We start from the raw sequence: 70,338 nt of genomic DNA, 5'->3' as shown, positions 1-70,338 counted from the left end.
TTTTTCTCTTTTCTTCCTTTCTTCTTTTCTTTCTTTTCTTTTTTCTCTTTCCTTCCTTTCTTTCTTTCTTTCTTTTTTCTCTTTCTTTCTTTCTTTCTTTTCTTTTTTCTCTTCCTTTCTTTCTTTCTTTTTTCTCTTTCTTTCTTTCTTTTCTTTTTTCTCTTTTTCTTTCTTTCTTTCTTTTTTCTCTTTCTTTCTTTCTTTCTTTCTTTTTTCTCTTTCTTTCTTTCTTCTTTTCTTTTTTCTCTTTCCTTCCTTTCTTTCTTTCTTTCTTTCTTTCTTCTTTCTTTCTTCTTTCTTTCTTTCTTTCTTTCTTTTTTCTCTTTCTTTCTTTCTTTTTTTCTCTTTATTTCTTTCTTTTCTTTTTTCTTCTTTCTTTCTTTTTTCTCTTTCCTTTCTTCTTTTTTCTTTCTTTCTTTCTTGATGAAAAAGATGAAAAAACAGAAGAAAAAAAAGGAAAAAAAGATTTAAAAAAGGGTCATGCGAGTGTCAAAGCCCCAGGTGGCGACAATAACCTTTAAAAGTCTCTTCATCCCGTTTAAATCCCCACCGGATCCACCGGATAAATCACCGTGGATTGTTCTAGAACAGGGGTTCTTAACCTTTCTGACCTTGGGGCCCAATTTTTTCAGTACAGAGTGGCCCGGGGCCCGTTAAATATTAACACTGTATAGCAGCGAAGGTCCAGAACATCATAATAAATATATATATATATATATATATATATATATATATATATATATATATATATATATATATATATATATATATTCAAGTAGCCTCATAGTTGTATCAACATCTGCATCTGACTGTTATATTAAAAAAGTACATATTTGCCCATTAACATGTGTAACTTCAATTACACATTTTTTTCTCTTAAAAATAAAATAAATAAATAAGATTTTATTTTATTTTTCAAATGCTATCTTATTTTATTTCTTTACCAGCAGTTTGAATTTCCCCTTTTCTTTGTTAATTGTCTCAACACATTTTTATAATAAATTAATATAAACACATCTTAACAATTTAACAGTTTTGCAGTTTTTCTTTCTTCCCCTCTTATAATCTTATGTCCCCACTTTCTGTTGTTCAGTGAGAGAACTGAGCTCTAATTTCTCCTGCCAGGACTTTAAATCTGGGCTGGATGGTGTCAGGTTCTCATGCACATGAGAAGGTGCTCATTGTTGAACCTGGAACGATATTTAGTTTTAATTATGTTCATTGTGGAGAAAGCTGCTTCACAGCTGCATGTGGACCCAAACATGTTTAAGATGGTCAGCTTATTTTCTGTGACTTCAGTTCAGACTTGAGTGAAAATGTTTGATGAAAAACTTTGTGTTTTGTTTCAGTGGCGTTTTACTTTCGCACTTTGAACGCCACGGTCTCTGAACGTATGAGACACTGGTTTTTGTCCCAGTGGGAAGACTGAACCAGGATGAATCTGTCCATTCTGGGTTGAACTTCCCTTTCCACCTGTTACGCTTCTCATCTCTGTAAGAGTCAAGCTAATTACTTACTAAGTAACTTACTAAGTTTTATTTACATTAATAAGTTGTCAGGACTGCGCGTGTCGGATTTCATCCGAGCCTGATCAGCTGAGACGGCCGGGCAGAACCCGCAGCTCTCTGGCCGCTGCAGCAGAGTCACTTTCCGATGCTTTTGCGAGCCCGAACAACAGTCCAGTCCAGCAGACACATCTACATGTACAATCCTTCAGCAGTAACGATGGAGCCCACCGCCCGAGCGGCACCGACCTTTCCGGCCACGCGGACGAGTCAGGATAAATGATCACGCCGCGCTCGCTCGCTCTGGGCGCAGACCCAAGTAATCGATCCCTGATCCTGGTGGATCTAAACCTACTCTGTGCAAAATGAAGGATTTTCTCTGTAAATACACACCATTTCTCTTACTATTACACGTACAGCTAGCTGAGGGTCTTCTTCTCCTCATTTGGTTGGGAGTTGCTATGCAGTCCCGCGGCCCCCCGCGGCCCACATGTAAAAAACTGAATTTTTTTTGCCGCCCACTAGATGGCGCTCGCGGCCCAAGCGTGGGCCGCGGCCCTATGGTTAAGAATCACTGCTCTAGAAAACACTGCAGTCGCTCTGTAAAAACTCACAATCTGACCAGGAATATTTGTCTTATTTCTAGTTCAAATGTCTCATTTTAGTCAAAAAATCTCATCACACTTAAAACAAGAGTCTTTCTTTCTTTCTTTCTTTCTTTCTTTCTTTCTTTCTTTCTTTCTTTCTTTCTTTCTTTCTTTCTCTCTCTCTCTCTCTCTCTCTCTCTCTCTCTCTCTCTCTCTCTCTCTCTCTCTCTCTCTCTCCTCTCTCTCTCTCTCTCTCTCTCTCTCTTTCTTTCTTTCTTTCTTCTCTTTCTTCTCTTTCTTTCTTTCATCTCTTTCTTTCTTTCTTTTCTTTTTTCTCTTTCTTTCTTTCTTTCTTTCTTTTCTTTTTTCTCTTTCTTTCTTTCTTTCTTTCTTTCTTTCTTTCTTTCTTTCTTTCTTTCTTTCTTTCTTCTTTCTTTTTTCTTTCTTTCTTTCTTTCTTTCTTTCTTTTCTTTCTTTCTTTCTTTCTTTCTTTCTTTCTTTCTTTCTTTCTTTCTTTCTTTCTTTCTTTCTTTCTTTCTTTCTTTCTTTCTTTCTTTCTTTCTTTCTTTCTTTCTTTCTTTCTTTCTTTCTTTCTTGATCAAAAAGAGGAAAAAAAGATGAAAAAAGAGAAAAAAAAAGAGGAAAGAAAAGATGGAAAAAGATCACAATCTGACCAGGAATATTGGTCTGATTTCTACTTCAAATGTCTCATTTTTAGTCAAAAAAATCTCATTAAACTTAAAACAAGAGTTGTTACCAGAAAAATAATTTGTTATTTGACAATTTTCAAGTAAATTTCACTTGAAATAAGTAGAAAGATCCACCACTGGCAGATTTTTCTACTTATTTTGAGTGAAAATCTACTGGAAACAGGTGAAAATTGTTGTTTTTTTCCAGTGATGAGTCTTGTTTTAAGTGTAATTTTTTTTTGAAAACGAGACATTTTAACTAGAAATAAGACAAATATTCTTGTTAAGATCTATCTATCTATCTATCTATCTATCTATCTATCTATCTATCTATCTATCTATCTATCTATCTATCTATCTATCTGTCTATCTGTCTGTCTGTCTGTCTGTCTGTCTGTCTGTCTGTCTGTCTGTCTGTCTGTCTGTCTGTCTGTCTGTCTGTCTGTCTGTCTGTCTGTCTGTCTGTCTGTCTGTCTGTCTGTCTGTCTGATTTGAATATTTGAAGATTTTACTTCAAACATGCATAAAAAAAGAGGAAAAAGAGAAAAAAATATGAAAGAAGAGGAAAAGAAGAGGGAAAAAGAGGATAAAAGAGAAAAAAGAGGGTAAAAAGATGAAAAAAAAAAGAAAAAAAGAGGAAAAAGTGAAAAAAAGAGGAAAAAAGAGGAAAAGAAGAGAGAAAAAGAGGAGAAAAAATAGGAAAAAAATTGAGAAAAAAAGAGGGAAAAATATGAAAAAAGATAAAAAAAAAGGTTAAAAGAGAAAAAAGAGGGTAAAAAATATGAAAAAAGAAGAAAAAAAAAGGAAAACAGTGAAAAAAAGATGAAAAAGGAAAAAAAGGAGAAAAAAGAGGAAGAATAGATGAAAAAAGAGAGGAAAAAGATGAAAAAAGGAAAAGATCGAAAAAAAGAGGAAAAAAGATTAAGAAAAAGGATGAAGAGAGGATAAAAAAGAGAAAAAAGAGGGGAAAAAAGAGGAAAAGGGAGAAAAAGAGGAGAAAAAGGATGAAAAAAAGATAAAAAAGATGGAAAAAAGAGAAAAAAGTCTCCTGTTCCGGCGGTGGTCCTGGACACATTGGAAATGGTTTTTAAACGTAGACTAAAAACTCATCTCTTTGGTCTGGCTTTAATGTGGCATCAAACTTTATAGTTTTATTCTGTTTAACATTTTTTAGAGATATTTGTTTTATTTATGTATCTATTTCTTGTAATGTTTTTATTATTATTATTATTATTATTATTATTATTATTATTATATTTTATTGTTGTGAACTGATAGTTTTTTTGCCTTAATTCTTGAACTTTTATCATTATTTCATTTGAATTAACTGTATTGTATGTCAGTGTGCATTGGTCTCCCAGTTTTTATTTTATTTTGTTTTTATTACGCTTATTTTTCACTCAAAATGTTAAGCACTTTGTATTTCATGTACCTGGATGAAAGGCGCTACACAAATAAAATGTGATTGACTGATTGATTGATTGGCCCCTCAATCTATCTGATTTGCTTTGGTTTGATTTGAAGATTTTACTTCGAACATGCATAAAAAAAGAGGAAAAAAGAGGAAAAAAAGAGGAAAAAGATGAAAAAACGAGAAAAAAGAAAAAAAGAGAAGAAAAGAGGAAAAAAGAGGAAAAAATAAAAAGAGGAAAAAAGAGGGAAAAGAAAGAAAGATATATCTATTCATATATATATATTAGGGGTGCAACAGTTCAGGTAGCCCACGGTTCGATTTCTGTTCGGTTTCGGTTTGAGTTAAACCTGAATTATGGTTCTGCGTTAAATCGACACAGAGCCTACGGCGTACGGTGGCGTCGCCGCGTACCCTACGCCGTAGGCTCTGTGTTGGTGTAACGCGGAACCATAAATCAGCCTTTATGTGCATGAGAGAGCTTTCTTTCCAAAATTATCTGTTTATTTCGCTTGTCACTTTTCAAAATGTAAATTACTATAATTCTTCATAGTCAACAGCCTCTTAATCTTGACAACTCAGTACAGTAACTTAAGTTTACACTACTAAATACGTATGGGATAATGCCGGACGAGGTACATTATCAGAACTATATGGATGACGCGGGGGCGGGAACCGTCCGACTGGAAGCGGAGGACGGTATTATATATATATTTATGAAAATATATATATAAATATATATCAGGGAGGCAGAGCCTCACCTGTCATCATGACAAGTAAAAAAATAAATAATTATAACATCAAATTTATAATAATAATTATTATAATAATTACAATTATTACAATAATATTTGTCCACTGATCCTTATGTATGACTAATTTCGATTATTTATTATAGTCAAAATCGCTGAATTTGCCTATTTCCTGTTCAAATACGGGGCTGAAACGTGAGGAGCGGCAGCAGCGAGCCGAGCTCTGATTGATCAATCATCAATAACTGGGTTGATACGTGTGATCGGTGCTGGTTTCCGTATCTCTGCATGTCTAATATAAAGTTAGCAGATACGTTTATTTGACCTGATTTCACACAGTCTGGCTAATGTCTTTAACCATTCAAGTTTAATGTTTGTTAGTGAGATATTTAGTTTCGCTGATGGGAAATAAAACCGCAGTGAAAAAGGCCCAGGGTGAGGCAGACAGTACTCTGCCTCACCTGAAGGGGGCGAACGTGAGTCAACGGCGTTCGCTCACGTACTAAAACAAGGAGGACTTTTACAACAAAGTAACGGAGGTTTTTGTGGCGAAGGACAGGCGCATGGACTTCATTTACAAATACAAGTAAGACCAAAAACACTTTCAATCTTATAAAAAAGAGATTAGACTAAGAAAAATACAATAGAATATTTAAAAACTAAATTTTGGCCTTAAATAAAATATTCTTTGTTTTTCTTTTCATGCTTTTTGTTGAGCAATCTGTATTAAATTGATTAAAGTATCAGAATTAAACGTTTTAAAAACAACTGAATATTTCACTAAAGGTCAAAATTTGTGGTTTTGTACACCAGTCTATACTCTATGGAAGCCCATTTCCGCCAGTAAAAGAAAAAAAATAAGATGAAACAAAGTCATAATTATGAGATAGAAAGTCGAAATTATGAGATAAAAAGTCAAAATTATGAGATAGAAAGTCGAAATTATGAGATAGAAAGTCATAATTATGAGATTAAAAAATCGAAATTATGAGATAAAAATTCATAATTATGAGATAAAAAGTCATAAGTATGATATACTTTCATACTACTGTCAAAGTAGGAGCTCTTTAGCATATTCAATTTTACACAGAAATGAATTGTTAGTACATTGTGGACTACTTTAAACGTGGCTTTTCAACAGATGAAATACTTAATTTGCTTGCTGATTCACATGGGATTGTACTAAGCAAACGCACCCTTGAAAGGATTTTAGGCAAGAAGCAGCTCTGGCGTAGAAAGAATAAAACCGATGTAGCTGAGGTGGCAACCTTCATCGAACAGCAACTGGAAACATCTGGTCAGTCCATGGTTACAGATGGATGCACCAGAAATGGTGGTTACATGGAATTGTCACAGACAGAGAAACAGTTCGAATATTGCTACAGTTATTGGATGGTGGAGGTGTTGATCTGAGGACAAGAAACAGACTCCGAAGGCGTGTTTACCACAGCTGTGGCCCAAACTATGTTTGGCACATTGATGGCTACAACAAACTTAAGCCATTTGGAATTGCAATCAGTGGATGCATTGATGGGTTTTCCAGAAAGATGATATGGCTTGAAGCTTACAAAACAAACAATGACCCAAAGATCATCGCTGGTTAACCAACATTTCTGGTGCATCCATCTGTAACCATGGCACTGACCAGATGTTTCCAGTTGCTGTTCGATGAAGGTTGCCACCTCAGCTACATCGGTTTTATTCTTTCTACGCCATAGCTGCTTCTTGCTTAAAATCCTTTCAAGGGTGCGTTTGCTTAGTACAATCCCATGTGAATCAGCAAGCAAATTAAGTATTTCATCTGTTGAAAAGCCACGTTTAAAGTAGTCCACAATGTACTAACAATTCATTTCTGTGTAAAATTGAATATGCTAAAGAGCTCCTACTTCGACAGTAGTATGAAAGTATATCATACTTATGACTTTTTATCTCATAATTATGAATTTTTATCTCATAATTTCGAGTTTTTTATCTCATAATTATGACTTTCTATCTCATAATTTCGACTTTCTATCTCATAATTTCGATTTTTTATCTCATAATTATGACTTTCTATCTCATAATTTTGACTTTTTATCTCATAATTATGACTTTTTTATCTCATAATTATGACTTTCTATCTCATAATTATGACTTTGTTTCATCTTATTTTTTTTCTTTTACTGGCGGAAATGGGCTTCCATAATACTCTTATTTATGTTGTATGAATTATAGAATTGCGACGGCCAACACATGGATGGTGTAGAGCAAATGCATGTTTTTTTTTTTACCTTTACGTATCTGTAATATGTACCTTGTGTGCGCGCGTGCGTGTGTTCCCGTGTGTTTTTTTGTGAAGAATGCTGATGAGACATGAAATAACCAGTAGCCAATTGAATAAACTACCCTTTTTGGTTTATATATTTGTAAATCTGACACTAAAGGAGTCAGTGCCTAAAAACCATGAACCTCACGCACGTCACTGATATATATGTATGAATATAATATAACTATATGTATCAATATATATAACTATATATATGTATGAATATATATATATATAACTATATATATGTATGAATATATATAATTATATGCAGAGTGCGAAATACGGAGGAATTCGGGGGGATCCGACCCCCCCGATTAACCCTTGAGCCCCCCTGAAGGACTCAAAAGCCAAATTTAGGGGGGGTCTCAATGTTGTCAAAAAAATAAATAAATTAGGCTATATAATATAATATGATAATTTGATTGTCACTAATGGTCAATTAAATATGTTTAAGAGATCGCCATATCAAGTATTCACAATTCAAAACTTTTATTGGTTTAACACAAGTCCTGCACCGTTATATATGCAAATTAGCCATGTGCGCCAAATTAGCCATGTGCGCCAGTACAGCACAATGACTAGGCTGGCTAGTCGAGATGCCACAATAACATGGCTAAGTGGAAGCTAACTCAGAGTGTGTCACTTGCACACTTTGGGTTCACATCAAAAAAGGTGTGAGTGTGAGCCAGAGATGAGGAGAGAGACGATGTCACAACAGGGTCCCGTTCCTCTCCTCCCTCTGGTGAAGGAAGGTAAGTCGAGGCCGAGGCTCCGGGGCAGATGCTACCGCGCCCCCGCTGCTAGCAGCGACTTGCTTTAACTTAAGGTAAGAGGCCAGCCTGCTTAATATGGCCTGAACCCACCTGAGAGCTAAGATTTTTTTAAATTATTGTTATTATTATTTTGCGTTATGGCCTGTTATGAGTGTGATTTGTGAATGTGTTCACACAGCTGTGTTAAAACATAATTTCCTGGATGGTTACATAACGTTAAATAATCAGTCATCATTGTGCAGGCTGAGGATCTGTTTAAGTGCACTGATTGGACGTCTCTGATAGTGGCATTTGTTGTTATTACTGTTATTTGAATGCACAATTCATTTTCATTGTATTTTTTTTTATTTATCTAAAAAAATACATCAGCCTATTTTGTTTGTTTATTTGTTTCTGCAATGCACTGGTCGTGCGCCAGTGTACTATACCTGGCATTTATTCATTAAGTGCACCAGTGTGGTGCCAATTAATGTCTTTTATTACAGATTTAATTTGTAAATAACATTCTGCATCGTAATGCACAATTTTGCCTCCTGTTATTAAAACAACGTGCATCTAAAATGGTTAAAAGTGTGCGTGTATTTGTCATAGGCTATAGTAGGCTGATTGTATTGGTTTATTGTATAGGGCCACACTGTTTAAAAAACAAAAAAAAAACGCGAGTTAGGGACCCCCCCGAATATGGATGGGTATTTCGCACACTGACTATATCTATATGTATGAATATATATATAACTATATATGTATGAATATATATATAACTATATATGTATGAATATATATATAACTATATATGTATGAATATATATATATATATATATATATATATATATATATATATATATATATATAACTATCTATATATAACTATCTATATGTATGAATATATATATAATTCTTCAATTCAATTTTATATTTATATAGCATCTAATACAACAAAAGTTGTCTCTAGACGCTTTCCAGAGATCCAGAACATGAACAGCAGCACACAGCAGGCAGGTGGAATCAGCAGCGGGATGACCGGGGATGGGGGGGGACCGGGAACCCAAGGCCAGAACGCAGCTCCCGAGGCTCTGGCCTGCAAACCTGCAAAAAAGAGAAAAAAGGGGGGCAGCACAAGAAACTACAGGAACGATGGACAAACGATAGCTATGAGATATTTATAATAAATAAAAATGGAGAAGAGAGGAAGGGAAGAGGAGAGGAGAAGAAGGGTGAGAGGCACCGCCCAGCGGATCATGTCGGTCCCCCCTGCAGCATAGGCCTATAGCAGCATATCTACCACCAAGCTATATTTGAGACTAACTATTATAGTCTTGTTCTATAGCTGCAACTATGACTACTGACTCTAACACACTAGAGTTTACACTACCTAGAGATTTACCAACACCAGCTAGAGGTTTACTAAACACTAACTATAGGCTTTACTAAACAGAAATGTTTTAAGTTTAGTTTTAAAGGTGGAGGTGGTGTCAGCCTCCTTAACCCAGATTGGAAGTTGGTTCCATAGTAATGGTGCCTGATAGCAGAACGCCCGCCCTCCAAATCTACATTTAGATACTCTAGGAACTACGAGTAAACCTGCACTCTGAGAGCGGAGAGCTCTGCCAGGAACATAAGGCTCTATCAAATATATATCATCATATATATAACTATATATATATATATATATATATATATATATATATATATATATATATATATATATATATATATATATATATAACTATACATATAACTATATATATATATATATATATATATACATATATATATATATATATATATATATATATATATATATATGTATATACATATGTATGAATATATATAACTATATATATATATATATATATATATATATATATATATAACTATATATGTATGAATATGTATAACTATATATGTGTATGAATATATATATATAACTATATGTTGTACGTGCATGTCCTTCTTCTTCTCTTCCCCCTCTCTTCTCTTCTCTTCTCCTCTTCTCCTCTTCTCTTCCCCCCCTCCGGTGATCGGTGGGGAGGGGCGGCCACCGCCGTCTGCCCCGTCCGGCTCTGATTGGCCCACGCTCGTCTAATTGGATCAAGTCTGAACTTGCTTGGCTTTGCTGTGGGATCTCTGGCAGCCCGAGGAGGAAGAGGAAGCGAGGTGAAAGAGAAGAGGGGAGGAGGAGGAGACAGTGGTGCGTGAGCGAGTGAGACAGAAGAAAAAGGGGGGTCTTCTCTGCAGCAACCCCTCCCTCTTTCGTCCTCCCATGCTCTTTCTTCCTCTTTCCCCTTACTCATCTGTTTCTGCCGCTGCACCGAGAGCAAGGACACCTGCCGCTCCCTGATGATTCAGCTTTTTGCGGCTCCCAGCGTTTTTGAGGGCGTTTTTCGTCCCCCGGCCACTGCAGTGCGTGGTCGCCCCGTCCTTGACGTGGATACAGTTGTTGCAGCAGCAGCCGGTCCGTCCCGTCATCCACGCCTCCTCCTCCTCCTCTTCCTCTGCCAAAGTGTTCAGGTGAGTGCGCTAATGTTTCTCCACGACTGACTGCGACACGAAGAATATTTTTAATAATGCAGATCTTTATTTTCCTTCTATCTTTTTGCCTACAGATAATTTGGCGTCGGTATTCTCCTGGGGATTTGGTTTCTCGGGAAAAGAAAAGTAATTTCCTTTGTGCACAGGCCGTAGTCGTCTGTCTATCTATCTATCTATCTATCTATCTATCTATCTATCTATCTATCTATCTATCTATCTATCTATCTATCTATCTATCTATCTATCTATCTATCTATCTATCTATCTATCTATCTATCTATCTATCTATCTATCTCATATCTGGCTCATATCTTCTTTCTTTCTTTCTTTCTTTCTTTCTTTCTTTCTTTCTTTCTTTCTTTCTTTCTTTCTTTCTTTCTTTCTTTCTTTCTTTCTTTCTTTCTTTCTCTCTTTCTTTTCGCATGGTCTAAAATTATCTTGAAAATCAATAAAAAGTTGGTCATAAATAAAATGCAGATCTTTATTTTCTCCATCTTTTCACCTACAGATAATTTGGCGTCTCCTGGGGATTTGGTTTCTCGTGAAAAGAAAAGTAATTTCCTTTGTGCACAGGCCGTCGTCGTCAAGCTCGGACTCTCTCAAGAGCTAAATCTTACTTCCTTTTTGAAATACCTGCTCTGAAAAATCGCTGCAGCCTCGGCCTCGCGATGGAAAATGTGCTCGTGGACTTTGGTGGCAGGACGCCGCTGTGCGACGCTCGGGTCTGATAGTTGAGGCATTCGCTTCCTTCGTCCGTCCGGTGGAGAAAGGATGACCGAGGGAATGGAGGACGTCTCTGCAGGGCCGGCTCCCTCCCCCGTTCGCTCTCCTCTCGATAACGGGCCGGTCCCAGAGGGGAAACCCGAGAAACCGGAGGAGAAACCGGAGGAGACGGGGGAGACGGGGGAGACGGGGGAGACGGAGGCAGCTGGCGAGAGCGGGGACGAGGGCGTTAAGGGAATTGCAGAGGGAGTTGACGGCGACGAAGAGGACGAGCGCGCGGGGCCTTTGGGAATCGTGGCCTTGCCCGGCGCCTGCTGCGTCTGCGTAGAGATGGAACAGATCAACCACTGCCTCCACTCCGAGAAAATCTGCATCCTGCCCATCCTGGCCTGCCTGCTTAGCTTAGCGCTGTGCACGGCCGGCGTCAAGTGGGTGTTCGTGGACAAGATCTTCGAGTACGAGCCGCCCACTCACCTAGACCCCAAACCCATCGGCCAGGACCCCATCATCATCTCGGTCGACCCCGCGCTGGGAATCACCGTCTCGATCCCTCACTCGGCTTCGTCCTCCACCTCCGTGTCGCTGACGACCACCATCGCCATCACCCCGGGACGGCCCGAGGTCGTCGTGGAGGAGGAATCTCGTCCTCCGTCATCTCCCCGACTGACGTATCCGCCCGTGACCGTCAAGTACAATCACCCGACCGTCGCCAAGCAGACGACCCGGCCGAAAACCACGCAGGAGATAAACAGCATCGTCCAAACCATCTGTGAGTGTCACCAACTTACTACAACTAAAAACATAAGGCTTTCATTCATTGTATTAAGATGAACGATCTAACAAGATCCACACTGCAAAAACTCAAAATCTTACCAGGAATATTTGTCTTATTTCTAGTTAAAATGTCTCATTTTTAGTAAAAAAAAAATCTCATTGCACTTAAAACAAGACTCATCACTGGAAAAAACAACAATTTTCACCTGTTTCAACTAGATTTTCACTTGAAATAAGTAGAAAAATATGCCAGTGGAACAAGATTTATCTTCTCATTACAAGCAAATAAATCTTGTTCCACTGGCATATTTTTCTACTTATTTCAAGTGAAAATTTACTTGAAACAGGTGAAAATTGTCAAATAACAAGTTATTTTTCTGGTAACTAGTCTTGTTTTAAGTGTAATGAGATTTTTTGACTAAAAATGAGACATTTTAACTAGAAATAAGACAAATATTCTTGTTAGGATTTTGAGTTTTTGCAGTGTATTAAGGTAAACGATCTAGCAGGCCAAAGTGTCAATAATTTCATTGTAAAGGCAAAACTAGTACCGCTCTAAAAGGTTTCAAGAACTTTTCTTTTCAAAATCCCATGTTTTGTAAATCCATCCTTCAAGGTGACTAAAGAAGGTTCTTGACCCGGCTCTCCACGTGGTCCTTGTCCTCCCGCGACTCGTGGCGACTGCAGTGCAGATGACGAGACAAAAGAAACGTGCAAATTCTTCTCCAACCATTTTTCTGGCATTTACAGATTAACCTTAAATATTCTCCACAACGATTTAGATGCACACTGGAAAAACTCAAATTCTTAACAGGAATATTTGTCTTATTTCTAATTAAAATGTCTCATTTTTAGTCAAAAAATCTCATTACACTTAAAACAAGTCTTTCTTTCTTTCTTTCTTTCTTTCTTTCTTTCTTTCTTTCTTTCTTTCTTTCTTTCTTTCTTTCTTTCTTTCTTTCTTTCTTTCTTTCTTTCTTTCTTTCTTTCTTTCTTTTCACTTGAAATAAGTAGAAAAATCAAATATTCTTATTAAGATTTTGAATTTTTGCAGTGTAAGTGTTGTTGAATGTTACTATATTACAAAAATCAATAAATATATGTTAAAAAAATTAATTAGCTCTGACCTTGAAACGGACAGACAGGAAACAGGAAACAGGAAGTGTCTCCTGAATCAAAGCCTTGACTTTCACTTCATGTCATGCATCATTTATTGATTTTCACTTATTCATAAGAAACTGGAACTGTTTCTTTTCAGGGAATCTCTGATGTTAAACTGCAAAAACTCAAAATCCTACCAGGAATATTTGTCTTATTTCTAGTCAAAATGTCTCATTTTTAGTCAAAAAATCTCATTACACTTAAAACAAGAGTCATTACCAGAAAAATAACTTGTTATTTGACAATTTTCACCTGTTTCAAGTAAATTTTCACTTGAAATAAGTAGAAAAATCTGCCAGAGGAACAAGATTTTCTTTGCTTGTAATGAGAAGATAAATCTTGTTCCACTGGCAGATTTTCCTACTTATTTCAAGTGAAAATCTACTTGAAACAGGTGCAAATTGTTGTTTTTTCCTGTGATATGTCTTGTTTTAAGTGTATTTTTTTTTATTTTAGATTTTTTTAACAAAAAATTAGACATTTCAACTAGAAATAAGACAAATATTCTTGTTAAGATTTGGAGTTTTTCTTCTTCAGCTCCAGATTGCAGCAACTTTCAAACGCTCTTCTTCCACGTTCTGCCTCGCGCTGATGAATATATGAAAATGTTACTCGACCTTCTTTATCCTTATTTAACGACTGTGGCGCCGAACAAGCGCATGCTGTCACCACTTAGTGGAGAGAACCGTCATTTATTATTTACATCCTACTGTCGTGCCAGGACGATCCTCCGTAGCTCCAATAACCTAAATGCCTTCGTACACTGCAAAAACTCCAAATCTTACACTGCAAAAACTCCAAATCTTACACTGCAAAAACTCCAAATCTTACACTGCAAAAACTCCAAATCTTACACTGCAAAAACTCCAAATCTTACACTGCAAAAACTCCAAATCTTAACAAGAATATTTGTCTTATATTTGGACCCCATAAGTGAGCAAAAAACTGGTGGGCCCCCTGAGGGGCAAATACAACAATGCATGTGTGTGTGTGTGTGTGTGTGTGTGTGTGTGTGTGTGTGTGTGTACTGCAAAAACTCAAAATATTAACAAGAATATTTGTCTTATTTCTAGTTCAAATGTCTCATTTTTAGTCAAAAAAATCTCATTACACTTAAAACAAGACTCATCAAAGGAAAAAACAACAATTTTCACCTGTTTCAAGTAGATTTTCACTTAAAATAAGTAGAAAAATCTGCCAGTGGAACAAGATTTTTTGCTTGTAATGAGAAGATAAATCTTGTTCCACTGGCAGATTTTGATTGACATACCCATAGCCGGCAGTTTAACATCAGAGATTCCTTGAAAAGAAACAGTTCCAGTTTCTTATGAATAAGTGAAAATCAATAAATGATGCATGACATGAAGTGAAAGTCAAGGCTTTGATTCAGGAGACACTTCCTGTTTCCTGTTTCCTGTCTGTCCGTTTCAAGGTCAGAGCTAATTAATTTTTTGAACATATCTTTATTGATTTTTGTAATATAGTAACATTCAACAACACTTACACTGCAAAAACTCAAAATTTTAACAAGAATATTTGTCTTATTTCTAATTAAAATGTCTCATTTTTAGTCAAAAAAATGTCATTACACTTAAAACAGTTTATGTAACAATCTGAACAAAGAAACCAAAGAATCCAAATCAAACATTACAAGCAAAAGAACAATTAAAGCAAGTATGTTAAGGAAATATAATGATAAATGTTAAGTTTGATTGACATCCACATAGCCGGCGGTAATTTGATTTTATTTTAGTATTTTTTTTATTTACTTAGTTTTTGCTTTTTACATTTTTTAATTTACGTTCTTTGTAATTTTACTTATTTGGAAAAAGAGGGCAGAGCAAATAAGATTCTTCTTCTTCCTGCCCCCTTTCATTCACGGGTTAGGAACGTTTGTGTTTGTGTTGAGTTGTTTGTTGTATTATTTTGAATGAAATAAAGAATAAAAAGAAAAAGAAAGAAAGAAAGAAAAATCTGAAGAAAAATCTTTAACCCTACCTGATTTTTACACCATTGTAGAAACACTGGAAAGGGTTTTTTGTTTTGTTTGTTTATGGACCCCATAAGTGACCTAAAAACTAGTGGCCCCCCCTGAGGGGCAAATACAAGAATGTATGTGTGTGTGTGTGTGTGTGTGTGTGTGTGTGTGTGTGTGTGTGTGTGTGTGTGTGTGTGTGTGTGTGTGTGTGTGTGTGTGTGTGTGTGTGAACTCAAAATCTTAACAAGAATATTTGTCTTATTTCTAGTTACAATTTTCACCTGTTTCAAGTAAATTTTCACTTGAAATAAGTAGAAAAATCTGCCAGTGGAACAAGATTTATCTTCTCATTACAAGCAAAACAATCTTGTTCCACTGGCAGAATTTTCTACTTATTTTAAGTGAAAATTTACTTGAAACAGGTGAAAATTGTTGTTTTTTCCAGGTTAGTGTAATGAGATTTTTTTTTCTTACTAAAAATTTGACATTTTAATTAGTAATTAGCAAATATTCTTGTTAAGATTTGGAGTTTTTGCAGTGTATATATAAAGCCTATATATTATTTATTTATCTATTTATTTTTTAACTCTCACAAATTATTTTGGTTAAAATTGCCTTTATTTCTTGTTAAGTTGTTAGACCCCCTGCAGTTAGATATTTCATTTAATTAATTATCTATATAATAAACATTTAATTAATCATCATATATATATATATATATATATATATAAAATCCATCCATTATCTATACCTGCTTTATCCCTTGCAGTAATCACACTCACGCTCACACCTACGGGCAATTTAGAATCACCAATTAACCTAGCATGCATGTTTTTGGACTGTGGGAGGAAACCGGAGTACCCGGAGAGAACCCACGCAAGCACGGGGAGAACATGCAAACTCCACACAGAAAGGTCCTGTTGCTGTTATATATATATATATATATATATATATATATATATATATATATATATATATATATATATATTTTTTTTTTATTATTAGGCTCAGAAATACTTAAAGAAACACCTACTTATATGCATTTTTTATTGTGGCCATCAAATTTGTAGGGGGGCCCGTGGCCACCCCTGGGTGGCGTCACTGGCTATGAGGTTACTTTTCCTCTTAAAAACGTTTTAAAAAGGTGTTTTCCTCCGGCAGCGACGACCACCACGGCCAGGGCGACCAGGACGTCCAGCCACATCACGCGCTGCAGCGACGGACAGAAAAACTACTGCGTTAACGGAGGAGAATGTTTCACCCTGGAGATCATGCCGGGAAGTACAAAGTTCCTCTGCAGGTAAAACACGTTACAGCAAAAACTCACACTCTTACCACGAATATTCGTCTCATTTCGAGTTAAAATGTCTCATTTTTAGTCAAAAAATGTCATTAAACTTAAAACAAGAGTCAATCTTGAGAAAAAAGTCGAAATGTCGAGAAAAAAGTCGAAATATCGAGAAAAAAGTCGAAATGTCGAGATTAAAAAGGAAAGGAAAAAGGAACAAAAAAAGAGAACAAAAGGAAAAAAAGAAGAAAAAAAGGAAAAAAAGAGAAAAAAGGAAAAAAAGGTCAAAGTCATTACCAGAAAAATTACTTGTTATTTAACAATTTTGACCTGTTTCAAGTAAATTTTCCCTTGAAATAAGTAGAAAAATCTGCCAGTGGGAAAAGATTTATCTTCTCATTACAAGCAAAAAAAAAATTCTACTTATTTTAAGTGAAAATCTACTTGAAACAGGTGAAAACTGTTGTTTTTTCCAGTGATGACTCTGGTTTTAAGTGTAATTTTTAAGTGTAAGATTTTTTGACTAAAAATGAGACATTTTAACCAGAAATAAGACAAATATTCCTGTAAGATTGTGAGTTTTTGCAGCGTAACCTCCCACCCATAAAGTCCTGCGTTGAATTGTTTCCTGTATCTTTAAGTGTTTTGTTGTGCACCTATTTGTTTGTCGATACGTGTCCAGTGTGTTGTGTAACATAAAAGGTGCTGTTTTCTCTCTTTTCCATTGTTATTCCATTGTTAGGTGCTTGACCGGATTCACCGGGCAGCGATGTGAACAAGCTGTACTTAACAAAGTCTCAAAACGTATGTGAACACGACTGTATTCAGTCCCACTCGTCATTCCTGGTGTTTCAACCTTCAACCCCCGTCATTTAGTCTCTAAGAAACGCTGGAGAAACTCCGTTATTAAACCGTAGAAACCGTAGACTTTTGGAAAAGGCGCGTGCCACTCAAAATTCCAAGATGGCGGCTCCTAAAATCTAAAGAAATGTGCTTTTTCCTTTATAACTCGAAATGCCTTGGTGTTAAGCCCCATAAATATATTAAAGTTGAATATAAAGTTGGGTATTGTGGACATTTTGGTACCAGGTACATGTCTGTATCCAATACAGTTCTTGAGATACAGCATATAGAAACTTGTATATACCCAGAAAAGGGAGACGGTGCAGCAGATTAACTCTTGCTTCAAGACGATACTTCACTTTGGTGAAGAAGCAGAAAATTTGGCACAGATTCTCTCCAACATAGACATATAAACGTAGACGCCCCGTCCAGCGCTGAGTCATACGTCAACGTCGCCGCCATATTGGATGTGGCAAGACTGTAAACGCTGGAAACTAAACCTAACCCTTTTTATCCTCTTTTTTCATCTTTTTTTTCCCTTTTTTTCATCTTTTTTTCATCTTTTTTTCCTTTTTTTTCCCTTTTCTTTTTTTCTCTTTTTACCTCTTTTTTCCTTTTTCCTCTTTTTTTCTCTTTTGTTCCTCTTTTTTTTCCTTTTTTTAATCTTTTTTCCCTCTTTTTCTCTTTTATTTCTTTTTTCCCTCTTTTTTCCTTTTTCCTCTTTCTTCCTCTTTTTTCCTATTTTTTTCTCTTTTCCTGGTTTTCCCTTTTTCATCATTTTTTCCTATTTTTCTATCTTTTTTTCCTCTTATCTTTTTTTAATCTTTTTTCCTCTTTCTTAATTTTTTTTTCAAGAGGAAAAAAATGAAAAAAGAGAAAAAAAGAGGAAAAAGAGGGTTAGGGTTAGTTTCAGCCCCCGGGTCTGGCACTCAGAAGGCGCGCCGATATTTTCCAGTGGCCAGCCGCGGTACTGCAACAAAAAATCCCATGTGGCCCAGAAAGCTTTTTTCCCATAGAGCAATAGTAAAAGAGAAGCCTCTAAAACTGTTCACAGGAACCTCCAGCTGTAATCCCCGGCAATTACTAATCTTTGTATTCTATATTTTTAAGTCATGGACTTTATATCCGTCAAAAATGTTTTATAACGGCCAGAAAAGTCAAAGAAAAGTCTCTTTCTGGGCGTGACGTCACGGCTGACGTCACAGCCGTGTCCGTGCATTCCACGGATGTTTTATATTAATATATATTATGTAATTATATTATATTAATACATTAATAATATATGTAATGCTATACATGTAATAATATACATTAATTAAGATATTATATTAATACATATTATATTAATACTCGCGTCATTGCCCCGGGGCATGATGGGAGGCCCCAGAGCATCATGGGAGGTGACTCAACTGCGCATGCTCTATGGGCCGCTGTATGCGGAAGTAAACCCGGAAGTCAGAGATTTTTTCGGCTTATGCGCTGGCTGAGCAGAATGCATTGAAATGAATGGGCGGCCATTTTTAGTCTCCAATCCAGTTTCTATAATACATCCATGGTTAGTTTCCAGCGCAGTCTTGCCACATCCAATATGGCGGCGACGTTTCTACGGTTTATATTTATTTCTATGGTTTATATTATTTCTATGGTTTATATTATTTCTAGGGTTTATATTTATTTCTCCGGTTTATATTTATTTCTAGGGTTTATATTTATTTCTCCGGTTTATATTTATTTCTACGGTTTATATTTATTTCTACAGTTTATATTTATTTCTACAGTTTATATTTATTTCTACAGTTTATATTTATTTCTACTGTTTACATTTATTTCTACGGTTTATATTTATTTCTACGGTTTATATTATTTCTACGGTTTATATTTATTTCTACGGTTTATATTTATTTCTACGGTTTATATTTATTTCTACGGTTTATTCCGTGACTAAAAGTCTGAGACGGCGTGAGCCGTTTCTTTAAAGGTTCAGTTGCAGCCGAGTGGAAAAAACCGGGTCTTAAGAGTCAAAGCTAAACTTGCACTTTGCAGAAAAGTGAACTGAATTTTGCATGAACTTCACATTTCATCACATTCACACGTTCACGCCAGAAAAAACCATTAGAGTCAGGGGTTTTTCCTGAAGGTAAGAATAAAACTGCACTGCAAAAACAAGAATATTCGTCTTATTTCTAGTTAAAATGTCTCTTTTTTTTCTCTCTCTTTTTAGTCAAAAAATCTCATTACACTTAAAACAAGACTCACTGGAAAAAAACAACAATTTTCACCTGTTTCAAGTAGATTTTCACTTAAAACAAGTAGAAAAATCTGCCAGTGGAACAAGATTTATCTTCTCATTACAAACAAAAACATTTTTAAGTGTAATGAGATATTTTTTGACTAAAAATGAGACATTTTAACTAGAAATAAGACAAATATTCTTGTAGATTTGGAGTTTTTGCAGTGTAATCCTATAAAACAAACCGAAGGTCTGAGATATTTAATCCAACACCAGTGATGACGGTTGTGGGTTTTACTCTTGTATAAACTAACACCCTCTTTCTTTCTTTCTTGTCTTTCTTTCTTTCTTTCTTTCTTTCTTTCTTTCTTTCTTTCTTTCTTTCTTTCTTTCTTTCTTTCTTTCTTTCTTTCTTTCTTTCTTTCTTTCTTTCTTTCTTTCTTTTCTTTTCTTTTCTTTTCTTTTCTTGTTTTTCCCACTCAGGTGTCCAAATGAATTTACTGGTGATCGCTGCCAAAACTATGTAATGGCCAGTTTTTACAGTACGTTATTTCTCTTACTTCTTTCTTTCAAACAAACACCTTAAATGAGGATTTATATTAATGATTTAAATCAGGAGTCGGAAACTCAAAATGTTGAAATATTGGATCAAAAACACAAAGAACTAATATGTTCTTTCTTTCTTTCTTTCTTTCTTTCTTTCTTTCTTTCTTTCTTTCTTTCTTTCTTTCTTTCTTTCTTTCTTTCTTTCTTTCTTTCTTTCTTTCTTTCTTTCTTTCTTTTTTGTTCTTTCTTTCTTTCTTTTTTTCGTTCTTTCTTTCTTTCTTTTTTCCTTCTTTCTTTATTTTCCCTTCTTTCTTTCTTTTTTCGTTCTTCCTTTCTTTCTTTTTTCCGTCTTTCCTTCTTTCTTTCTTTCTTTCTTTTTTCCGTCTTTCCTTCTTTCTTTCTTTCTTTTGTTTCTTTCTTTCTTTCTTTCTTTCTTTCTTTCTTTCTTTCTTTCTTTCTTTCTTTCTTTCTTTCTTTCTTTCTTTTTTCCGTCTTTCCTCCTTTCTTTCTTTCTTTCTTTCTTTCTTTTTTCCTTCTTTCTTTCTTTTCCCTTCTTTCTTTCTTTTTTCGTTCTTTCTTTCTTTTTTCCGTCTTTCCTTCTTTCTTTCTTTCTTTCTTTCTTTCTTTCTTTCTTTCTTTCTTTCTTTCTTTCTTCTTTTCTTTCTTTCTTTCCTTCTTTCTTTCTTTCCTTTTTTTGTTCTTTCTTTCTTTCTTTTTTTTCGTTCTTTCTTTCTTTCTTTCTTTCTTTCTTTCTTCTTTTCTTTCTTTCTTTCTTTCTTTCTTTCTTTCTTTTTTCCGTCTTTCCTTCTTTCTTTCTTTCCTTTTTTTGTTCTTTCTTTCTTTCTTTTTTTTCGTTCTTTCTTTCTTTCTTTCTTTCTTTCTTTCTTTCTTTCTTTCTTTCTTTCTTTCTTTCTTTCTTTCTTTCTTTCTTTCTTTCTTTCGTTCTTTCTTTCTTTCTTTCTTTCTTTCTTTCTTTCTTTCTTTCTTTGAAAATTGTTGTTTTTTCCAGTGATGAGTCTTGTTTTAATGAGATTTTTTTGACTAAAAATGAGACATTTTAACTAGAAATAAGACACATATTCCTGTTAAGATTTTGAGTTTTTGCAGTGTAAATATCAGCGCACATTTGGACATTTGGATTGTTTGTTAAATGTCCAGCTCTTTTTCTTACAGATTAGGGACAGTTTTCTTTTTAGAAATGTTGTTTGTGTTTGTTTTGTTCTGAATCTGAATTTTTAAAGAATTATTGTCCTATTTTTCAGAAGCGGAGGAGCTGTATCAAAAACGTATTTTAACAATAACAGGAATCTGCATTGCCCTCCTAGTCGTTGGAATCATGTGTGTGGTCGCCTACTGCAAAACAAAGTAATTAAGAACACATTTATTTGCTTTATATCAGAATTATACACACACACACACACACACACACACACACACACACACACATTCTTGTATTTGCCCCTCAGGGGGCCCACCAGTTTTTTGCTCACTTATGGGGTCCAAACTTTCCACGCTGCAAAACCCTCAAAATCTTAGCAAGATCTTAACAACCTTAAAACAAGAGTCATTACCAGAAAAATTACTTGTTATTTGACAATTTTCACCTGTTTCAAATAAATTTTCACTTGAAATAAGTAGAAAAATCCGCCAGTGGAACAAGATTTATCTTCTTATTACAAGCAAAATAATCTTGTTCCACTGGCAGATTTTTCTACTTATTTCATTTTTTTTAATTAAACATTTTAACTAGAAATAAGACAAATATTCCGGTTAAGATTTTGAGTTTTTGCAGTGTAATATAGGATATGGATGTTGGATGTGGGTATTTTCACTGATGAGTTTGTTCCCAAACAGGAAGCAGAGGAAGAAACTCCAAGAGCGCCTGAGACGGAGTCAGAGGAACAAGAGAAAGACTAAAACCGGTAACGGTTCTAATCCCGGTAACGGTTCTAATCCCGGTAACGGTTCCAACCGACGAACCTCGACCGCAGGACGTCGGACTTCCAGTCTTCCTCTCCAAGAGCTGAAGCAAAACAATGTAAGGTTAATTATAATAATAAAGTTAATTCAAAACTGCTTCACCAAAGTCTGTAGACCAGGGCTCGTTAGCGCCGCCCTACTGGCTCCTGGAGCTTTTGACTTTTTTCTCAACATTTCGACTTTTCTCGACATATAGACTTTTTTGCCGAAATTTCGACTTTTTTCTCGAAATTTTGACTTTTTCCTCGACATTTCGACAACAAATTTTTTATTTTTTTTTGTTTATCTCGACATTTTAACTTTTTTCTCAAAATTTCGACTTTTTTCTCAACATTTGGACTTTTTTCTCAACATTTAGATTTTTTTCTCGAAATTTTGACTTTTTCCTCGACATTTCGACAACAATTTTTTTTAAAATTATATATACATATATATGTATATAATGACCTTTTTTTTGCTTTTTTTCCTTCTTTCTTTCCTTTTTTTCTTCCTTTTTCCTTTCCTTTTTAATCTCGACATTTTAACTTTTTTCTCGAAATTTTGACTTTTTTCTCGACATTTCAACTTTTTTCTCGAAGTGCATAATGAAAACAAAAATCTCCCCCCAGTTCTAACTATTATTGAAACATGCAGCATGTGTTGTCTTCATTCTAAGGCTGATATAAGACATTTTTTGCGGCTCCAGAATTATTAGTTTTTTGTGTTTTTTTTGTCCAATACGGCTCCTCAGTCCTAACTGTTTTAAACTCATGTTAATCATCAACCTGGTTTCTTTATCTCTTTTTTTACAGCCATGTAACGGGACGGCAATGCAGCCTGAAACTGAAGAGACGGAATCAACTTTCCCCTCGAGCAAATACACGCCTGGAATCGAACCCACAACCTTCACCCACGTCAGCCAAAGGTGAGAGGAAACATCACGCAGAGACTTTTAGTTCACGTTTCCACGTAGACGGTATTTACAAAAGAGGATATTTCCCCCTCTACGTTTTGAAAAATACCATCATTTCCACGAACAGGCATAAATACGCTGGTAAATACGGCTAAGGTTGCTTTCTCAACATTTCAACTTTTTTCCTCAACATTTCGACTTTTTTCTCGACATTTCGTCTTTTTTCTCAACATTTCATCTTTTTGCTCAACATTTCAACTTTTTTCCTCAACATTTCGACTTTTTTCTCAACATTTCAACTTTTTTCCTCAACATTTCGACTTTTTTCTCGACATTTCGTCTTTTTTCTCAACATTTCATCTTTTTGCTCAACATTTCGACTTTCTCAAAATTTCAACTTTTTTATCGACTCTTTTCTCAAAATTTCGACTCTTCTCAAAATGTAATTTTTTTGTCAAAATTTTGACTTTTTTCTCAAAATTTAGACTTTTTTCTCAAAATTTAGACTTTTTTCTCAAAATTTAGACTTTTTTCTCGACTTTTTTCTCAAAATTTCTAAAAATTTTTCAAAAACTGATATTTCCCCCTCTACGTTTTGAAAAATACCATCATTTCCACGAACCCGCATACATACGCTGGTAAATACGGTAGAGGTTGCTTTCTCAACATTTCGACTTTTTTCTCGCCATTTCGTCTTTTTTCTCAAGATTTCATCTTTTTGCTCAAAATTTCGACTTTCTCAAAATTTTGACTTTTTTATTGACTCTTTTCTCAAAATTTCGACTTTTTTCAAAATGTAATCTTTTTTCTCGACATTTCGACTTTTTTCTCAAAATTTCTCAAAAACGGATATTTCCCCCTCTACGTTTTGCAAAATACAGTCATTCACACGAACCCGCATAAATAACTCTGTCCTCGTGTAAATAAATCTTGTTCCACTGGCAGATTTTTCTACTTATTTCAAGTGAAAATTTACTTGAAACAGGTGTAAATTGTCAAATAACAAGTTATTTTCTGGTAATGACTCTTTTTTTAAGTGTAATGAGATTTTTTGACGAAAATAAAAGAGACATTTTAACTAGAAATAAGACAAATATTCCTGGTAAGATTTTGACTTTTTGCAGTGTAATCGCTTCATCGTCAAGTTGCTTTTGGGGCCAAAGTGTTTCTGTTTTTTCTCGTGTCTTTGCTGCAGATTTGAATCTTCAACCAAAAGCCTGACTGGACTGTGTTCCGAGTCGGAGACGTTAGCCACGAGTCCGGGATCTCCCACGACGCCGGGATCTCCCACGACGCCGGGATCTCCCGAGACGCCGGGATTTTCTCCGTCCGAGACGTCGGCGCCGCCGACCAGTCTGGCGATCTCCGTGGACGAGGACGACCGGCCGTTGCTGCCGACGAACCCGTTCCGGCCGCACAGTGCAGCAGGTTAACTCGTCTTTTCAAGACGATACTTCACTTTCGTAAAGAAGCAGAACATTTGGCACAGATACCACTCAAAATTCCAAGATGGCGGCCCCTAAAATCTAAGATGTCCGCCCAAAAACGTGCTCTTTCCTTTATAACTCGAAATGCCTTGGTTTTAAGCACCATAAATATATTAAAGTTGAATATAAAGTTGGGTATTGTGGACATTTTGGTACCAGGTACATGTCTGTATCCAATACCGCTCTAGAGATACAGTATATAGAAACTTTTAAATACCCGGAAAAGTGAGAATTTTGTACCACTCAAAATTCCAAGATGGCGGCCCCTAAGATCTAAGACGCCGCCATATTGGATGTAGCAAGACTGCGCTGTAAACTAACCCTAACCCTTTTTTTTCATCCTTTTTTCTCAGTTTTCATTTTTTCCCTCTTTTTTTCATCTTTTTTCCTCTTTTTTATCCTTTTTTCCATCTTTTTTCTGTTTTTTTTTTCTTCATTTTTTCACCTTTTTTTCCTTTTTTTCCCCTCCTTTTTTCCTCTTTGTTCCTCTTTTTTCCTTATTTTCATAAAGCCCCTTTCTACAAAGAAATGTACGTTTTACATCTAATTTATTCATTCACACACTCACAAATTAGTGCAGCAGGTTTACTCATTTTTTCAAGACGATACTAAATTCCAAGATGGCATTCCCTAAAATCTAAGATGTCCGCCCGAAAACGTGCTCTTTCCTTTATAACTCGAAATGCCTTGGTTTTAAGCCCCATACATATATTAAAGTTGAATATAAAGTTGGGTATTGTGGACATTTTGGTACCAAGTACATGTCTGTATCCAATACAGTTCTTGAGATACAGCATATAGAAACTTGTATGGAAAAGTGAGAATTTTGTACCACTCAAAATTCCAAAATGGCGCCCCCTAAAATCTAAGATGTCCCCCTAAAAATGTGCTTTTTCCTTTATAATCCTTTATAATCACTTTGGTAAAGAAGCAGAACATTTGGCACAGATTCTCTCCAAGGTTTACAAAATTCTCACTTTTCCAGGTATATATTTCAAGAATTGTATTGGATAAAGACATGTACTTGGTACCAAAATGTCCACAATACCCAACTTTATATTCAACTTTAATATATTTATGGGGCTTAAAACCAGGGCATTTCGAGTTATAAAGGAAAAAGCAGGTTTTCGGGTATAAGTTTCTATATGCTGTATCTCAAGAACTGTAATGGATACAGACATGTACTTCGTACCAAAATGTCCACAATACCCAACTTTATATTCATCCTTAATATATTTATGGGGCTTAAAACCAAGGCATTTCGAGTTATAAAGGAAAAAGCATGTTTTTGGGCGGACATCTTAGATTTTAGGGGCCGCCATCTTGGAATTTTGAGTGTTATCTTTGCCAAATGTTCTGCTTCTTTACCAAAGTGAAGTATTGTTTCACTAATCTGCTGTACTACAACAATACCAATGATTGCAGCGCCGAAAGAGTAACTTTGCTGCGTTTCTTGGAAAGCAGTAGCGGCGGGATGCTAACGAGCGAAACTGAGGACACGTCCTTCTTTACGGCAGAAAGATTTACGGCGTTTTGGGCTTCGGACGGCGGCAGGAATAACCCGGCGGCGCCAAACGACGACCTGCAAGTGAAACCGTCAAGTCTGACCATCAAACAAGATCCAATTGCTGTAAAAATGAAAAGAAATAGCTTAAACACTGCAAAAACTCCAAATCTTACCAGGAATATTTGTCTTATTTCACAAAATTTTGACTTTTTTCTCGACATTTCGACACTGGCAGATTTTTCTACTTATTTCAAGTGAAAATTTACTTGAAACAAGTGAAAATTGTCAAATAAGTTATTTTTCGGGAAATTACTCTTGTTTTAAGTGTAATGAGATTTTTTGACTAAAAATGAGACATTTTAACTAGAAATAAGACAAATATTCCTGGTAAAATTTTGAGTTAAATTGCAGTGAAATCCTTTATGGCGAAGGGGGTAAATTACAAGTCTTCACTAGAAAAAACGTTACTTTCTATAAATTAATTGCTGTATAAAGACTTTTAAAGATAAATTAATAAAATTAAACTTATTTTAGTGACGTAGTGAATAAAGAGTTTTATAAAAGCGATGTAGAAATTTGTTCATGTGTTTCAGGTAAAGTGCCATACGCTAGTATGTAGCAACACTGCAAAAACTCCAAATCTTAACAAGAATATATGTCTTATTTCAAGTTAAAAATGTCTAATTTTTAGTCAAAAAAATCTCATTCCACTTAAAACAAGTCTCATCACTGGAAAAAACAACAATTTTCACCTGTTTCAAGTAGATTTTCACTTAAAATAAGTAGAAAAATCTGCCGATGGGACAAGATTTTTTTCTCCAGATTTTGACTTTTTTCTCAAAAAGATTTTTTTGCTTGTAATGAGAAGATAAATCTTGTTCCACTGGCAGATTTTTCTACTTATTTCAAGTCAAAATTTACTTGAAACAGGTGAAAATTGTCAAATAACAAATTACTTTTCTGGTAATTACTCTTGTTTTAAGTTTAATGATATTTTTTGACTAAAAATGAGACATTTTAACTAAAAATAAGACAAATATTCCTGGTAAGATTTTGAGTTTTTGCAGTGCAGAGAATATTTGAGAGCAGAAAAATTTCAATGGTGCCTTTTTTTTAGTAAACGCTTCTGAAATAATACGGCAAACTGGGCTAAATATCAGCGTCCCAACGTTTTGTAAATTTGATGTGCATGTTGTGAAAGAATAATGAGCATGTTGCCGTTTCACACTGAAAAAACTCAAAATCTTACCAGGAATATTTGTCTTATTTCTAGTTAAAATGTCTCATTTTTAGTCAAAAAATCCCATTACACTTAAAACAAGACTCATTACTGGAAAAAACAACAATTTTCACATGTTTCAAGTAGATTTTCAATTAGAATAAGTAGAAAAATCTGCCAGTGGAACAAGATTTTGTTGCACTGCAAAAACTCAAAATTTTACCAGGAATATTTGTCTTATTTCTAGTTAAAATGTCTCATTTTTAGTTAAAAAAAATCTCATTACACTTAAAACAAGAGTCATTACCAGAAAAATTACTTGTTATTTGACCATTTTCACCTGTTTCAAGTCAATTTTCACTTGAAATTAGTAGAAAAATCTGCCAGTGGAACAAGATTTATCTTTGCATTACAAGCAAAAAAATCTTGTTCCACTGGCAGATTTTTCTACTTATTTCAAGTGAAAATTGACTTGAAACAGGGGAAAATTTTAGTTTTTTTTCCAACATTTCAAATTTTCTCGACATTTCGATTTTTTTCTCAAAATTTCGACTTTTTTCTTGACAAGTTATTTTTCTGGTAACGACTCTTGTTTTAAGTGTAACGAGGTTTTTGACTAAAATGAGACATTTTAACTAGAGATAAGACAAATATTCCTGGTAAGATTTTCAGTTTTTGCAGTGCTCACTTTTACGACGTGGAATAACCTTTTTTTTTTTTTCTTTTTCTGAATATTTTCTGAATATTTGTGATCAAGTTTCTAAAAACAGTCGATGTTCTGCCCCATCCGTGTTTTAATGGTTTCTGTATTCTGTATTTTATATTTAAATTATGTTATTTATTGTCATTTTTTATTGATAATTTGAGTTAGTCTATACATTTATACTTAAAGATGATTTAAAAGTTGAAAGCTTTATTGCTCTTCTATCCTAATGCTTGGTATCACTAAAAATAAAAATAGCCGCTTGCATATTTTGTCGCTTATATGATTAGTTTCACTTAGAATGTATTATATTATATTATAATATGTTATTAGATCTAGGAGTGAATTAAGATAAATACACCATGAAAACCTGCAGTTGTTGTTTCTCATTTAATACTAAGAAACTGGGTGTTTTGTGAAAGTCGAGAATGAGAAAAAAGTTGAAATGTCAAGACAAAAGTCGAAATGTTGAGATTAAAAAGGAAAGGAAAAAGGGAGAAAAAAAGGAAAAAAAGAAGAAAGGAGAAAAAAGGGAAAAAAGAACAAAAAGGAAAAAGAGAAGAAAAAAAGGAAGAAAAGAAGAAAAAAAAGGTCAAACATTTTTTTTAAACCTCCAGGAGCCACTAGGGCGGCGCTAAAGAGCTGCGGGTTGACGAGCCCTGGTGTAAGGGAAAGTCAGAAAGTAAAAAAACTATAAATAAGCCTAAGGAAGAGGAGGGGATGAATCATAATCCCAACCCGGTAATCCTAATCCTAACCGGTAATCCTAATCCTAACCTGGTAATCCTAACCCCAACCCGGTAATCCTAATCCTAACCTGGTAATCCTAATCCTAACCTGGTAATCCTAATCCTAACCCAGTAATCCTAATCCTAACCCGGTAATCCTAATCCTAACCCGGTAATCCTAACCCCAACCCGGTAATCCTAATCCTAACCTGGTAATCCTAATCCTAACCCCAACCCGGTAATCCTAATCCTAACCCGGTAATCCTAACCCCAACCCGGTAATCCTAATCCTAACCTGGTAATCCTAATCCTAACCTGGTAATCCTAAACCCAACCCGGTAATCCTAATCCTAACCTGGTAATCCTAATCCCAACCTGGTAATCATAATCCTAATCCTAACCCCAACCTGGTAATCCTAATCCCAACCTGGTAATCCTAATCCTAACCTGGTAATCCTAAACCCAACCCGGTAATCCTAATCCTAACCTGGTAATCCTAATCCCAACCTGGTAATCATAATCCTAATCCTAACCCCAACCCGGTAATCCTAATCCTAACCTGGTAATCCTAATCCTAACCTGGTAATCCTAAACCCAACCCGGTAATCCTAATCCTAACCTGGTAATCCTAATCCCAACCTGGTAATCATAATCCTAATCCTAACCCCAACCTGGTAATCCTAATCCTAACCCGGTAATCATAATCCTAATCCTAACCCCAACCCGGTAATCCTAATCCTAACCTGGTAATCCTAATCCTAACCTGGTAATCCTAAACCCAACCCGGTAATCCTAATCCTAACCTGGTAATCCTAATCCCAACCTGGTAATCATAATCCTAATCCTAACCCCAACCTGGTAATCCTAATCCTAACCCGGTAATCATAATCCTAATCCTAACCCCAACCCGGTAATCCTAATCCTAACCCTAACCTGGTAATCCTAATCCTAACCCCAACCCGGTAATCCTAACCCTAACCTGGTAATCCTAACCTGGTAATCCTAATCCTAACCTGGTAATCCTAATCCCAACCCGGTAATCCTAACCCTAACCTGGTAATCCTAACCCTAACCTGGTAATCCTAATCCTAACCTGGTAATCCTAATCCTAACCCGGTAATCCTAACCCTAACCTGGTAATCCTAACCCTAACCTGGTAATCCTAACCCTAACCTGGTAATCCTAACCCTAACCTGGTAATCCTAACCCTAACCTGGTAATCCTAACCCTAAACGGTAATCCTAATACTTATGGGTATTGTTTGAAAAGTTCATATTAAAAAATCTTAAAAGCTCTAATGAAAATGTATATGAACAAATAAATATAAAAAAATGTTGTTTTTTTTTAAAGTTCATGGTTTAAAAGATGTTAAAAGGAGTAAAAATATATATGAATAAATCAATAAATATATAACAAAAAATATATTTCATTCATGGGGTTAAAATTGTACGGAAGAGTATCAGGGCCAGGCAGGAGAAAAAATCTTTGAGAGGGGAAGATTTATTTTTATTGTGCACTTCGAGAAAAAAGTCGAAATGTCGAGATTTATGTTGAAGTACAATTTCGAGGAAAAAGTCAAAATTTCCGGAATAAAGTTGAAATTTTGTGAATAAAGTCGACATTTCGAGAATAAAGTTGAAATACAATTCGACTTTTTTCTCGACATTTCGACTTTTTTCTCAACATTTCGACTTTTTTCTCGAAGTTCATAATGAAAAAAAATCTTCCTCCTCTAAAAGATTATTTTTATTTCTTTCCTGCCTGGCCCTGATACTCAATAAAATTGTGAAGAAGAAATTATGCAGAATATTTGAAAAGCTCATGTAAAAAGGTTAAAAAGTGCAAACTGAAAACAGAAGGTACAGAAGGTAGAGGGGGCGGGGCCAGAGGGGGCGGGGCCGGTAGGGGGCGGGGCCAGCAGGAGCATATAAAAGGCAGAGCCAGCAGGAGAAGCTCATTCTGCTGCCGCTGCCGGGGAGAGAACATCTCTAAAAGCAAAAATAATAATTTAATTTTCTTTTGTTTACTGGCACACTTCTTTTATCTACTTTTTTATTAGAAGGTAGGAGAAAGAAAATAAAAACATAAAAAAAATCCTTTTTAATTTTTTTTGGTTTGGTTTTGATTTTTATTTTATTATTTCTTTTCACTGACTCGGTTATCCTTTCCCATTTTGGGATTGCGTCCTTAGTTTTTTCATTAAGGAAATAATATGGATGAAGATTGGAGAGATAAGATCTGATTCAATGTTAAAACTAATTCATACAATAAAACTCCAGAATACATTGAAACTCAGTTAATTGTTTTTTCTTTTAAATGCTGGATAAATACAAACAAAAAATTCTCAGTCAATAAAAATGTCATAGACATTACAAAATTACCTTTTAGAAAGAACCTTAAAATAGAATGTTTTTATTTTACTTGACTTTAATATTTAAGGCCAATTTTCTGTAACCCAAGATCCGGTGACGGAGCAGCAGGAGGAGCTTCCATGAATATATTATTATATTAATATATATTATATTCATTCTGCTCTCGCTCCTCGGACGGTGCAGATTTATTTAATTAAAAAAATATTTTTATTTATTTCTCATTAAAATAAGTTAATTCCTTTTATGTTTTTATAAAAGTTATTAAGTTTGTTTCACAACCTCAAATAGAGTATTTATTTCCTTCTTTTTGGAAAGCACTTTTTTAATCTCCTTGAAATTATTTTTTGTTTATTTGATTTGTTATTTAGTCGTTTATTTTTTGTTTGTTTCTTAATTATTAAATTGTACTCTTTACCGTTATTCATATATCCGATCATTTTTCTTTTGTGTAAATTCTTTGTAATTTTCATTTATTTCTATCATCTATAGATTTCTAACTGCTCATTTGTATATTTTGTTCTTATAAGTATGATATTAAATTTTATGATAACTATAAGTGGAATCACCTTATAAGCTCTTTGAGTCTCCGCCTCTTCCTGCACTTTAATTTGCAAAGTTGTTACATTTATTTGTGTAATTTTTAACTGCAAATAAACTAAAAAAAAATAATCTAAATCTATATGTATATTTTATTCATTGGTGATTTCATTTGAACATTTGTTTCTTTGTGTCTTTGCCTGAAGAAAACTCTTAAAAGAGTTGAAACGTTGCGTTGAGGCACACGTTTATTTGAGTTGGCACACATTTGTTTTATTGATTATTAATCACTTTTTTCATTTTCCTAATTATTTTCTATAAAAAATCCTAATGGTGATGAATGAGTGAAGGATTAGAATGTGCCCGGACAGACCGGACACCTCGTGTCTACGAGGACGGGTTCCTTTTCCTAACCCTAACCTGAATCCCATTGGTCTAAAACAGCAACAGCGGCTCTTTAGCGCCGCCCTAGTGGCTCCTGGAGCTTTTTAGGAAATGTTTCACCTTTTTTTCTTCTTTTTTTTCTTTTTTTCTTTTTTTTTCTATTTCTTTTCCTCGACATTTCCATACAAAAACTATTGGAGGAGCACGATGGGACAGGAGAGACTGAGTGGACTGGCCATGTTGTCCATAGAAAATGATCGAGTGAGGACATTGGCTATACAGCACATAGTGGATGAGTTCAAGGAGCGCAAGACGTCGCGTGCCCTTCAAATATGAGTAAGCCTGGGACATTAAACTGCATTAATACAGAATTAAGGCGAGTGGGTTTCAAAATTATGTCAGGGTCCGACGTTATATAGCCTATATATATATATATATATATATATATATATATATATATATATATATATATATATATCACTGACAGGTGATCACAGGTGTCACTGACGCTGCAGCGCACGTCTCCACCTGTGACAGCCTGCACAGGTGGAGACGGTTCAGTGATAATAATGTTATAATCAGACACATAGCTGCACATCTTCTCAGGAGGAAGTGCTGAGAAAAAAAACTCACACTGATTCATTTACTTTTTATTCATGAACTACGCCAAAACTGAACATCTTCATTGGGTTTAAAGGGCCCGGTCCTTTGCCCTGCCCCCCCGGCCTCTGACTCGTTCCGCTACTGCCATAGGTTCAATGTGGTGTTGTTTTTTCAAATTTAAAACCCAAAACAATGACTATTTCTCAACAAATGTAGAAACATTTTTGGTATATTATGAGTGAAATGTTCATCTATCCTTCAGTACAATCAAGCCACATTTAATGCATATGTTAACAGGTATTAAAATAAACACACATCTGACACAAAGAAGTTATTCATGGGTATCAGTCACGTGACATTTTTTGTTGTCAGCGCCATCTTGAGGACCGACCGGGGACCTTCACGTCGCGCAGCCAATATGACGTCTCACCTAATAACTCACTTAACTCCCGAAGAACAGCAACGGTATCTACAGAAAATTGACACTTTAGGTTTCGATCCGTATCTAATATCTAATCAATTACTGACTCCACTCCAGTCTGCCAAAAACCTGCCAGATTTGTCGTTTGCGGACATTTATATCTACCTGGTCCACAATCCTTCTCCATACACCGGCAAAGCTCTCAAAGCTTTTAAAAGTACCGAAGCTTACCGACAGCCAACCGTGCAACTGAAATGCTCTGTACATCACATCCGTCACACATCAGCCAAGATGTACATGCAAGTAAACATAAATATAGCTACAGGTGAAGGTCAGAAAATTAGAATCTGGTGTAAAAGTTAATTTATTTCAATAATTCAACTTACAAGGTGAAACTAATATATTACATAGTCTCATTACATGCAAAGCAAGATATATTAAGCCTTTATCTGTTATCATTTTGATGATTGAATTGTTTAATGATTTAATAAAATATTCTAATTTTTTGAGATTTTTTATTTGGGCTTTTCATAAACTGTGAGCCATAATCATCAAAAATATAATAAATAAAGGCTTGGAATATATCACTTTGCATGCAGTGGGAAATAATGTATCTAATATATTTGTTTCACCTTAGTTGAATTTACTGAAACAAATGAAGTGACATGACATTAATAAATAACAAAGAACCAACACATGTTGCTGTCTTTAATATATCCTCTCCTTTATTTTGTTCATTACTGTTAGTTCGTTGTTCCTGTGTGTGACAGACGTGCATCATGGGACAATTGTGAAATACAGAATAAACTGCGTTCCGTTTTGGTTCAATACGGAACGCAACTTTTAATTCCCGTAACAATTCTGTATTTCAAGGGACGGGTGGGTAGCCTGGTTATTTACCCGAAACAAAGTGCTCACTGCAAAGTGTGTAGTGCTCTGTAGGAGTCCAGTGGTCCCTCCTGATAGCAGCAAACCATTTCTCTCCACGCTCAGTGTTTTTGGGGACATTATAAAAGTTCAATCCCGTTTTTTTAGACTTATTGTTGTCGCATCCCACGGCACAACAGATAGACGGCATGTTGCAAGTCGGTCCTCAAGATGGCGCTGCGAGTACTGTGTGACGTCACATGATATCCATGAATAGCTACGTCAAAAACTTACCAGAGAGAAACACCTCTTCTGTTGAACTGAAACGCACTTAGAATAAATGAAAGCAAACGGTTGTCAAATGTAATGAAGGTTTAGCCTCTGTCCAAAATGTATCTGTATGGATCTGAAGTTCAGAATCAGAACGTTGCATCTCTAGTTTGAAAATAAACTGGTAGTAGCACGTACTATTAAGAACGCACACGGCGATTCCCGCCGTTGGGAGGGGGGAGTTGTTACCATGGTAACCTGTCACAGCAGCAGCAGCACCGCTCCGCTCTTTCCCGTTTATTCTGGCCGAAACAAGATGACATTATATAATATTATTAAATACGAACATTATAATATAAATATTATATAATAATATTATTATACTTAATATTATACTTATGACATATACTATCACTTAGCAACCAAACGCCGCTGCATTGCATTGTGGGAAGTTTCTGCTCGGCTAGTGTCCATCAATCCCGTCCTATAATACATCCATGATCACTATATTGACTTTATGTACAACAACACGGGTAATCGATTATTGGAGGACATCAAATCCAACATCTGTTCAATATACATGGTATAACTCTGCAGGAAACGGTCAATGTTCAAGACTAGATTACTGGTTGATTTCAGGTGAGCTATGCAATGATATCTCAAGTTGTGAGATTTCAGCCGCCCCGCTCACAGACCATTGCATGATTAGTCTAACTTTATTAACATCTAAGCAACATCAGAATTCTCCAAATATTTGGAAGTTTAACAATGATTTACTACAGAATGTTAGATTTTGTGATCAAGTGAAGACAACATTACTGAATTAAAGTCACTACAGACCCAGTTAGACGACATGTATACAGCAAAGGCAAATGGAGCTTATATTAGATCAAGAGCTAGATGGATCGAAAAGAGTTTAGCATATTTTTTTGGACTGGAAAAACAAAGACAGACTAAGAGAAAAATAAGTAGCAAAAATAAGTAATAATAAATAATTATTTAATAATAAATAAGTAGTAAAAATAAGTAGCAAAACCACCTGAGAAGGGGTGGAATCAAAGAATGGTGCGCATGGACACGCGTCGGCTGCCGCTCAAGGCTGATTTATGGTTCCGGGTTACACCAACGCAGGGCCCGTACCCTACGGCGACGCTCTAACGCGGAACCATAATTCAGGCTTCAGTCCTCCTCGGTACTCGACGCGACGGCGGTTCCTCCGGCCTTCCGTTCCGCCTCTGCGGCGCAACTCTCCCGGGAGCTGCGGCTCCTTCTCGGTATATTCACGCGCCCCCCTTCCTTCCCGTCCGCCTCATGGTTCCGCGTTAAATCGACGCACACCTTACGCCGTAGGCTACGGCGTAAGGTGTGCGTCGCCGCGTAACCTACGCCGTAACTCTGCGCCGGTGTAACGCGGAACCATAAATCATCCCCCGCTGTGCTGTTCTTTCATTTGTAGCGAGTAACGACGTGTCCAATTTTAAATGTAGCGGATTAAAAGTACGATTTTTTTTTTCCTTGAAAATGTAACGAAGTAAAAGTAAAAGTACAGAAAAATGAAAGTATCAATAAAAGTTGTTCCGGTTTTTTTCAAATCCCCCCGGACAGGGTGTAGGGAGAGTGGACGAGGAATAACTCAGCTTTTCTCTTTTCTTTGTTTTTATTTTCTTGAAATTAATGTACTGCTTCTGTGGCAACAAGACGTACATTTGGGTTGTAGCAGGTTATAAACCTGTGAAAAGAAATGAAATCCAAGTACAACGTAGTTAATTACCTCAAACATAATCATATAATCATTAACAACAAAAAGCAATAACCGTCGTCATCATTATTGTCATCATCCGTCATAATTAAATACAATTAAATGGGGATTTACAAATACAAAATAAATTGCTTTGCACTTTTGCAAGTAAACACAAAAAGTTAATCTTATGTCATAAATTAATTTCATCTTAAGTTTTGAGCCGCGATGTTCATTCATAACTTAAACGGCGTGCTCCGCCACACCCACAAACACACACATTCCCAGGTGCCGACAGCGCGACAGCGCAGCGGCGCATCATCAGCACAGCAACCATGTCACACACAAGTGATCGCAGCCGCGAGATGCGGATCCAGCACAGCAAGTATAAACAAAACCCGTCACATTAATAAACGGAGCTCTTACCAGTACCGCATCACTCTCCCGACAATTTTACGTCACCGCACGGATCGCTTCCGCTTATGGCGCAACCGGCGGCACACAGCTGATTAATAATGACATCACACCGTGGACCACCCACCTTACACCCCGCTCCTCCCACTGTGATTTATTGGAAGTGATTTATAACTTAACAAAAGTACAAATTCTCAAAAATCTTACTTATGTACAATAACGAAGTACTTGTACTTCGTTACTTTACGCCACTGTGTAGGAGTTGGCTATCAAGTAGCTCTAGCGGCTGGCAGCTGGGTTTATCACCTAACACACGGTCCAGCTCGTTGTAAAACGGGCAAGTTATGCGACCACGACCGCTTCGCTGATTTGAATCCTTAGCTTCTTTGAACTTAGCTATCAGGCTCTTTATTTTCCTCTGGCACTGCAGCCACGTCCTTCTGTAGCCGCGCTCGCACATTTCTTTTGAAATGCTCTCAAATACGGACCGGTTACAATAACACCCCTCTAATTTAGCTTGTATAGTCGTGTCCCCCCAAATACTTATACGGTCCAAGACCTCACTGTCCCTCCCCTGATTAGCTCCGTCGCCGCTATCCTCCATGTTTGTCTTGACCTTTTCCGATCTCTTCCGAGTGACTCCCGCCCTGCCAGCGCAGGATTACGACAACGGTCGCTCTCAAGTGACGTCAAAGTCGCATTAATTCCGACCTGAGGTCGCATTGAAAACATCAGACCTGAATCTGATTTAGAACCACATATGGAAGACCTGAATCTGATTTAGAACCACATATGGAAGACCTGAATCTGATTTAGAACCACATATGGAAGACCTGAATCTGATTTAGAACCACATATGGAAGACCTGAATCTGATTTAGAACCACATATGGAAGACCTGAATCTGATTTAGAACCACATATGGAAGACCTGAATCTGATTTAGAACCACATATGGAAGACCTGAATCTGATTTAGAACCACATATGGAAGACCTGAATCTGATTTAGAACCACATATGGAAGACCTGAATCTGATTTAGAACCACATATGGAAGACCTGAATCTGATTTAGAACCACATATGGAAGACCTGAATCTGATTTGAAAAGATCAGATTCCATATGAGTCACATATGAGCAAAAAATCGGATTTGGGTCACTTGGGAACTGCTGTGTGAACGCAGTCTTTGTCTCTCCCACGGTAGGATGTCGCCCTCTGTCAGACTGTAACTCTACATCAATCTGATCTTCAACCATGGTGTTGTATTGCAAGACCTTTTCGTGAAGCTGCTTCTTCAGCTCTTTCATTTTCTTCCTCTTTCTTTGTCTTGTGTGGTTGCTATCTGCAAAGTGAAACAAAAGAGAAACGGTGTCAGAATGTTTGTTATTTTTCATGTGTAATTTAAATAACTTAATTTGACAACAAACCATGTTGACGAAACAGATCATTCTTCTTGTGCAAAAGAGTCACAGAGATGTTCTCAATTTCCAACCTCAAGTCTTCAATGCACCCTGGAGTGTAGACTCTCTAAATATGAGAAACAAAACATTTTACAGAATACAATCAGAGTTGGTCTCACTTTCAACATATACACGAATCCGGCGACCGGTTTGTGTGTGTCTCCATCTTGCTGCGGTGACAGGTGTCAATCAATCATGATGCTGTTATTGTAAGCTGATGCTCTACAGCATCATTATAGCTGGATTGATGATGTTAGACAGTCCTCCCATAACTAATGAAGGAATCTTCAATTAATGCTGATGTTCATTTATAAATAATGATTTGTTTGAGCGATAAGCAGGAAAGAATAGAGGAATAGGGAGATAAGGGTGTGTATGATTAAACACTGTAATATAGCATACGTTACGTGTGCTGACGTTAGCAAGCTAGCAGCGCGACATTTAATCATTACAAAGCAACAACAACACCTGTTTATGCTTTGTTTTATTTGAGGTATCCAAGAATATTTTATTGATCGCGTCCGATGACCAAAAAAACCTCAATTCCAGGTCTCTGATTGAAGGGCTTTGACCGTATTGACCGTACTGTTTTCATTTGGGACCAAGTCCTTTCTGTGGATGTTTTGTTTCCACCTCTGGGAACACCTTGGTCCTCGTTCACGCCCAGGAAATCTCTGTAATCCGTCCGGTCTGGCACAAGGACAGTCTTCGTTCGGTAATGGACTGTGTGTTTTGCATAACGTTTTTTTCCAGATTTGTAATTTTCCACTGCTGTTTGAACAGCCAAGAACGGCACAAGTCCTCCCCGAATTCCCAGACATTTTAAACTTAAAGCACTCCACTTTTGGGGACCCTTTCATTCAAAAGCGCTGAAATACAAATCCATCAAGAGCCTGGCAGGAGCCGCCACCGCAGTAACGGCCGCTCCACTTCCGGTTTTTGCTGGATTCGTGTATAGCCACTTTCTATTGTGTGTGTGTAACCCCTCGTTCACACTGAAAGCGTCACGGGCGTCCCGACGCCAGCATCTCGCCGCTTGGTGCATTCACACTGAAAGCGTCAGTGCCTGCAGCGGGGCGGGGGTGGGCGGGGCTAAAGCTGCAGTGGGCGGGGTTTCAAGCTGCGCTGCAGAACTGAAGGGAACAGTGGGAACAGCCTACACATATAGCTGCACATCTTAATTTTCCTATTTCACCATAGATCACACTTTGGGAAGCCTTCTTTATATCTTAGCGTTATTTCCGCGTAGATAAGAGTGAGTTTGATGCTCCTTAACAAGTTTGGTCCGCGGATCAACATCAACGCCAGAGCTCTTGCTCCCGGTGAACCATAAATCCTCCTAGGCTGATTTATGGTTCCGCGTCACACCAACGCAGAACCTACGGCGTAGGGTACGCGGCGACGCACACCGCACCATAATTCAGGCGAAGCTGCAGTCTGTGCGGTGAACACTGACACACCGGGTCGGAGCGGATTTAGTCATGATGTTTAAACTGTGTTTTGTGATTAATAAGCACGGGTTTTAATTATTTTTCGTTGGATCAATGTAGCAAATAAAATGGTTGGACCATCCAGCTCCTCACCCATCAGATACGTGTTTCACATGAGCAGTTCAGGTAAAACGGCAGTCAAACCAGCAAAAATGTCATTTTGCTGGATGAAATATATTCATTCCTGATAAAATAAGTGTGTTAGTGCACAGCTCTGCTCCTGTACGCATGTGAATCAGTGTACGTTTCTACATGAAAGTACAATCTGCATTGAGAGTTCTCGCTTCGGGAATTCCGGTGTGTGATTGGACGACGCCTCGGCGTCAACGCTGCTCATTTGCATAAAGTTCAGATTTTTCAACTTTCAAATTGACGCGCCGCTCCCGCCGGTCCCGCCGCCTCCGCCGCCCCTCGACGCCCGTTTTTCATAGACAATGAATGGCAGCCAGACGCCTATGACTCCCGTGACGCTTTCAGTGTGAACGCAGGGTAAAGGTAGTCATTAACAGATGTGTGTATAAAGAGACATCAAAGTACTGAACATATTTGACCTGTGACTGCCCATCCCATCACACTCTGCAGTTTCTCCTGATCAAGGTTGTTCCTTCATGATGTTGCTGAGGCTGCAGCTTCTACCTTTGCCCTCTCTGATCTTTTGAAGAGAAAAAAAGTGAGAATGAAAGCTCGTGTAACACAGGGGTATTGGAAGGCTATTTTTGAAGCTCTCTCCACGGTGTTAGCGGTTAAAACCGACCCAAACCCTCTGATGTCTATATTTGGGATTATTCCTGATGGGATGAAGCTACCTGTAGGGGGACACAAAGTAATCACTTTTACCACCCTTCTGGCACGCCTGGTACTGTTGGGGTGGAAGGAGGCCGTCCCCCCCTCAGTTTCCCACTGGATAAGGGATGTGCTGTCAAATCTGAAACTGGAGAAAATCAGGTATACACTACGGGGCTCTGAAAAGAAGTTGTTTAAAGTGTGGAGACCTTTTTTGATAAACCCTCCACACAAGTGCAGTAATTAATTAGACCCTCCAGGAATCTGCAAAGAAAAAGTTTAAATTCCGCGGAGAGGAATTCTTGATTCCGCGGCTTGAAAGTTAATATTCTGCGGGCATTCAAAAATATATATTTTTAATGTAAAAATTAGGTACATTTTTACCAAAACACTCTAAAACTGTAAAACAGTGTGTAACATACTATTACTGGTTATAAAATAATGAACATCAACATTTTCTTTGTCCCACTTTGGTATATTTATTTGCAACGAAAAGAAAAGGCCATTTGCAGTAAAAATAAAAATATAAAATGCTGACACTTGCTCTGTGAAATGCAGTATAGTACTGTTCCCTGAACACTGGGAAAACCAGTGTTCAGGGAACAGTACTATTTGTCTTCGGAAGTGGGGATTTCCCAGTTCCCAGTCGGAATTTTCAACTGGAACGCCCCTTGAAGTGGGATTTCCTACTGGGAAAGTGGGAGAAGCTTCACCACCCCCGAGTTACCATTCCAAGATGGCTGCCATTCCCAGTTCCCAGTTCCGACTTCCGAGGTAAATGGAACGCGGCATTTGACTTACTGGGCACCGGACGGAGAAATCGCTCCATAACTGAAGGTTTTCTTTATGCTGTATGTAGTAATGTCTCCCCATATCTACAGTATGTAGTTAATAGTTTAAACTTTACTTTATGTCTCCGTGGAAGCCAAGGACCGATGCTGGTGACTGTTTGTTTCCTTATCCGGCTAGTGTTACTACGTATGTGCGACATCTAGCGGCCGGGATGAAAATTACATGTAAAAAAAGTGATTTTTCTGCACCAGACATTGAAATCCACGGAAGGTCTGTAAATCCACGGACAGCCGTGAAATCTGCGGAAATTTCCGCGATCGCGGAATCTCGGATTCCTGGAGGGTCTAATTAATCTCAGTCAGATACCCGTATGGGGTTGCTGGCGTCTCAGGCCTTGTCATGCTGCTTCTACAGTCAGTTTTAGTCTTTAATTGTACTTTATTTCACTAAGCACCTTGTATAAATTGGTTTCTCACTCTTGACATTTTTGTTATACAAACGTATGTTGTAAAATTTCACTAAGTAGAGTAAGCCTAACATCATTGAGTGACAGCAGGGGTAGGGGGAGTTCGTTGTGGGGAGGGAATGTTTAATGTTTTGTTTATGTGCAAGTGAAAATCAATAAAAAGAACTATGCAAGAAAGAAAGCTCCATGTAACGCCAAAATGCAAAAACCACCAGTTTGAATAAAGCTCTCAGTACGGGCACGCAGGCGGTCCAGTGGTTAGATCGATGCCGCGTACGCAGCGGACCCCGGTTTGAATCCCGGCCGGGGGTCTTTGCAGCAGGTCATTCCCCCTCTCTCTCCCATTATTTACTGTCATTGAACTTTCAAATAAATAAAGGTATCTGTGCCAAAACAAACCCTCTGCTTCCTCTTAAAAATAACCATGCTTTGGCTATAAGTTCCTTCAGCATTAAAGGCTGCCAGACAGGTGGTGGTTTGGCCTTCTCACCTGAGCAGACCTCCATGCATGGCTGTCCAACTTGTCCAACCACTTTAGTAGATGAGACGGGTCTTGGAGACCAGTCTCATCACAATTCCAGAGGTGAGATGGAATTACCCTCAAGACCAAGGGTGGCGAGCAAGTTCTCCTACACCTTGAACCACCGGCTGATCACTGGGTTGTTGAGGTTAAGGTTTACTTTATTAATCTCCCACGGGAGAAATTGGTCTCGGAGTAGAGGCCACGAAGCTGCAGTACAGACAGACACAGACGGCACATTATTAACCCCAACAACACCATCAACATTAACGAAGACATGTGCAGCACTTGCAACAGCACTGTATAAATCAACAAACACTTGCAAATTGTTAAAAGATTATGCTAGCATCATCGGTCTTTTTAGCTTTACTGTACAAGATCACATAATCAGTTGTTAAAGGGGACCTATTATGGCATTTAATGTATATTTTAAACAGGCCTTGAATGTCTTAAAAACAATCTAAAGCTTGTTTTTTCTACATAAATCATAAATCCAGCCTGTGGGCCCTGTCACTAGTTTTACCGCTTCTAACCTCTTTTTCTGCGCCTCATTTTTAGGGAAGGGGGGGGTATGATAATGAGGCTCTGTGCTGATTGGCTCCCTGAATGACGTGTAGCAGGGGAGGAGAATAAACCTGCTCCGCCAGAGCAGCCCGAGCCTGTAAATAAATCCCAACACTGAATTTTCACAAATGGAAACCTTATTGTTAAAAAAATAAAATATGAGTTGTATATAAATAACATTTATGCACTATTTAAGCCGGATCTGCCCGGCGGATGCTGAACGCTGGCCCCGGAGCCACGCCGGGCGCCCGGGAGCAGCGCTGCTGGAGCAGCGCGCATCACAGCGGATTTAACGGGGGAATCTGACCGGTTCCCACCGGCCGGGACCGCAGGAACCCGCCTGGACCGGTAGCAGGGACTCCCGGGGACCGACAGGCGGAATTTCAGCCGGATCTGCCCGGCGGATTCTGCGCGACGGGCGCTGCAACTCCACGGCGGGCGCACAGATTAGCTCCGGAGCGCATCCGCGGCGCATCGCCCGTTACCGGGGATCAAACCGACAGATTTGGCTGAAAATCTCGGAGGGTGAAGCTGGTCCAGCCTGGGACAGACCCCCGAGGACCCAGCTCCCAAACCACCCGGGAACCTGGATGATTTAACCCGGATCCGCTCCGCCGCGGCGCCGTGTCCGACTGGCTCAATGAAAGCACCGCTCCAGCAGCGGAGAGAGCTGGTTGTGGGCGTGGTTTCAGCAGTGGAGGCTGAACCTATGGAGATGAGCGCCTATGGTGACGTCACCATAGGCGCAGATTCAGAATGGCTCAAAAAAAGGTCACGTGACACTGGGGGACTCTGTAAGGCGGGGGTCAGAGACCCTGCAGAATTCCATGGTATTTTGTCTCCCCTGTGCTGGCAGGGTGAGGGGAGACCACTTTATATATGTTAAAACAAGAAAAAACCTGTTTTTCATATTAGGTCCCCTTTAACCAATCCACATGGGCCGGCTTCTCTCAGCCTCCTATCTTCCCCCCCAACCATTCGGGGGAGCTTATTAATAAGTTTGATTGATTGTGGAATGAAGGAGTGCTTGAGGCCTGCAGCCCTGGCAGCTGACAGAACTTCAGGCTTCTGCATCCCAAGTCCCGGGTTACGCTTTTTGAAGTTCTGGAACCAGTAGTACCCTACACAACCTTGATCTGGTTCTGTGCACACTGGAAGGCCAGCTGCTGAACATCCATCTTGGTGAGCCATGATTTTTAACAATGAAGCAGCTCCTTCTCTGCTGTTTTCTTCCATACTTCGTTGTCACCTGGATTTTGTATTTTGTCTCCAATCAAAACTGGTAATCTCAGCAAACACCAATTCTGAACAGCATGTCCCCCAAGTTTTTCTTTTTTTTTGAAACTTTTTTTTTATTTAGGTTTTGGTTGAGCAGGTAAGGTCACTTTGGGCATCAAGGAATACATTGTTACAATACCAAGTACATACAGCATATTGTTACTACTCATGAATGTCACAGGTCATACAGGTGGCATAATCAAGAGTCTCTGTTCCCACCGATCCAGTCCTCATTGTCTCAAGTGTCCATATTTATGAGAATTATATAGATGATAGATTGAGCAGTAAAGGAGAAAAAAAAAAAAAAAAAAAAAGGGCAATACAAATATGAAAATAAAAACAGGTTCACAAAGTTGACATGGAACAAAAGCAACATCTGTCCTTCATTCAGTCCCACAAACTGCCAATCCCCATGTGTAGGTTCCATTTCTGCCAATATTTGTTAAATTTGTCTTTACATAGTCTGATGGAGAAGGTAAGTTTTTCCATTTCATAAATATTTTGAACGATGGCTGTCCACTCTCCTTTGGTAGGCGGGTTTTTATTCAGCCATTTTTTAGTTATTGCTTTTTTCCCTGCTATCAGCAGTATCTTGAGAAGATACTTGTCTGGTGTGGTAAAGTCTTCTGGTATGTTACTCAAGTAGATGATTGTGAATTCGTGTTCGATCTCAAAGCACATTATTAGTTTAATTTCCGCTACAATGTCCAGCCAGAATTTTTGTATTTTTGGACATTCCCAAAATATATGGAAGTGGTCAGCCATCGTTCTATTACATTTCCTCCAGCAGTTCCCTGACTCTGGTGTCCCATTTTGTAGGCTTGTTATCTTTGGTGTAATAAAGAATCTAATCACGTTTTTCCATGCGAATTCTCTCCATGTACCGGAACTGGTAGTTGTGGACAACACAGAGCAGACATTGAACCAGTCCTCCTCCGTTATGGATATATTTGCCTCCTTTTCCCACTTATTTTTGACATAAAATGTAGAATGGTCTCTGGCAGACTGTAGGACCGAATACAGTTGTGATACTAGTTTTTTTGTAGATCTACCTGTATAGGCCTCAGTGACTACATTGATGAGATCTGTGTTAGGGTTTTCCATTTGTATGTTTTTATCATAGTGGTGCCTTAGTTGTAAATATCTATAAAAATCCTGTTTCTCTAAACCATATTTGTCTATGAGGTATTGGAAGCTCTCCAGGCGTGTGCTGGACGAGATCCGACAATATGTTGTGATACCATACCAAGTCCATTGTTTGAATCTAGCATCCATTTTGGCGGGTGCAAAGTCTGTGTCGTACGCTAGCCATCTCAACCTCCGTATTACGCGTTCCAGTTTTTGTTCCTTGCATTCCTTAAACCAGATATTCAGTGGGACCTTCGTCCAATTACTTAATTGTCCTGCGTGTGTTCTCATGAGGGTTCTATCTCCCACCAGTGCCTGGAGGGGGACATCCAATTGATTTATTTCTATTTCTTTCCATCTAGCCTCATATTCAGGGTTACACCAGCATATTAAGTATCGTATTTGTGCTGCTTTATAATAGTCTTCTAAACATGGGAGTGACATGCCACCCTCATCTTTAGGTAGTTGTAGTGTTTTGAAGCGCACTCTGGGCTTCTTACCCTTCCAAATGAACCTAGATAATGCTCTGTTCCAATTGTCAAATTGTTTCTTTGGTATTTCTAGTGGTAAAGACTGAAAAAAGAAGAGTAACCTTGGCAGGATGTTCATTTTTACGGTTTCTATCCTATCGTGCAAACCAAACATTAATGGGGTCCATCTCTCCAGATCTAATTGTATTTCTTTTGTAATTACGTCATAGTTTTCCTTATATATATTATTCAGGTCTTTAGGTATGTTAATACCCAGGTATTTAATTGTCTTTGCATTCCATTTAAATTTGTATCTATTTCTTATATTATCAGGGGGTGAGTAATTGAATGAGAGCACTTGTGTTTTATCTATGTTTAATTTGTATCCGGCATACGAACCGTATCTATCCAGAAGAGACATTAGTCTTGGGAGACTGGTCTCTGGGTTGGAAAGTGTCATCAGTACATCATCGGCATATAAGCTAATTTTGTGTTCTGAACCTTTCATTAAAATTCCAGATATTGAGTCATCCTCCCTTATTGCTTGGGCAAGTGGCTCTATAAATAATGCAAAGAGGGCGGGGCTTAAGTTACAACCTTGACGACAGCCACGTTTCAAGGAGATTGTGTTTGACAAACTTCCATTTACTTTGATTCTGGCGGTTGGTTGATGATACAAGGAACTAAGACATTTTACAATTTCCTTTCCAAATCCCATGCGTTGTAATACCAGGTATAAAAACTCCCAACGACAAGAATCAAAGGCTTTTTCTGCGTCCAAGCTAATTGCTAACGTGTTAGCATTGTTCTTACTCATGTTATCTATTAGGAATAATGCTCGTCTGACATTATCCTGTGTTTGCCTATCCTTAATAAACCCACATTGATCGTCATCTATCTTATCTGGAAGAATGTTTTCTAACCGTTTAGCCATTATTGACGCAAATAGTCTATAATCTATGTTAAGGACAGATAGAGGCCTGTAAGAACTACATTTTGTTTTGTCCTTGCCGGCTTTTGGTATCACCCCCCAAGTTTTTCACCCTCTGGACTGACCTCACACGGTTTGTCATTAGCATCCCTACCAAGATACTTAAACTGATTTATTCGTCGATTCAACTCAAGATAGCTGAACATTTTATCCACCTTAACAAGATGGTTTATGTACAGTGCCAGATCAGAGGATACAATACCTTCAAAAAGATTAAATCCTACTAAAAGTAAAAGTACTCATCTAAAGATTTACTCGAGTAAAAGTACAAAAGTACTTCATTTAAAATGTAATTTGAGTAAAAGTTACTTTCAGTTATTTAATGCAAAAAAAGGATGAGTCACTAATCAAATCCAGCACAAGTTGTTTTAATTAACTTCGAGGCATTTTAAAGTACACATTAAAGTACATATTAAAGTACACATCAACACTTGTTAAAGCTCTTACTTCTGCAGAACAGGACAAAAAGGACAGTCACAACCTGTACTGTAAAGTGCAAACTATTTTCCGTCATATTGTCCAACCGACAACACTAAAACCAGAATCAAAGTATTCAAACACAAAATAAAGTGCCCAATGTCCGCAGGATCCTGCTATTCACAGTAAACCAAAATAAAATGCCCACAAGATCCCACAATACTGCCCACAATCTACAACTTTAGACTGGAAAAGCTCTTGTTTAATTTCAGCAGCAGGTAAGTTTTGTGCTGTAAGTCTTGCTCTCTTTGCTGTGAAGAGCAACCCGGCAGAACTAAAGTCTCTCACAGGCGGCTGAGGCTGGAAGGCCTGTGTTGAGTTTCAGAGACAGTTCCTTAATGTTTGGGAAGGAGTTCAGCAGGTCCATGCTCTCTGAAACACAGACGAGGTACCCGTCCAATTCCCCAGAACCCTCGGACCTGTGGGAATTCATGGTGGAGAAGTAGTCGTCTTCGTCTGACGAATGCTCCTTGAGCGTGCCTTGCTTCACCTCAGCCTCAGCCATCTGGTCAAGGTGATGCCTCAAATATAGTAGTCCTGTTTAATGACAGACAGCGTATGTTACAGGCCCCGGCGTGGGTACCCGTTAGCAGTTTAAATATACCTGAGAAATACAGGACAAGGAATGAACAAAATGCATGTTGTTTCTGTACAGGCACAAAGTATATTTTATTTACCAAAATCCAGCATGTCATCATGTCTCTTTCTTATTTTCTTTTTCTCCATTGTATGTTCAATGTTCTTATTTTTGTCTTGTCAACAATCATTAACAATAATACAATCATTGTCATTGCAATAAATCCATATTCCATTACCTTGTTATTGCTCCATAATACTTCTCTTTTCATTTACAGTATATCACCTGTTAGTATTATTCACATATTCTTATTTTACTTTGCAGTATAATACAGAAGGCTATAGTAACTTTGGTCACACCATATTTCGTTTCCTATGTTTTCTTGCTACTTTACCATAATACCATTCACAGTATAACACCATCATTGCAGTAACATGACCCTGCAGTCACAAAATTATATAGGACACACTTTTGTGTGTGACAGTTGCTGCACTGCTAAAGTGCACAAACAGATAGAAACAGACTAGTTTTGGAGCTGGTAAACACACACTGTTGCATTAATAAACATAAATACTCAAACCGAAATCTTTACAGACACATACTGACTCATTTCTGTCCATAAATGTTACAAAACCGATCTCAAAATAATAAACAAGGACCTGTGCAGGAGTCTACTTCTTATTAGTCAAAAACGTCACTAAATCAACACCAAACATCATGTTATGTACATCAAACGAAAGCTAGTGCATTTATCTTCTTATAGGAACGTTTCTGTTGTAAATAAAGTGTGTTTGAGGTAATTACAAACCTGAGAAATACAGGACAAGGAATGAACAAAATGCATGTTGTTTCTGTACAGGCACAAAGTATAATGGCCGCTACCTCTAAGGAACCACAGAAGAAGGATGTGTTCCCACAACACGCAACAGGCGGACACTGCCCCCTACTGTATAGAGTCGGTAGTGCAGGTTCAATCCTAAAATTAAAATTAATGCAGGTATAAAATAAAACAAATTCAAAAAAATGACCTTTCCTTTTGTGGGTGTCACACGTAGTACTGAGCTATTTATTCTTAAAGAGTACTACGGACAGCTAAGTCAGATGACATATTGCAGTATGCACGTTGGCACTATTGCACTTTAATCCCCCAGCTCCCACTAACAAACTGCACAGTACAGATGGTTAACTGTAATTTCACCTCATGTTATGCTTTTTTATTATTTCTATGCATGTGGCAAATAAAACTCCTTGTATTCTGTATTGAAATGTTGTTAATATGTATTTCTTGATAAAAAACTAATGAACAAGACTAAAATAAATTCTGGATCGCTGTGATATTGAACAATGGAGTCATACCTGCTTCAGCGACTTTGTCAGTCCAGCCCGTCTTAAATTTGGGTAGGAGGATTGCTGCTGAGATAAGCTCTCGGTCCTCCGTCATGACTCTGAAGCGCCTCTGTACCCCGCCGCTGTAGTGCCGAGATGAGTGGAAGGCACATCTTGACCGACGCTTCATGCCTTCTCAGTTTGGACTGTAATTCAGAGATCACTGGAAGCAGCCACCCAAGGTGTGTGTTGCTCTCTGACTGAAGAATAGTCAAGGCCTTTACCACTGGTCTCATCACACAGCAGAACTCATCCAGAAAGGCAATTTCTAGTAGTAAAAAACATAGTAAATCCTAACCTTAACTGATTGCAAAATCTAACATATATATCAATAAATAAATGATTCTCTAACACAGTAAATCCTAACCCTAATTGATTGTAATGTCTAACATATATATACAATATTTACAAATTGTTATCTTATATATAATATCTAGTAGTCGTGATGCTCCAGGGCTGCCACCGGGCCATCAGGAGCAGAGACAGCTGCAGCCACCGGGCCATCAGGAGCAGAGACAGCTGCAGCCACCGGGCCATCAGGAGCAGAGACAGCTGCAGCCACCGGGCCATCAGGAGCAGAGACAGCTGCAGCCACCGGGCCATCAGGAGCAGAGACAGCTGCAGCCACCGGGCCATCAGGAGCAGAGACAGCTGCAGCCACCGGGCCATCAGGAGCAGAGACAGCTGCAGCCACCGGGCCATCAGGAGCAGAGACAGCTGCTGCCACCGGGCCATCAGGAGCAGAGACAGCTGCAGCCACCGGGCCATCAGGAGCAGAGACAGCTGCAGCCATTCTGGCCCGGATGCCCTCCCCACTTTGCTGGTCCTGGTGGTGATGTGGCTCCCCAGCATCTTCACCAGGCCAGTCATCTGCTGCTCCACGATGTCGCCGTTGGCGAGGCAGATGTTGTGGAGCACATGGCACAACAGGCGACGACTTCAGGGGAAAAAGATGGTTTCACCTCTAGCGCCTTAAAGAAAATGGCCCTCCAGCAAGTCTTCATGCTCCCAAAAGACCGCTCGATGATGGACCTGGCTTTGGCGTGGTGGTGGTTGAACCGTCTTGCTGTAGCCAGGTGGACTGGCTCCTTGTACGGCGTGATGAGGGCGATGGGGGCAGACAGACAGGGGTACCCACCATCCCCAGGGTTAAAAAACCCTTGGGGTGGATACCGCTGCTCTGTATAGAGAGGGCTGTTTTTCAGGACCCTGGAGTCATGAACAGCCCCTGGGTAGCCTGCAAAGATGTCCAGGTACCTCCCTGTGTGGTCGCAGACGGCCTGTAGCTGGATGGACGGGAACAGCTTCCTGTTTGTATAGCAGAGGCCATCAGCGGATGGTGGTTTAATCCGTATTTGGCACCGATCTATGCTGCCCACTACCCTGGAGAATGCAGGGGACCCTGATAGCCGGGCAAACCCGTTCCCTATCTCCTCCAGCTCAGCAACGGATGGTAGGCTGATTATTCTTGGCAGGAGTTTTAGGAGCTTGCCTGACATCTTGTGAACCATATCATGGACGGTTGTGCGAGGGATATCGAAGCTCCTGGACACCACCCTGTACGAGGTGGCACTGGCAAGCCAGAACACAAACACCAGCACCTCCAGGTAGTGGCCCCATCCGTGGTCTTGCTGGCTACTGGTTATGGCAACCAGGTTGTCCAGGGAAGCTCTGGTCAATCAATCAATCATCAATCAATTACTTTATTTGTCCCCCAAGGGGGCGATTAGTTTCGCAACAAGAGAAGCACACAATGGGTAAATATACATAAAATATACATACTAAATATACATACTAAATTATAAAATATACAAAATATACATACTAAATTACAATAATAGTATAGACTTAAGCTTCCCCCACTACCTTTTCCTTCCTGCATTTAAAAGAACAATAGCGGAGGGAACAAAGGAGTGTTTATATCTGTTAGTCTTTGCAAAAGGGAGTCTAAGCAGTAACTGATGGTAGAAACTGAAACTGTTGATGTAAGGGATGTAAGCAATCAGACAATACGGAGTTTGCCTTCTTGATCAGCTGTTTGTTATAAAGTTCTTGTAATTTTTGTTGAGCCGACCCGATTATTTTGCTGCTTAGACTGACAACCTTATTGAGCAAGTTTCTGTCTTTGACTTTTAAGGATTGAAACCAACAAATGAAAGAAAAAGTGATGACAGATTCGATGAAAGAGCGATAAAACATAGACATCAGGGAAGAATCCACCTGGTATTTGGAAAGTTTTTGGAGACAGAAAAGGCGCTGCCGGCTTTTCTTATATAGCGAGTCTGAATTTTTCCCAAATGACAGTTTGTTGTCAATAATAGTGCCTAAATATTTGTAAGACTCAACTATTTCGACTTCTTCACCCTCAATCACTTTTCTTACAGGAGAGGGCTGCACGCGTCTGAAATCAATACACATATCCTTCGTCTTAAAAACAGTAAAGTCTGGCTTCAGGTCTGCCTCCTCATCAAAGTAGACCCGGAGGACTGGCATATTAATGTTGAGGCGGCAGTAGGTATGTGGCTCCAGCTAAAATTATTAAAAAATATATTATTATTATTGTTATTCTTACATTTCACATATTAAAATAGTAATATAATTTAAATGAGGAGGACACTAAAACCCTTTTGTTCATTCTAAAAAACACTGGTCTGTAAGGAAGAAGCCCTTCAAGGCCCAGTCTACAACTGGAGCTCAAATAACAAGAAGCTTTGCAGGGTGAGTAATACAATAGTGATCTCTCTCTTTCTCTTATACTTTAGTCATTGGTGATATCCAGTTGGTGCAAACCTAAAGTGATAAGTACACGCCTGTGATATTCTGTTTCTATTTTCCTCACAAATGTGTATTGTGTTTTCCAGTTGCATCATCTCCAGCTCCTCCAGAATGATTCCCCTGGGTGGAGAAGACTGTTCTTAAGACCTTTTTATTGAAGCTTTTTTAAAGTAATAAATAATGAATTAAAAATTGTTATTGAATTCATATTTGTCTTTCCTGGTTGAAATGTTCCTTTTATGAGTTTAAGTTTGTTTTAAGGTATATAAATACAGGATGCTGCAGGTATTTTAGATGATTTATCAGTTATTTGCTTACATTATTTATTACTATTCAATGGTACAATGGGGATTCATTACTCTAACAGTTTTTATGTATTTGTTTTAAAATGTTGCAATGGAAAGCAGAAATGATATATTCAAAAGTACAGTTTCCCTGTCAGGATATGAGAAACCATTAAACACTCCTAACAAGCTGAAATTACACAAGTATTGTTGCAAGTACTCGAACAAATTAATCAATGATAACCGCAGTTGGTGATTAATGTAATAACTGGTTAATTAGTCATTTAATTTAACTCGTGTTAAATATAAATACATTGGTAATTTGAGACTTTTATAACTTTGAGTTGATGTAACTGGAGTTATTAAATGAAATTCGAGGACATTTCAATGTTATTCAATGGATACTTTTTTTTTTTTTTTTTTTATTGATCTTTTTATAAGAAACAACATACACTTAAAACATGGAAACGTGTAGTCAAACAGACACATTATACATTGTCTCCTTTTTTTTTTTTTTTTTTTTTTTAAACACACAAAACCTAACAAAGGAACAGAGTCTCTGTAGCGTTAAATAATAAATAAACAGATGAGCAAGAAATGAAACTGGAAATAAATAAAACATAAAAAAAAACAAATTAAGGAGATGAAAAGAAAATTAAGGGAGGGGGGGGGTCAGTCGGTGGGTAGAGTCTTCAACGCGGTAAAGTGGTCTATGAACGATTGCCATTTGCGAATGAATTTAGCTGAGTTGCCTTTTACCGAGTATCTCACCTTCTCCAATTTAAGAAAAAACATAACATCACTAAGCCAAATAGAAATAGACGGGGACCTGGGGGATTTCCATAAAAGTAAGATACGACGTCTTGCTAAAAGGGATGTGAAAGCCAATACTTCTGACTGTGTGGGGCTGATATGTGAGGAGTCAACAGAGAGTCCGAATATTGCTAAGAGAAGGGCCATAACAACTTTTTTACCCAGAACTTTAGACATGATCACAGAATAATCACTCCAAAATTTCTGTAACCTAGGACAGGAGAAAAACATATGACTTAAATTGCAGGGAGAACCCTGGCATCTGTCGCATAAGTCTGCAACATTCGGATATATTTCCGATAATCGGGATTTTGATAGGTGGGCTCTATGCAGCACCTTAAATTGAATAAGTTCTAGTCTAGCGCAAGGCGTGCTAGATCGTATGCTACGGATAGCTTTATCCCACAGCTCCCCTGTGAAGTCAAGGCCCAACTCTCGTCCCCAACCCTCCCGAGCTTTATCTACAGAATGATCATCAAATGTCATACACAGTGCATATATCTTAGATATCAGAGACTTTTGACTGAGTTTCATAGTTAGAAGATCATCCCACGGTTGGTTCGCAGGAAGGGAAGGGAAGCATGGAAACAAAGCAGAGGCGCAGTGTCGAAGCTGGAAGTAGCGAAACAAATGGGAGGCAGGCAAATTGAACTTTGACCTCAGATCTGAGAATGTGGAAAAGATACCATCCTTATATAGATCCCTGAAGTGCTTAATGCCCCGGTTGTACCAAATCATAAAAGTGGTGTCTATTAGTGATGGAGGGAACAGATGATTCTTAGTAACAGGTGTATAGATGGATGGAGAAGCAAATTTGAAGTGGCGCCTAAACTGACCAAATCTTAAGGGAGGAAAGCACCACAGGGCTATTTGTAAACTTAGAGGGATTCAATGGTAAAGAGGAGGAGAGTAGGGCCGTTACAGAGGATGAAGAGAGTGACTGAGCCTCCAATCTGCACCATAATAACTCAGGAGACTGAAGCCAATAAATTAGTTTGTGAATATGCGCTGACCAATAGTAAAGCATAAAGTTTGGTAGTGCTAGACCCCCATTAAATTTAAATTTTTGGAGAAGCGAATACCTCACTCTGGGTGTCTTACCGGCCCATAAAAAGTTGGAAACAATTTGGTCAAGTGATTTAAAAAAAGATTTTGGTAGAAATAAAGGAGTGCATTGGAACAAAAAAAGAAATTTAGGCAATACAGTCATCTTCACTGTGTTAACTCTTCCTATTAGCGACAATGGTAGGGAGTTCCACCTCTGTAAGTCCGCCTTCACTTGAGTTACCAGTGAGGAAAAATTAGCGGTGAAAAGAGAGGGCAGAGTGCGGGTCACATTAATCCCTAAGTATCTAAAGCCCGACGGGCTGAGTTTAAAGGGGATATCAGATTGTTTGAGTTGTAAAGCAGAAGTGTTTATGGGGAAGCATTCACACTTGTGAAGATTGACCTTATAGCCGGAGAAGGATCCATAATTCTTCAACAGAGATAATATTGGTGCAATGCTGGTTAAAGGGTCAGATACATATAAAAGGAGGTCGTCTGCATAAAGTGACAATTTGAGTTCCACATTGGACCTAGAGACTCCGCGAAATAGAGGAAGAGTTCTTAAAGCAATTGAAAGTGGTTCGACGGATAGAGCGAATAGCAAAGGGGAGAGAGGGCAGCCCTGTCTCGTGCCACGTGATAATGTAAAATAAGTGGAGTAGTTGTCATTGGTGTGAATGCTGGCCTGAGGGGAAGTGTAAAGAAGTCTAATCCACGATATAAACCTGTGTCCAAATCCGAATTTATGAAGTGTTGCAAAAAGATAGTTAAATTCGACACGATCAAACGCTTTTTCAGCATCAATTGCGATAACAACTTCAGGGAGTGGAGAAGAATCTTTAGAGAGAATCACATTAAGAAGTGTACGAACATTATAAAAGAGCTGGCGTCCCTTGATGAAACCATTCTGCTCCTCAGATATGATGCTAGGAAGGATCTTATCAAGACGAATTGCTAGTGCTTTGGCTAAAATTTTGACATCCACATTCAGTAAAGACAAGGGCCTGTAAGAAGTGCATGATTCAGGGTCCTTGTCCTTCTTCAAAAGGAGGGCAATAGACGCCTGCATTAAAGAGGGAGGCAATGAGCCATGATCAAGGGACTCATTGTACATTGAAAGTAAAAGGGGGGCTAATTTGTCTTTGAATTTTTTGAAAAACTCAGCTCCGAACCCATCGGGACCAGGGGCCTTGTTGCTTTGCGTAGCTTCAATGGCGGCAGCAATTTCTTGCAAGCTGAAAGGAGCATCGAGGCCATTAGCCACATCCAAATTAATAGTAGGGACAGTGATATTATCAAGAAAGGAGGTCATTTCTGCTGTGTCAAGTGGAGATTCTGACTCATAGAGAGAGGAGTAGTATGACTTAAAAATTGTGTTGATGGCGATTGGATCGGTGGTAAGTGTGCCATTAGAATCTCTAATGCTGGGAATCAGTCTCGACGTTGCTTGCCTTTTTAATTGGTGAGCCAATAACCTGCTTGGTTTATCGCCGTGTTCATAATAGTTGGCATGAGCGCGTAATAGGAGCCGTTCAGATTCGGCTGTCGCTATAAGATCGAATTTTGACTGCAAATCAAGCCGTTGTTTCAGTAAACTCGGACTTGGGTTGACTGAGTTTAGTCTGTCTGTGTCCTGAATTTTAGATGTGAGCTCCTGTAATTTAGCCCTGCGGATTTTACTGGCGTATGCTGAATAAGAGATAATCTGTCCTCGCAAATATGCTTTGAGTGATTCCCATACTAGCGAAAAACTGGTAGAGTCTGTTTTGTTTAATGCAATGAAATCATCTATTGAAGCAGATATAGAAACATTAAATGCATCGTCGGATAAAAGCAATGGATTAAACCTCCAGGGAGAAGAAAAACGGGGGCGCTCAGACCATGTTATATTCAAAGTTAGAGGGGCGTGATCCGAAATAACAATTGGGTGGTATACGACAGAAGTAACTTTGGGGAGAAGAGAGCCATCAACAAAAAAATAGTCAATACGTGAATATGACTGATGTACTTGAGAAAAAAAAGAGAATTCCTTATCTCCAGGATGTGAGAACCTCCACGGATCAACAAGCCCGTTCTTGACTGTAAAATCGGTAATAGATTTTGACATAGAGGATTGAGTCAAAGTACGAGGATTCGAACGGTCCAAAGAAGGATTAATAACACAATTCAGATCACCGCCCAGTATTATAATATGCGTATTTAAGAAAGGGAGGTTGCCAAAGAGCCTATCCGTAAAATTGGGGTCATCAAAATTAGGGGCATATATATTCACCAACAATACAGGGTTACAGTATAGAGTGCCCGCAACAATAAGATATCTACCATTCTTATCAGATATTGTCCTGGAGACGGAGAAATTGACTCTTTTGTTGATCAAAATTGCTACTCCTCTAGACCTAGAATCAAAATTTGAATGAAAAATATCACCCACCCAAGCTCGTTTGAGTCTGAAATGATCTTTATTTCGCAAATGAGTTTCCTGAAGGAAAGCTATGTCAGTGTCCAAGCGTTTCAAATGTGAAAAAATCTTTGATCGCTTAATTGGATTATTCACACCTTTAACATTCCAGCTAGTGAATGTAATGTTTGATCCAGTATCAGGCTTGTGCAGATTACGATCGCTCATAGGCATTCTCTGAGAGAAAATAAGACCGACTCACCCACCACCAGAGGAGATATAAGGAAAAAAGGTAAAAGGGAAAACCAAAACAAACAAAACTCAGGAGTATATACATACCTACAGAGACAAAAAGCCAACATCCCATAACCCCCGCCCACCCACCCAACGCACATTAGATGATCCCATCCCCAAACGATGGAAACAGCCGTGCTGGCTTCAAAGGAAGCCATTCTCGAAAGGAGATGCTTTCGACTGTAAAGCTAGATACAAAAACGAAAACAAAATGAGCTCCTGCAGAGTTAAAACCTTAAAAAAAATAAATAAAATAAAATATGAGGCATATGAAACCAACAATCTGAGCCAATCTGACGAACGCTGTCTTGTCAGGGTAACAACAAACGTTAATTAAATTAAGGAGATCTTTGGCCTATAGAACAATGATATATACATATATGTACTCGCACACCCACACAGACACGCACACACATGCACACAATTTAAGCAAAGACAGGGGTGTGTGCATATTTTCTAATCAAGTCATCATACCAGAGAAATGATTAGGCCTTCAATTTTAAACGGTGTTGTTCCCATTGATAGTTAGAAGAGAGAAAAAAAAATGAATAAAATAAAAAAAAAAAAAAAATATATAAATAAAAAAAAAAAAAAAAAAAAAAAAGATTTACGACATAAAGTCCCATTTTCTGAATTGACTCAGTCACTCAACCCGGGCCAGAGTCCCGCATGGAGGCATATGAAACCAACAATCTGAGCCATTCTGACGATCGCTGTCTTGTCAGGGTAACAACAAACGTTAATTAAAATTAAGGAGATCTTTGGCCTATAGAACAATGATATATACATATATGCACTCGCACACCCACACAGACACGCACACACATGCACACAATTTAAGCAAAGACAGGGGTGTGTGCATATTTTCTAATCAAGTCATCATACCGGAGAAATGATTAGGCCTTCAATTTTAAACGGTGTTGTTCCCATTGATAGTTAGAAGAGAAAAAAAAAAAAAAAAAAAAAAAAAAAAAAATTAAAAAATTAAAAAAAAAAAAAAAAAAAAAATTAAAAAAATTACGACATAAAGTCCCATTTTCTGAATTGACTCAGTCACTCACCCCGGGCCAGAGTCCTGCATGGACAGCAAGCTGGATAAATCGTCCCAGAAAATTAGCTGGTAGTCACTTTTTTTATTTTCCTGATGAATGCCAGGGCTTCATCTGGCGACGTGAAGTCACGCTGCTGGCCATCATGGGTTACGCGCAGCCGGGCTGGATACAGCAATCCATACCGGACTCCTTCAATCTCCCGCAGCTGACGGCGCACGTCATTAAAGGCAGCGCGCGCCCGCGCTGTCTTGGCTGTGTGATCCGGGAACACGGAGATGCTCATACCCCGGACTTTTATCCGCTGCCGCTCTCTCGCCTTTCTCAGGATGTCAGCGCAGTCGGTGTAATAATGGAGCCTTGCCACTATTGCGCGGGGCCGCTCCCCGGTCTTCGGTCTCGGCATGAGGGTGCGGTGGGCTCGGTCCACCACCGGCTCTGCGTCGAGGGAGAAGGCTTCCGCCAATAGCCTGGAAACACCGGCTGCAGATGAAGAGTCAGGATCCTCCTCCGGGACGCCAATAATCCGTAGGTTTTGCCGACGGGACCTTGACTCCAAATCCTCGCATCTGTCCTCCAGCCTCACATATTCTTTCGACAAGTGATCAACTTTTTTCTGGAGAGCAACAATGTCATCTGAGCAGCTTGAGAGCGAGAGCTCGATCCCAGCGACCGTGGCTGCGAGACCCGCGACGTCCGCCTTCATGGAGGAAATACTGCCAGAAAGATCAGCTTTAAGGGAAAGCAGCTCGGACTTAATGGACGTTAAATTCTCGTTCAGTGCTTGCTGAAGCTCTGACCTAAATACAGCCGCAACATCATTGCGAAGAGCGGAGAGAAGTTCGGTTTTAAGCCGGCTGAACTCCGCAGCTGGAACCTGCGCAGCGCAGGTGCTCTCCGGAGGAGGGGAATCACCGCGGGGCGAGGAGACAGCATGAGCAGCAGGCCGCGGGTTAGCTGGAGGGTTATTCCCCGCTTTGACGGACTTCGGAGGCATTTCCGTGGTAAGTCGTCGAAGTAACCGCGTTGAAAATAGGTTGGTTAAAACCAAAGCCGTGGGAGTGATACAAAAAGTGCCAATAAATGCTGAATTAAAATTAACTCTGCAGGAGCTCCGCTAATTACGTCTCACCCCATGTAAAGCTAAGCCGGAAGCCCATTCAATGGATACTTAACTAAATAAATCAAAACGTTCAAAGTGCCACTAGGGGGCAGCCCATACCAGCTAGCGTGTCAGCTGACATTTCTTTCGGTTATTTACCAGTGGACGTTGGCGAATCAACAAATTGGGTTGTAAACCCCTAAGAAGCCTTTGTCTTTGCCTCCGCCGGTGCCTGAGAAGCAGGAGTTGTGCAAAAAGCACCCAAACAACCACAGGAATCATATTAAAGCAATCGTTGGTTAAATGCCAGCAGCCAGTAGCTAACGGTACTGTTGCTAACGGTAGGTCGCACGTACTAAATCAGTTTTAGCTCGTGCAATGTCGTGAGCAGTTATAGCTGAGGATTGGAACACACAACAGTAGTTGACAAAAGCTACTTCTACACCATTCATTTTCAACTATTTATTGACAGAAGTATCAGATCCCGGAGCTGTTCGGAGCATGGTCATGGATGTATTATAAAACATGGTTCGGAGTGTTTACATGTTGCATGTCGCGTCCGCTACGTCACAGGAACATCCGGCGCATTTACTGACGCAAACACGTTAAAAAAATGTACGTTGTAGTGTCTGAAATCTCCCCTGGTCATCCCCTATGTAGTGCACTATGTAGTGTACACTATGTAGGGTAGACTATGTAGTGTAGACTATGTAGGGAGTAGGGAGTGAGTGAACGAGTGGATGATTTCGAACACAGCTTATGTCGTGATGAAAAGTCTCTGTAAGAAAGCAAAACTCCTTCCTCATTTAGCAGCTGACTCACCAGCCAGATCCGGTTCTGAAACCAGGTTTAAAAAAAAAGGGATTTATTTCTAACTAGGATATCTCTATCTTGTGTTACCATGGCAACAGCCGTAGCTGGTGTTAGCTTGTAGCTTAGTATTAGCTTTAGCGCTGAGCACAACACTACACACACACACACACACACACACACACACACACACACACACACACAGTAACTGAATCATGTATCACACACACACAGTTCTTAAAAACAACCCACAAATGCCGGGGAGCTAAAATAAATAAATGGAAAGTACATGTAGCTAGCTGCGGCGGCGGCCGCCATCTTCACATACTCAGTTGTCCCGTACGCTTGGATTCACTGTATTTACAGTTACTGAACTCGTAACTTATCGACTTTACGTCAGGGGTTTTCATATAAACTTAAATACGTCTGAGGTCACATTAAAACATGAATAACCAACCCGGAAACACAAATACACTCAGTGACCCCGGACCACCACCGCTCATTCTCCATGAGCTTCCCGTCCTCGTCGCTGTGAAGAGTCCCAGTGGAGCGGGCCGGTGCTGCCACCCGGTGTCCGTTTCTGGTACTACACGTCCTTGTGTGTTTCTCTTTATTGTCCTCATTTTAGCAGGATAAAATAATAAAATAGAAAAATACCAAAACCAAAGATAGCAATAAACCAAAAAGTGACTTCAGCGGAGATAAAACAATAATAATAATAATAACTCTACAAAAACACTTTAGTGAGTATCACAGAGGCGTTAATGTTAGTGGACTTGACAAGGGCGTAACCATGGTATAGACCAGGGGTCGGCAACTCGCGGCGGCTCTTTAGCGCCGCCCTAGTGGCTCCTGGAGCTTTTTCAAAAATGTTTGACCTTTTTTTCTTCTTTTTTTCCTTTTTTTCTTTTCTTTTTTTCTTCCCTTTTCCTTTCCTTTTTAATCTCGACATTTTGACTTTTTTCACAATTTTTTTTCTTTTTTCTCAAGATTTCAACATTTTTCTTGAAATTTCAACTTTTTCTCGACGTTTCAACTTTTTTCTTGACATTTCGACTTTTTCCTCGAATTTTTTTGTTTTTTCTCAACATTTGGACTTTTTTCTCGACATTTCGACTTTTTTCTCGAAGTGCTTAATGAAAAAAAAAAATCTTCCCCCAGTTCTAACTAATATAGAAACATGCAACATGTGTTTCCTTAATTCTAATTCTGATACAAGATTTTTCATTTTTTTGCGGCTCCAGAAATATTCGTTTTTTGTGTTTTTGGTCCAATACGACTCTTTCAACATGTTGGGTTGCCGACCTCTGGTCTAGACATTGGGGGGGTCCAAATGAGAGCCCTCCCCCAGAATATTTTTTTTAAAGGTGCATTTCCCACAGTTCTATGATTTTTATTTATTGACCATCTGAAATCACATTTAAAGGAATAGTCTGCAATTTCTCTGAGATAGTAGTGAATAGGATAGCTTCCAGTGGGGATAAATGACACCTAAAGCATGTTGATGTAAATATTGTGATTGGAACGACAAAAAAGTCCATAGCAGACGATGGACTTTTAATTCCAAGTTAATTTGTATTTTGTTGATTTGTCTCAAAATGAATGTCTGCACATTTACACTGAAACGTTTAATGTGAATGAAATCGTAGATTTGTACAAAGAATTAAATGTAAAATCTTGATGTTAAAATGAATGTATATACAGATTTATTCATTTGACAGTAAAAAATAGTTTAACAGTAAAAGTGCATACAAGACTGAACAAACAACAAACAATTTACATTTATCAGTTTCTTAACTCCTCTCAGTGCATTCTTTTTTTTATTTATTATTATTATTATTATTATTATTAGTGTTGCATGTATTGTTCTCTACAGGACTGTCTCAGACATTCTGGATTCATTATAAATCACCTGAAATATTGCAAGCCTTTTATTATTTTAATATTGCTGATTATGGCTTACAGTTTAAGAGACGGCTTAGATTAAGATTCCCAGAATATTAAATTATTTTGAGATAGGATGTTTGAGTTTTCTTAAGCTGTTTTTTTAATTGCATTACAGAAAATCACAATATTCTAATTTTCTGAGACAGTCCTGTATGTGTAAAGGTACTGCAACTACAGACAAGGCAGCAGGGGGCACAGATGGAAGGGTATCATCTAAATCAGGGCTCGGCAACACAAAAAACTAATATGTCTGGAGCCGCTAAAAATGAAAAGTCTTGTATAAGCCTTAGAATGAAGGCAAATGGCGAAAGGCGAAATGTTGAGAAAAAAGTCAAAATGTCGAGAAAAAAGTCAAAATTTCGAGATTAATGTTGAAGTACAATTTCGAGAAAAAAGTCAAAACGTCGAGATTAAAAAGGAAAGGCAAAAGGAAGAAAGGAAAAAAGCAAAGAAAAAAGAAGAAAAAAGCTCCAGGAGCCACTAGGGCGGCACTAAAGAGCCGCGGGTTGCTGACCCCTGATCTAAATAAATGATCCAAAAACATGGAGGCGTTCATCATTTAAGTCGACTAGCCTCTGACAGATATGTTTCCTGTCAAATGCATCCAATTTTTCTTGATGCACAATGTTGTTTAGCCGGGTCTGCGTCATCGTTGTTCTTAGCCGGGTCTTTAGACGTCTCAAGGCGCTGAAACTTGGCTCTGCCTCCGCTGAGGAGGCAGGAACAACCACCAGCAGTCTCAAGAGGACCTCAACTTGCCTGAAAAGATGTCGCACCTCTGGTGCCATTTCCCAGAAAATGTCTGCTACCTCTGAGGAAGATGTATATGCAGGGGCGTAGCCAGAGAAAAGACTCTGGGGTGGCCACATGGGGCCAGTCTTTTAATCGGGGTGGCCAAGTGACCAATACAAAGAAGACACGACAGAACAATAGAAATGCCCAAAAATAATACAATTTATTATGAAATAACAAGAATAAAGTTTTCACAGCTTACAGAATTATCTCTGAGGACATCGTGCTCCAAGGCGTTCGTGCGTTTTTGCGTGCGTTTTTTCATGCGTTCGTGCGTTTTGCGTGTGTTTTTGCGTGCGTTTTTTCGTTTTTTCGTGCGTTTTTTCGTACGTTTTTTAGTACTTTTTTTCGTGCGTTTTTTCGTGCGTTTTTTCGTACGTTTTTTCGTTCTCAGGACAGAGATCGGTAGATCTGGCGGGACGATTGAACAAGCAGGCTGCAGTGGTAACAGTGATCAAATAAAAAGCAATCAAGAAAAAGAAATACAAGTAGCCCATAAAAACTGAACATAAAACCAGAATATTCCAAATAACCAACATTCTCTTTACAGTTATGCTACTTGTACATCCATTGTGCTCTCACAGTAGCTGTATCCTTCTGTTGTGATGATTTGCAGCAAATTTATCAACAAACTCATCTAAATTTAAAGACGCTGCCCTTCTGTGCTCGATGCTCAACACCCGGAGATCACTTAGCCTTTCTTCTCCCATAGTAGTTCTCAGGTGTGTCTTCACAAGTTTCAAACAGGAGAAGCTGCGTTCACAAGCAGCTATGCTCACAGGTATTGCCAGTGCTATTTTGCAAAGCCTAGAGAATACATATATACATACATATACAGTATATGTGTAATTGGCCCGGAACATTTGCAGCTGCACTTCTAAAGCCATGGCATTCAGCTCTGGGTATTCATCTTGGACTGCATCAATCTTCCCAGAGATGAGTACGTCTTCTCATTTCTGCAGCCTTTGAAGCCCCTCCTGACTGAAACGCTCAGTGCACTGCACCAAAGCAGTGTCCAAGGTTCTGAAGTTCTGCATTCTGTAGTACTTTAGTACGCCTGGGCAGTGGAATGACAATGTGGTGTGGCTGAACCAGTGAAGCTTCGGTGGCATCCGTACATGAGGCGTCTTGATGGGCTGCAGGTTTAGAGATGCTTTGGAGAACAGCTGGTCAAAATGCTCTTCACATCTTTTGGCCTGGATGCTTCTCGTCACATGCTCTACAGCAGCTTTTGAAAAAAAAAAGAAGCAATTTTTAGAATATACAGGCGCGCCATTTCCGCCGGGGACGGTGGGGACGCGTCCCTACCACTTTGTCTGACGAGCAGATTTGTCCCCACCACTTAAAAAAAAAAAAATTAAAAATTAAGTAGAGAAAGTGCAAACGCCGCTTTTGGTGCAGAAGCTGAATTTTGGTTCAGAAGCTGCTCAAGAACGCCCCTCCCCTAGCCAGGCCTCGCCCTCCTAGTGACGCAACACCTTCAGCAAGTCTGGAACAGAAGTGATTTGGAAGTTGAAGTGGCAAAAACAGTGAAAGATGGTTTGTCCATTAACCCCTCTTCTTTCCTTTGTCTGAAATGTTTGCCACATGGAACACAGGTACAGACTTCTAACTGACTCGCAGCATTTCAGCAATAAACCAATGATGATGTATCCATTCCTTGCGGTGTAACAATGATTTATTTTACAAAAACAAATTTTAACACTGGGCTTTATGCCAAAATAATGAATTTGCTGAGCATGGCTGAGGTCAATAATGGTGTCCGCCTGGCACCTGCTTCCTCCACCAAGCCCAAGGACAACCCCTATATGGGAGTCAGTGCACCGCACCAGGTCACCTGCAGAGGGCGTACACTGACAAAAGGGATTAGACACTCAAAAAATACAGGGTGAACAGAAAACTTCATTATGGCTCTAACAGAAGTGGATGATAATCAGGCTACCCCTCCCCCCTCCACACCGAGTTTGGAAAACACGACACACGCAGGGAGAGTATGGACACACGAGGGCAGGAGCGCGGTGCTACTGGAACTGGAATGTGCGCGAATGTCTTGAAGAGTGATGCCGACGCTTTATGACACGACAGGAGCCTTAACAGGTAGCTGGGTTGTTTTAATTTTGGAAACAATATTTGTGATTTGTGAAAATCGTAACGGTTAAACATGGGCGAAGCCTGTAGACGTTACAATTATCTGTTAAAAAGGTGCAGGTGGTTAGTTTCCCAGCTAGCAAAGTGCGCTAGGTAGCAAGGTTAACACGCTAACTATTTACGGTTCGCTAGCTAGATGTTGGAATATAAGATTTGTGTATTCAGGTGATGTATTTATGTACGTCAGTTGCAGCTGGTTATTGTTCCAGCTTCTTACACTGACGCTACCATGGTGAGATTCTGTCACAACCACATGTTTCACTTTTCAGTGTAGCTTAGCTTAGTTTAGTTTAGTTTTATTTAGCACATAACATAAAAAAATAACATTACACAAGTAAGTGCAGTTAAAAGAAACTGCAGGGAGGAGCGAGCGAGCCAGTAGGCTTATGAGGAGCCCCCACCTAATAACAATAAATCATAAAAATTGCATGTAGAACATGAATGAAAATAAAATAATAAAAAAAAGATAAAAAAATTACTGTACACATGATCATGAAAATATAAGTATTATGCTGAACAAATGGCAACACAGAATATGAAGTGCAAAAGAACATTAAGAGCTTTCTTGACTACATTGTTGAATTAAATGTTCTCTTGAGCGACTTTTGAAAGTGGATAGGGACCTACAATTGTTTGCAATCTGGTACCAACTATTCCAGACTTTGACACCTCTAAACCTAAACAAAAATTGGCTTCTTGATTCCAGACGTTTAGGCGGATGTAGGGCGAGGGCCTGCCGTGTTGAGTAGGAATGAAATTGAGAGTTAGTGGCAAAGTAGCCATCAGATCATAAAGCAATTAAAGTTAGCACCTTGATGAGTAACTTGCATTTTAAAGCGAAATCTTCGCCCAGAAGAAGGTTAATGTGTGTAAAATTACGATTTGGGTTGTAGCAGCCGTTTTTGTTTTCAGAAGAGCGTACTTACTTTTTAGAACATACAATAATTATTCAAATTCAATCAATACAAAATGAAATGGCAAAATGTGCAATATTCAACAAATATCAACAAAAAAACAAAATAATTTTCAAAAATGAAACATTTAAAATCAAGGAAAAATAAAATGTCAATAGAAAATGTGTTATTGATACATGAACTTCCTTTCCTTTAGCATGCTTTGCATACAAATGTGTCCTCTGTATTTGGCCTTCCAACACATGTATGGTGGAACCACCGTCCACAGGCGTCTAGGCATGGGACGATATGAAAATTTTATATCACGGTATTAGTGGACAAAAATATCACGATTACGATATTATCACGATATTAGCGTGTCGCTTATAAAATTCTTAAAATGCAAAAAAAAAAAAAACACTAACCGTGGATCCACTGGTTCCTTCAGAACATTTATTCTCAAATCATTCTCAACACAGTGACACTTGAGGTAGAGAACAAATAGTGTACTGTAAATGTTATGCATTACAAAGTGTAAACTATAGTACCGGTACTTATTTGAACTTTCTTTTTTTGTAAGAAAATACTTCCCAGTATCTTGGAGTTCTGATTCAGAGTCAGACTGCATGTTTGATGCCATCTCGGCGCTAGCTGCTAGTGCTAATGCTCTGCCTGCTCATCAACAATAACACACGTCGGGGGATTCTTCACTTCCGCCCGGCGCTCCGCCTCTACAGCTGGATCCGTATCCGGTCTGGGCCCGATATGCAACCGGGCGAGTGAATTGACACTTTCTTCCAAAAAATAAAAATTGGCGATAATTACAGTACCCCACGATAACGTTATCGCGGCCGTTTTTTATCGCGATATACGATAATATCGTATATCGCCCCATGCCTACAGGCATCACAGGATATCCATGTCAGCTCTGCCTCTTCACTGTCATCAGCACTTTCCTCCCCACAGCTGAAGCAGAGGTTGGTCAGATCGTCAGATTCCCGAAGAAGAGTTGTGGTAATCTGCCAGCGTAAGAGGTGCTGTCTGATTGGAGGGGATGATGCACTGTGTCACATCTCCACCTGGAAACATTCAGCCCTTTTTTCCTCACGAATGCTCTGGTTACATCCTGGCACCGTTTCAGCTTGGCTGCATTTTCTCCAAATGAATCTAAGAGGAGTGTCCTTTTTTCAGATGGATATATTACAACCAGGAACCAGTGATGGTGTTCATGGACAACACCAAAGAGCACATTATAATGTGTGGGATTCCACCTGAATCGTGGAATATTTCCCCCCCATAATTTTGTGATAGCAAAAGTATCATATGCAGCACCTTCCCCTGAGATGTGGCGATGCGCCCGCATGGCCAAGTAAGCATTTATGAGCTCACTTTCAAGCTCCAATCCAGGTGCTATTTGGCCAATGTCCCAGTAAAACACCTGATATGAATCTATTTCAGACAGCAGGACATTGGCCTTCAGACCGTCCCAGGCATCCTTCACACCTAGGCAAGGCAAGGCAAGGCAGCTTTATTAATATAGTGCATTTCATGTGCTTAACAAAACAAAAAAAACATTTAACAGCATAAAACTTAAAAAATGTAAATTGAAAAATAAAATAAATACCCAATAATAGTAAAAACATGGAAACATAAACAGGGCTGCACATAAGTGGGCGTATATGTGTGTATATGTTCAGGGCTGCACATAAGTGGGCGCCAGAGCGCATGCGCCGTCAAAATCCCCAGTGTGCTGTCAATCTTGTGCTGCAAAGCGCTTTAGCGTACCAACAGCTGGGGCTCATATTATTGGTTGTGGCCAGACCAGAATACTAATATTAAAACATCTATTGGGAGAGCTTTTCCCCAGAACTGCCACTCAAAGTTGGTACTGGGCTGGCCAATCACAGCGCGTCCGTTGCGGCGGTGGGTTGCGCAGGGAGAGAGGTAAGGAGCAGCTTTACTGAACAAACCCTGACACGTCTCGTCAAAATGTCCAAGAAGCAAGCGCCATTAAGTAATTATTTTGGCGTTCCACCACCACCAACTACAAAGAGAAGTGGCTGCATGATGTTACGCGGCGACGCGTACCGTACGTTCGCGCTCCCGCGTATCCTACCCCGTAAGCTCTGCGTTGGTGCAACGCGGAACCATAAATCAGCCGGTGTCCGTCACTGCGTGCAGCAGCAGCGTGCCTGCACCAGCAAGACGCTGCTCTCTGATTATGGCTCACAGTTTATGAAAACCCCAAATAAAAAATAAATTAGAGAATATTTTATGAAATCAATAAACAATCCCATCATCAAAATTATAACAAATAAAGGTTTAACATATCTTGCTTTGCATGTAATAAGACTAGGTAATATATTAGTTTCACCTTTTAAGTTGAATTATTGAAATAAATTAACTTTTACACCATATTCTAGTTGAATTATTGAAATAGATTAACTTTTACACCATATTCTAGTTGAATTATTGAAATAAATTAACTTTGTAAAGGACCATATTGAGCCATTCATCTTTATAAGAGAATAAATATCGTTTTGCCTATAACTTATTCCTGCATCCCTCTTTTATCGATCCGGCGAGACGGGTCACCGCGTTTTTGGAGCCCCAAGTCACATATCCAGGGGCTCCTCTGAGCACCAGACCAAAATAATTATGTGCAGCCCTGAACATAAATTTCCAGACCACATAAACAATAATTTAACACTGTCTCTTCCGAAGGTTCTTGTAATGTATTCTACCTAAATGAAATAAGCACAGTGCTACATAAAAATCTAGTATGTTATGAACTGTGTTTTTTACCAACAGGTAACACTTTACTTGAATGTGTTGTCATGATGCTGTCATAATCATGACATGACACCTTTCATGACACATTGTGAATGCTTATGACAGTCGTCAGTAAGTGTCATTAACATCATTCGGTAAATGATGTCACTTTTAATGCCAAGTTGACATTGTTTGAGATTAAAAGTGACATCATTTAAAACAGAAACAGAATTAAATATTCTGAAACACACATTTTTCAATGTTGCCCGGGGCTGAGGCTGTGACAGCAGCAGAGCCTGACGCAGGAGCAGCTTCTTGGCCTGTTGGTGGCGCAGGAGCAGTTGGTGGTGCAGGAGCAGTTGGTGGTGCAGGAGCAGTTGGTGGTGCAGGAGCAGTTGGTGGTGCAGGAGCAGTTGGTGGTGCAGGAGCAGTTGGTGGTGCCGGGGCCGGAGGCAGGGGTGTAGCACCAAATTCTGGGCCCTGTACACTCTCAATGTCAGTGGGCCCCTATACATGCCCGCGAGGCGCGTGAGAGAAAAAAAAAAAGGGGGGGGGGGGGGGGGGGTGTATTTATACAATCTACTACAATCAGATCAGATTATATTGATGAGTGGTTCTGAATTGATGCATTTGGCCTACTTGTGCTCAAATACCTAAAACATTAGGCTACATCTGGCTGCAATAAGTTGCAGAGGCAAAAATGTTTTAAGCCATTTTTCAGCCAGATTGAGAAGAATAGCTAATTGTTTTTCTATGTTCTCACCACCCAGACATATCTCTTTCTCTCTCTATCCATCTATCTGTGGCAAAAATCAGAATCACAATCATTTTTGATTGATAGTGAGATCACAGTTATTTAACATGATTATTCATTGGCTTTGGTAATATCATGAATTTATTGAACATTAACAATAGCTTTTAAGCACAGCACTGCACCGCAATGCTAAGGCTTTTTACCAGACAAAAATAATAAATTGCGTTATTGCTCAATTAATATATTACTAGTGTGCACTTGAGCCTACAGTGATATTGGTATGTTATTTACATGTTGATATATGCAGCAGCAATATTGCTAGATGGATCATTCATTAAATCTCAGCACGGAGTTTCATTTTATTTTCTGTAATGCAAAAATGTCATACATTCTGGAGCATTTTATTATTGTAATATTGCTGATCATGGCTTAAGAAAACTCTATACAAAAAAAATATATATATACAGGACTGTCTGAGCAAATTTGAATATTGTGATAAAGTCCTTTATTTTCTGTAATGCAAAAATATCATCCATTCTGGATTCATTACAAATCAACTGAAATATTACAAGCCTTTTATTATTTTAATATTGCTGATCATGGTTTACAGCTTAAAAAACTCAAATATCCTATCTCAAAAAATTAGAATATTCTGGGAATCTTAATCTTAAACTGTAAACCATGATCAGCAATATTAAAATAATAAAAGGCTTGCAATATTTCAGTTGATTTGTAATGAATCCAGAATGTATGACATTTTTGTTTTTTTAATTGCATTACAGAAAATAAAGAACTTTATCACAATATTCTAATTTTCTCAGACAGTCCTGTAAACTTGCTGGCGTGGTTGTGCTTGAACCACTTCTGAATATCCATGGTTACTTTGTGTTAACGGAGCAGCAGAGAGCAGCGTCTTGCAGATGAGTGACGTACACTGGCTGATTTATGGTTCCGCGTTGCACCAACGCAGATCTTACGGCGTAGGATAAGCGGGGACGTGAACGTACGGTGCGCGTCGCCGCGTACCCTACGCCGTAGGCTACGCCGTTGATTTAACGCGGAACCATAAATGAGGCTTAACGCGCGCGCATTTGTCAGTTTTCTTTTCGTCTTTTCAACTGAGCATGCAAACACATAAACTGAGGGTGCAATGCTTTTGCACCCTGGTAGAACCGGGCCTGTATAAGCAGCAGCTGTCTGGAGTGGACTATATTAACTTTAATTGGACTTTGCATGACAAGCTAACTTGGTTCACCTTTGGGAAAGAAAGCAGTCAGCAGCTGCCTCCCCTCGTTCTGCCGTCTTTCTTTTTGTTTCCTCTCTTTCTTTTTCTTATGTTTTTTGGGCAGCATGATGTCCTGCACACAGGTGTCTGATCACGGCGCACTGTCTGACCTGTTGCCGGTCGCTGTTGGGCGGACTAAACCATTTTGCATCTCCAAGAGGGGGGTCCCAGAATGTCTAATATATTGGGAGAACTGTGACATTAAGTTCATTCTCTCATTTGATGTTATCAATATATTTGAAATAAATTATGACACCAATTAATTGGAGGGCCCAATTAATTCGAAATAAAAACATCACAAAAAAAAAAAAAAAAAAAAAAGAATCTGGATTTTCATGGGCCCCTCTCTCTACTTGGGCACTGGGTAGTCAGGTCCACTTTTCCCCCCACTACCACGCCCATGGCCGGAGGTGCCAGGGCTGCTGTGGGTGCTGGGGCCGGTTGTGATTTTTGTAGATTTTGTGGTATTATTGCCTGTGGTATTTTATAAATTTGAAGGTGATCAATATTGACCTTAGGGAGTAGCTGGTTGGCAGACTGCAGGTCTGCACTCTTCTTATCCATAGCAACGA

At 38.6% G+C, this 70,338-nt stretch overlaps 1 protein-coding gene across 3 annotated transcripts; it reads left to right on the top strand.

Annotated features, from left to right (window-relative positions):
- The first annotated feature begins 10,229 nt into the window (after positions 1-10,229).
- On the top strand, positions 10,230-27,478 carry LOC133454883 (pro-neuregulin-1, membrane-bound isoform-like). 3 transcript variants are annotated; one of them, XM_061733599.1, is made up of 10 exons: positions 10,230-10,536; positions 10,632-10,683; positions 11,066-12,049; positions 16,355-16,493; positions 20,038-20,096; positions 21,426-21,465; positions 21,955-22,138; positions 22,872-22,984; positions 24,168-24,400; positions 25,924-27,478. In XM_061733599.1, the coding sequence occupies exons 3-10, from the start codon at positions 11,329-11,331 to the stop codon at positions 25,938-25,940; spliced, it is 1,506 nt and encodes a 501-aa protein (XP_061589583.1). In that variant the 5' UTR covers positions 10,230-10,536; positions 10,632-10,683; positions 11,066-11,328; the 3' UTR covers positions 25,941-27,478. The 3 variants fall into 3 exon arrangements, with proteins under 3 accessions (XP_061589583.1, XP_061589582.1, XP_061589581.1); XM_061733598.1 differs by having other exon boundaries at positions 21,363-21,465; XM_061733597.1 differs by lacking the exon at positions 20,038-20,096 and adding an exon at positions 17,224-17,285 and having other exon boundaries at positions 21,363-21,465.
- Positions 27,479-70,338: the final 42,860 nt, after the last annotated feature.

The sequence above is a fragment of the Cololabis saira genome, chromosome 11 (assembly GCF_033807715.1).
Source record: "Cololabis saira isolate AMF1-May2022 chromosome 11, fColSai1.1, whole genome shotgun sequence".
NCBI classification, from domain to species: domain Eukaryota; kingdom Metazoa; phylum Chordata; class Actinopteri; order Beloniformes; family Belonidae; genus Cololabis; species Cololabis saira.
Note: the sequence above shows the minus strand (reverse complement) of the source record. Positions and strands in the feature narration are given on the sequence as shown.

Bases quoted from the DNA above. Each gene is read 5' to 3' on its own strand.
- LOC133454883 (XM_061733597.1), top strand. From the start codon at position 11,329: ATGACCGAGGGAATGGAGGACGTCTCTGCAGGGCCGGCTCCCTCCCCC. The intron at 16,494-17,223 runs GTAAAACACGTT...TTCCATTGTTAG, and splicing joins AGTACAAAGTTCCTCTGCAG to GTGCTTGACCGGATTCACCG. The intron at 21,466-21,954 runs GTAATTAAGAAC...GTTCCCAAACAG, and splicing joins GTCGCCTACTGCAAAACAAA to GAAGCAGAGGAAGAAACTCC.